The following is a 72089-nucleotide window of genomic DNA, read 5'->3' on the forward strand; positions in this document are numbered from 1 at the left end:
TGAGTATCCTATACTCTAGCAAGACAACTCACTACATTAATAGTTCTTCTAACTTTTCTTAGTGACGAAAAATGATTAAAGATATCTAGTCAAAAGATAAGTCCACTTAATTTCATTCTATTGAAAATAACAGTTGAGGACCCCGGGTGACCCCTGGAACACATCAGAGGCTGGGAAGCAGATTGTTTATGCTTGGTGGGAAAGGCTGAGAGATGAGTCCAGACAGAGGCTCAAAAGCTTTTAGCAACCCAACTCCATGCTCTATCTTGAAGCTACCACAGCCAAGAGGGTTCTGAGCTTTAGTGGGTAAGAGGTTGTTTGCAAGGCTAAGAAGTGAAGGAGGAAACACAGCTTCAGGAGCACATCTCATAAAGGGTCGAGGACTCCTGGAAGCGCTCTGCATGCTTCAGGGCAGGAGAGCTCCAGCATCTGGAATTGAGATACAGAAGGTCAGTGGAACAGATGTGGGGAAAGAAGATTCCTTCAAGCACACAGGACAGAGCACATTTAAGAGCAGCTACTGCGTGAAGCCCTCAGTGGAAGGCACTGGGAAGACAAGGGGGAAGAAAGAAATGACCCACGAGTAATAACAACAATTATAATTCCTTTCTTTAAATATTTTGCAGTCCCATGAAATATAGTCAACAAGTAAATATGCATGTGCATTAGAAGCATGTGACAACGGGAAGAGGCCTGAACTTGTTTGAGGCTCATCTATGATTTCTTTTCCTGAGGATTGTGAGCGGACGTTCCTGAAAAGAGCCCTACCTACTGTGAGCTTGTTGACTGAAACTTTCAAGGTGGGGAGAGGTTGTGTGAGTCCAGAGCCAGTAATTAACAGGCCTCCTTACCCCTCTTCTTAATGGCTGTCTGTCACCCTCTGTGTGCAAACTAACACATTTGTGACGGTAGTGTAATTCCTCTGGAGTGCTCAGATCCCTAACATCCACCAACCACAAAGTTAAGACGGCACCTGATGCCTATAGAGCCCCCCTACATTTTGTATTAACCCAGTGTTTCCTCCTATGTAGGACTTTGATTTATACCTTCCTTTGTTCTGTTACTAGCAGAACCTCATCGAATTTCTTCCATGTTGGAACTTGATTCTTGGGGTAACCTGAATCTGCCTTCCCTGGCTGTGGCCACTCATCTTTAGCTCCAGAATAAACTTTTTATTGGGGGGCGTGGTGAGTGCTGCTTTCACACAGTCTGTACACTATTGCCGGGAACCATGACAATGTGAAGGGCTTCAGAGGACAGCAATGACAAATTACATGAGCTTGGCTTTCAAAGATGACCCTAGCTGTACATGACAGACCCAAAGTCTGAGTTGTGTGTTAGGATGAAGCCAAAGTTTAGAGGCACTGATGAACGCTTGGTCAGCTGCTCACAGCTAACAATCCAAACAGCAACAGTAGCCCTGTCCTGCACACCACGGAGCTTTAGAACCACCAGCCAGCTCTAGGCTGTGGCTGGGGTGGAAGTGTGTGGCAGAATGCTCAGCTATGATGGGCAAAGCCCAGGGTCCTTCCCAACACTGCATAATGACTTCTGCCAGGAACCTCAGTACTCTGGGAATAGAAAAGGGGAAGATCTTAGCTACAAGGTCATTCTTAGCTACACGGTGAGTTACTTCAAGGCAAGCCCAAGATTTAGGGACTCGTCTGAGAAAGTGAAGAAAAGGGAGGAGAACAAAAGGGAATGGTTAGTTCCCAGGTTTACACGGAGGTTACTGGAAAAGAAGCCCCAGATCTGAGTTCTAATGGGACCTCCTGAAGTTACAACTGTCAGGCAGAGTGGGGGATGCTGGTCCGTTGGTTCTAGTGACAGAAGAGACAGGAGGTTTCAGAGAGACGGGCTTTGAAAAAGCAGATGAGGGGATCAATAAAGAATGGTGGCTACATTTTGATAAATCTATATTGCAGAGTCTCGTGGAACTCTTAAGAATTAGATAATGCACACAACCCAACAGGCCTGCCTGATGTACTATTCAATACAAAGGCAAAATGCTGAGTACACATTAGAAACAAGCAGACAGCTATGTATGTGGGTGCATATTTGGATGTCTACATGGAAGCAGAAAGAGCTATAGGACACTGTGTGCCAAAAATGTAAACACTAGTCCCCTAGCATACCGAGCAGAGGTGGTGGGGAGCAATTTACTTACATTTTAATACATACATCCTTTTTACTAATGTACTCAAATAATCTTTCTTTTCTAAACAAACACTATTTCCACTTAGCACTGAAGTAGTATTTTCAAGAGCACAAGCATATAAAAGTGTCCTTTGCTCACTGCTAGGCAACCAGGTGGCACTGTGACCCGAGACTCTGCTCTGGAGCACTGGGCAGCGGGATCTTCGAGAGACTCCGATGCCCCTCCCTTAAGCCGTCCCATTATCACCTTTTGGTTGGCATGAGCAAACTGAGTGTGTTAAACCAGTTGGGAGTGAAAGGCAATGTGGACGGGGTTAAAGAAAGGGTAGGTGGAGCTAGAGGAACAAAAGGGAAGGGAGAAAGTGATGTCATTTTATTTCAATTAGACATGCCTTTGTTGTTTAAAAAGGCAAGAAGAATTGGTGTGAGAACTAGAATCAGAAAAGGGTTCCTTCTGGGAAGGAATGGACTTCGTGAACACATAATTGGCTGAGCTGGGAAGAGCTGGGATCTTGACTTTACACAAAGCTCAATTCTCTATTTCAAAAATGGGAAATATTTAAGATCCCCTTTTCCTTGACCAGATCTGAATAGAACACTACATTCCCGAAACAGCACAAAGACAGTGATGGAAACCTGGGACTGACATCACTTCCCACTGGCCCAGTTTGACTGGTTTACCATTGACAGCTGCCCTACGTGACTTTAGATTTGGGCTTTAGAATAAGAAACCCCAAGATGACTGTGGATACCTCTTGAAGAAACCTAGACTCCCTTACCCCCTCCTTTAGGTAAATAACTAAATAACTTCACTTCCTGTTGCCAGTCTCTGCTTCCTGGTTGTGTGGGATACAGAGAAGTTGAGGCAGAAAGTGCTCAAAGAATGAAGAAGAAACCACAGCACCAGACCTCACTGGCCTGGCCAAAGGGCTCACCAAGGCTGAGCCCCACCTTTTGTATTGGAGAACCACCGTGCCAGGCAGAAGTTTACACCCCAGCTTTGACCCTGTTCTGATTCCTGCTTGATTCAATGTCCTAGGATACTGAGGAAGACAGCTGCACCTCCCAACTGCTTCATGTCACTTTCTGTATCACTTCTGTCCTATGGTCCCTAGTTTGGAGAGACGAGGACAGAACACAGCTCACACTGTGGCTCAGGCTCTGCCCACGTCATTCAGCAAAAAGCCTTCCAAACAAACTGCATTCACTCAAGACCTGATGGGGGGGCACTCAACAAGAGACTCTCTAGGGTCCTTTTCTGTCCCTCACATGTCCACTGTGGGTACAGTGATTTTTCTCAGGATTCCTCACCCTCCTCAAGGGAGAAACCACTGGCCCTGGGGGATGAAGGCCATCACCAGAATCAAGACCTGTGCTCAGGAAACCATGAACCTACAGAGGGGACCCTCATTGGTCCCCCAAAGCATCAGTTCCGGGCCCTGTGATGGGGGAGGAGAGAAGGGAGCCTTGGGTGGAAACAACCTTCTATGCTCAAAAGAGCCAACTGTGCTGATTCAAAAAAAAAAAAAAATTTTTTTTTTCAAAAGCGCCTGTGGGTAAATTTGAGCTGCCCACAGCTCCCCAGGGGCATCTCGAACTTGCTGCCGAGCCATTTCTGTGGATTTCAGTCAAATCCTAATTTTAGTGTTCATTAAACATGGGTAATTCCCCAGCCTGTCCCTGCCTCACCTCATACACAGGGAACATCAGCAATATAGGTCACAGAGGCTCCAAAAACACTCCACATCAAAGGGAAACCTTTTCATTATAAGTATTAACTTTATAAATAATGATGAACTTTAAAAAGTTTTCCAAAGCTGTGGGGCCCATGTAAGGAGAGTGAGCACTCTCCTAGTCTCCGTGAATATTTTCAAGAGCTTGGTTCCTTGGGGAAGGGACAGCACCAAGTCTGTGTTCCAAGAAAATAGCATGATGCCACCCTGTCTGCAGCCACCCTCCCACCTGGGTTTTTTTTTTCAGACTGATACAGAAAATCATAGCTGAAGTGTGTGATGCTGGAAGAAAGAAGCACACCAAACTCAAGTGCACGGACACACACACACACACACACACACACACACACACACAGTACATCTATCAGAGGTATGCATGTGTAATGACAACAAATTACTTAAACAGCGTTTGAGCCCACACTGTGAAGGAACAAGAGGAGACGTGGATACTAAGGTTATTTCCCACTTCACTGAACGTCTAAAGGGCATGGATTATAAGCCTCATAACTTCATGAGCACAAGGTGGCTGCAGAAGCGCCAAACATCCACTTTTTCCATCGAAACACCTACTTGATTTGACAGTCCTTAATCTTTCCATGACTCAAGTGTCACACTGAACAATACTCAACAAGCTTTTCCCCCATGTCCCTGTCTTTGTGTAGTCTGTTCTCAATGTTCTTGTCTTCCCTCCCATATTCTGCACTAACAAACCCTTTGCACCTCTTACTACGCTGGTACCAGCTGCCAGAAATCCCCTCTGATGACTCTATCTCCCCCACCCCAATCAATAAACCAACCCTGCCCCTCAAGGAAAGAGTTGGTATGGCCTAGGCTGGCCTCAGACTCATTATGTAGTTGAGGATGGCTGAACTTCTGCCTCTGCTGTCTCTACTCCAAAGCACCAGGGTCAGAGCAGTATGCCTCCATGGCCTGTTTATACAGTGCTGGGAACCACAACCAGGGGTCCATACAGTCTACCCACTCACCTTCCCACTCTACTTACTACCATAAACGTAGTTCTAGATCATTCCGGGAACTTCTCCGTTATCTGCACTCCACCCCCAGGACACAGGGAGGTGGGTAAGCAGAGACTTGGTCTGTTGTGTCTAGAATCCCTGTGCTTTGGACAGGCCTGGGTCATCTGTGGCATCATCACTGAATAAACAAGGAGGAGGAGAATGGCCCAGGTGCTATCCTAACCCTGACAACTAGCTCTCTGTGTGGGACACAGACTCTGAAAGAAGATCTACCATTATCAGGGCACACTCAGATTTTCCAGATTGTTCTCGGGGCCTCGTAGCTAAAGGCCCATGACTCCCCACAAAGCCCCAGGGGACTCATACATTCCTAGAAGCCCCAGAGGTTAGGGCAAGCCTTCAACGGGCCTGATTTTAAACCAGACATCCTCTTATAATCCTAGAACTGCAGATGCAGACTTATCCCAAGTTCAGGGACAGCCTGAGCCATATAAAGAGTCCCAGATCAGCCTCAACAACAGAAAGAGACCTTGACTCAGAACAACAGCAAACCAATTATCTTGGCTCAGGCTGTTAAACCAGGTACCTGGGAGGTGGGGAATAGGAAGATGAGATTTTAATCTTATCCTTGGCTACATAGCAAGTTTTAGGCCAACCTGGACTCCCTGAGAACCTGTCTCAAAATATCAAATGCCAGAGGCTGAGAAGTGGACCCAGCAAACAAGAGGACCTGAATTCAGACCTCTGGCATTCATATAGAAAGAAGCCAGGTATAGCACTGGTCTCAGCATCTGGGAACCAACCAGGGAGAGCCCTGGAGCTCACTAGTCTCTCAGTGGAGCCAGTGGAGCCAGGTTCAGTGAGAAATCCTGTCTCAGAAAATAAGGTGAAGAGAGCTCAAAAGAGACCAAAAAAAAAAAAAAAAGAAGAAGAAGAAGAAAATAAAAAAAATCTATCTCTGACCTCCAAATGTGTGTACACACATACAGGTGCATTCATACAATCTGTACACACACACACACACACACACACACACACACACCACAGAGAGAGAGGGGAAGGGAGGGAGGAATACAGGGAGGAAGAGGAAAACATCTGTTTGGAGCTGAAATGTATCTTAGCCATAAACTCCAGGATGGAGTGGATTAAGGACACACAACTGGGTGCAACAAGAGATTTGATCTTTCTTTGCCACCTCCCACTTTTCAACTTCCAAGAAAGGATCTGGCTTTGCCACTGGGACTGGGCATATCTGTGAGTGGCATCAAGCCCAGGCCATTGGAGCTTTCTCTACCTTGGAGCTGGCATTGGCGTAGTGGCTCTCAGCAAGTAAAGAGAAGCAAGGGTCCCCTGTGTCCTCCTCATTCTCATCCCTACAAGGTTGTAAAAGCCAAGGCTCAGGGAACAGATACAAATCAGCCCCAGTGGAACAAAGAACCAGGCTGTTCTGGGTCTATGAGAAGCTTCAGCACAGGCACTAGATTTGAATAAGAGGGTGTTCTGCAGAAAGACCAGAGCTGCCCTCTGCCAGGAAGACAGTTTTGGGACCGAGATGTGCATTTGAATCCCAGCTCTGTAGTTTCCTGGCTCAGACATCACGGGGGAGCTGATGAATCTTTGAACCTTGGTGTCCCATCACCGTGCCTGGTGCTTTGGTTTGTTGAGAAGATTAAATTGGCTAATATCCTTAAGTGCTTGAAAGAACGCCTGGAACCCAGGATGTGGTACAGAAACACAATGTAAATAATGCAAAGAACTATTTTGCCACTGCCAGGGAAGAGAACAGCACTTCCTGCCTGCGGATAGTAGACTTTGCCTGAACAATCCAGAAGCTGCTAGTAGTTGGGCTGAATAAATCAGGCACAGAGCACAGAGATAGGGAAGCATGGAAGCCTGAATCTGAATCTTTGCTGACTTGTTGCAGTTGGATCTCAGGTGAGCTTGTCTTCTGGGTGACTCTGGATCCTGTCAAGCTGACAGTTAAAATTAAGCACTATGAGTGTATGGTGCTGATGAGCCAATTGTCTTCCTAGTTGATCTGAGTGTTTGCCTTATTGTCAGGGGCAGCCTGGAATACATTTGGATTCCCTTGTCAGTGAGTCAATTAAGTCAATGCATAGATATTATGTGCACCCCAGATCCAAGGCAGTTGGCCTCTACAGCTTGCCTGGAAAATCCCCCAAATTTCTGTGCAATGCACCAATGAGGAAAGAACAGGACCTTCCCTCAGAATAAAAGACGAAACACTATCTCTGTCTTTGAATATCAGTCACCAGCCCAGTGTCATTTCTTCCCCTGTCATAAAACACCCTGAGAAAAATCAACTTAGGGAAGAGTGGGTTTGTTAAGTTTGCAACTCCAGGTTCCAGTCCATGATTATGGAGATGTGAAGCAGGAAGTTGAAGCAGCTAGTTACATTTATAGTCAAGAGCAGAAAGAGTACAAATGCAGACTCAGTACTCACCTGTATATCTATACTCTTATTCAGCCCATGACCCCAGACTAGGGAATGGTGCTGCCCACTGTGGGCTGCATCATCCCACACCAGTTAACATAATTAAGACCATCCACTCAGAGATGGGTCCATAGGTCAACCTTAGATAGACAATTGCTCCTTTAAGACTTTCTTCCCAGATAATTCTAGATTATGTCAAAATGAACATTAAAACTAACTGTCATAGTTATCAATCCAGGGAAAGAGTACTTTTTATTTCATGATATCAAGTATTCAAATATGCATCCTTCCAGGTCCTCCAAGGCAATATCCTCCCACTCAAGTGTTATGGTTCAGTGGATAAAGACCCTTGTTGTCAAGTCCCAAGTGATTCCCTGGTACTCACATCATAGCAGGACAGAACTAATGCTCCCAAAGTTTTCCCCTGACCTCCACATACATATTATGTGCCCCTACTACACATAAAGGTATGTGTGCATGCACATGTACAACAAACAAAATAGTTGTGAAGCTTCTGCAATGAAGCTGAATAATTGAGAAGATGAGCAAATTAACACATAAGAAGCAACCCCTAGACATGAGAGACTTTACTGTTCTTGTTCATTGCTTTTTAGTAATGGGTTGAACAATGGAGGTCAAGTAAGTATATTCAGGCAGAAAATTATATCTATGTTGGAAGGAAAAACAATGATGGTGGTTTCACCTGAATGATATGCTATAAAAACCTAAAGCATGTCCATGTGAATAATGCTTTGAAGGAAAAAAAGAGTAAACAGAAAATATTATACCCAGCTAAATAGTCAAGAACATGAAAAAGTGATCAAATTATAGATGAATGCCAACATATGATTTAAAATTTGTATATGATTTTGGGGGAAGAAGAACTAATTTTGTGGTTAAACATACAACTATAAAGCCAATATTTTCAATGATTGCAATCATTTAAAACCATTTTGCAGAGAACCTCAAGAAACCATAAAGCTTTTGTTTCTGATGCAAAGCTGTGAGCATCCAATGCGTGAGAGAACACTATCTCCTACAACATAAACAATAGTGAGGACTGGAGATTAATCATATTCCTTAGCAGTAAGAAGAGAAATAATAGACAGTATGGAATGCAGCTGGGTCTCAGTGGGTAGAGACACTGCCTAACATGGACAAGTCCCGGGTGTCATCCCTGCAGCATCATAAAACAGGTATGATGGTATATGTGCATAATTGCGTCACTCAGGAAGCAAAGGCTGGAGGACCAGGAGCTCAAGGTAATCATCCTCTATTATATAGCAAGTTCAAGGCCAACCTAGAATACATAAAACCCTATCTCAAAAAAAAAAATTGAACAAAAATAAAAGAAACTCAATGTGGAATAAAACCTTGATTGCTGGAAATACATTTGTTAGAAAAAGGCAGACTGTTGGCTACTTTTTTTCTTGAGGCTCTGGTGTGAAATTCTGCCTTAACCTTAGTTGTTCAAACAGACTGAAATGTTAGGTGATTATGACATGTTTATAATGGGGAATATTTATTTACCCATCATGGTTTTTGTTCTAGGAAACTGAAATTTATTTATCACATAACTACCATGAATGTACTGAAGTTAGTATAATTACCTCCAAGATGAAACAGCCGGCATTCTCGTGGGAGTTATGAAACAAATGCAAAGAACCAACAGAAAACATTTCTCTTTCACCTCGTACAAATTACAGTGCAAGTAAAAATAAATGGCAGCTCGAAAACAAACACTTGAGCAATAGCATTGCCTCATGGCTTCTGCTCATTCATGCACAGCAAGAAATGGATTAAAGACAAACTCAGACATTGTGCCTTTTACACAGTGAGAGCTTGTGAATGTGGAAACCTCCCATGTGGCTCTACAACAAAAATACACAGGCTGAAGATGTAGCTTAGTGAATAGAGTGCTTGTCTAGTGTGCAGGAAACCTGGGTTTTCATACCTACTACCTCACAAAGGGCATAGTGGTGTATTCCTGTAATGCCAATACTTGGGAAACACAGGCAGGAGAATCAGACGTTCAAGGTCAAACCTAGAAAGTTTGAGGCTAGCCTGTAATACCTGAAACCCCATCTCAAAAAAACAAAAAAAAAAAAACAAAAAAAAAAAAATAGGTTATGGTTTGAATATGCTTTGACCCAGGGAGTGTCACTATTTGGAGGTGTGGCTTTGTTGGAGGTATGTCAGTGTGGGTGTGGGCTTTAGGACCTTCATCCTAGCTGCCTGGAAGTCAGTCTCCTAATAGCAGCCTTCAGATGAAGACATAGAACTCTCAGCTCCACCTTCACTATGCCTGCCTGGATGATGTCATGTTCCCACCTTGATACTGGATTAAATCTCCGAACCTTTAAGCCAACCCCAACTAAATGTTGTTTTTATAAGAGTTGCCTTGGTCATGGTGTCTGTTCACAGCAATAAAACCCTAACTAAAACAAAGTATAAATACGTTAAAAGTGATTGCTGAAAGATATACAGAAAATCACAAGTTGCTACGGAGCAAAAGTTGGCAATTTGCATTAGTTCACTTCCATAGGTACAAGAAGGTCCCTGCTTTGACATGCTAAATCACCTCAAATTTAGTGGTTCAAAGCTATTGGCTGCCAATGCTGACAACTTTATTTAGTGCATAAATGATGCCAATCTGAGCAGAGCTTCATGACATGATGACTTGACAGGTCACCTGAGCTTGTTTTTCAGGGGCACGCTTGCCCAGTTTTCTAACTGGCTTGTCAGCTGTGACCTCATCTAGGTGGTAAGACCACATGTTTCCATCATGCAACAGACAAGACAAAGTATGGTCACACAATGGTAAATTTCCTTCCAAGACAGAGATGAATTCATTAGAACTTCACATGGCACATCATACCTCCACCCAATCCTCTTGGCAAAATCAACTCTAGGGGCGAGAAGCTCTAGAACTCTGTCCCTTAAGGGGGAGGCTCCAGAGCCACATTGCAAAGAGTACAGGCTGGAGAGAAAGTTCAGATCTGGGTGCTACTCAATCACAGTTAAGGAAAGGACAATGACATGGAACAGAGTAGAACCATCTTCTTGCTATGAATAGAAAACTCTTTATGGGCATGGAGTTTTATTAACCACATATCTCAGTGGAGAAAGGCATAATAATAAACAACATTGTCTTACATGGGCAAAATAAAGAAGTAATGGGAAAATTATCAGTAATCTAAAGTTGGACAAGAGGTTTGATGATATAATTCATAACAGGGAAGAGGTAACTGCCAGACCTAAAAAGTACCCAACCCAATTAATGATCAAACTAATACTTAATACTTACTACTTAATACACACTACTTAATATGTATATGTGTACATACATATAAATATATGATAAGTACAGACATCCATATAGAATATGTATTCCTAAATTCTATTGAAATATATAAATTCATGAAATATATTCCAAGCAATTGAAAAGATATAGTTTTGCCTCCAAAATGTGAACATATTCTCTTAAAATAATAATTTCCTCTACTCTAGGAGAAAGTTTCTCTTTCATGCTACCTGTGAGGATGAAAAACATAAGAAGTGCCCTACAGGTCAAATCATCTACCTCTATCAAAAGCATCAAGTGAGTCTGGTCCCTGGCAAAGAACCCAGGGAAAAATAAGATGCCTGTAATAATCTAACTACAGGTTTACTCTTTCACCTGTTATACCCCATCATTACTACTGACGATAGTAGAGACATCATCATTATCATGACCACCATCTTCATGACCACCACCATCATCATCACCATGACTACCACCACCACCACAGCCATCACCATCTTCATCATCATTACCACAATCGTCACCCAGTCTCTGCTCCTCTGGCAGCCAGGTTGACAGACATTCTGCCCATAGTGGATAGGTTTAAAGACTTGAAGCTTCTCCTCTACAGTAAAAGGGGGAAAAATCAATCTCACTGGCATTACCACTGAAAATGGCAGCCTTGGAAGTAGATAAGGCAGATATTTCTGCTTATCTGAGGTTATGCCTTCCTTAGGAAAAGTACACTCTTAGGACCAAGTTTGCACGTATTCAGGATGGGACCAGGAGAGACTACAGATGTGTTATAGCCATAAGGTGAAATACTCTTTAGCAGAAAAAGAGCAGCAAAATGCTGGTATATGTTACAATAGCACAGGCAAATGTAAGAAGAAAGCCACAGCTGAAGCTAGGATGCTCCCATTTGATAAGAAACTGTCAGGAAGCAAAAATAAGTTGAGACAGAAAGCAGATCAGTGGTGGCCTATAGCTTGGGGTGGGCACTGGACAAAAGCACAGACAGGCAACAGGAGCTTTTTGAATGGGTAGAGATTCTAAAACTGGCTGATGGTGCTATCCAGTAGCGCCACTTTATAAAATCACCCTAAATCACCGCATATTTACAAGAATTGGACTTCATGATACGTGAATAATGCTTTAATATAACTATTTGCAAAAAAAAAAATCAAGATATAGTATCTGGCCATGTATCTGCCTAACAGATAAATTTATAGATACATGAGTTATTGGCTTAAAAGAAGACAAACAGATGGACAGCCAGTTCTCAACAGAGGGATTTCAGAAAGCCTTCCTCACAGGCAATGGTCAAAAGGTGCCTTGACAGCCACGTGAAATGCAAGTTATGTTGATGAGACCATATGACCGCTTCTGTTCTCAGCAACCAGAAAAAGAACATGGCTGTTCCCATTTTACTGAGAAGAGACAAAGACCCAGAGGGCATTGGCAACTTGCCCAGGCTAACTCATTCAGTTCCATGATGAAGAAGTGCTTTCTCATGACTTCTTATCATGCCAACGCCTGGATCTTCAATGATTCCAGATTTAATCCCACACCTATGTGTTGAGCAAGAAGCAATTGAGATGTTACAGATTGTGATGGACTGGGCCGACTCACTTACTTCAGTAATGTGCTCTGTGGGACATTTGTATTATTCCCATTAACACCTAATGGCCCATAAGGGCCTGCTATGGATTTTTTGTTTTTCTCTTCATGGGTAGATATTGAGATTTCATTAATGCCAATTTGTCACCAGAACCCTGTCTTGTGAATACAGCCATGGTCACTGTAAAAGCTTAAGTGTGTGAGTCTCTTGTTCAGCACAGTTCTTAGAGATTTGGCTCAACCCCTTTACCTCTGTCTACCCAAGTACCAAGCACCTGGGGATAAGAAGGCCGTAGCTGTTGCTACAGCCATAGGCCTCACACACCTTAAAGCCCAAGCACTCTGTCTCTCTTGTGCTTCAGTTTTCCTCTATAGCATGATACTTTCTAACCTTGCTGAAAGGAAAAAACCAGACATGTTGAGTATAGGTGGATTGGTGGACAAAAGCAAAATGAAGTCACTAGAAGCACTGTCTATCCTAACCTAAACTCCCTAGACTCTGATCTCTCAGCCATAGGCATAGAGATGTTTAATGCTGTGCTTTGACAGTCTACTCCAAACATCAAAAAATACAACCAAGCTTGAATCCATCTGAACAAAAGTACACTGCAACCAGTGTGACTACAGAGAGCCCTGGCCTTGTGAAAACCTCTATAATGAGGCTTCTTTCCCAGGAAGCCTCTGGGTCTTCACACAACCAACTGAAGAGCACAGGAGAGAAAGGAGAGGTGGGTTTGTTCAGGGGAGTGTCCTGTGATTCTGGCCCAGTACGCATTGCAAATGAAGACCATCCTTCATGGCCAATCGGCAGCTTACAACCTCCACAAGGTGGTTTTGGTGTGTTCCCTGAAGTACAAGGACCCTTAGGGCAGAGGGTGGGCAGGGAAGTCTAAAACAAGCAGTGGCCAGGTCACTGCTAAAATCTGAAGGGCCAGGATCCTTGATCTGAGACCCTTGAGAGGCTGAAGGTTTGGCAGCTCAGTTGGTCCATTGCTTTTCTAGCATGCACAAAGTCCTGAGTTCCATCCCCAGTGCTACAAGGGCAGGGACCTCACCTGATTTACTTCACTGGCTAAACAGCACTTCATACAGTGAGATATGAGTTACATAACTCATTAATCAGGTTGCTGAGTGTCATTCAAGGAAGTACTCTAGAAACTTATGTGTTGAAACTTAATCTGCAAACTCCTCTGCTAAGGGTATGTGGAGGCAGGCCCTTTGGGAAATGCTTAGCACCAGACAAGGGTCCTGAGCACTCATAGCTCAGGAGAGGATGAAGAGAGGTCTCCTCCAGCACAGCTGTTTTTTATCTCCTCTTCCATGCTGAGATGCAGCAAAGCTGTGACAATAGATATGACACTACATTCCTGGGCTTTTCAGTTTCTAGAAACAGGAGCCAAGAATGATTTGATTTCTTAATCAGTTATTTAGTCTCAGGGATTTCATAATCACAACAGAAAATTGACAAAGACACTGCGCATAGCTGGGTCTGGGCAATTCAGATAGAGTCCAGTGTGTTTCATAAAATCATAGCTTTCTGCCTCTGAGTAATACATAAATCTAGGTTGGCCTCAGGTTGTTTGTCTCCTTTTCCACATTTACTTCTGTTCTTGTAGCAACTGCCATAACAAAGATCAACTAAACGGGGGAAAGGTTTATTTGATATACACTTTACACTCCATCACTGAGGAAAGTCAAACAGGAACTCAAGCCAGAACATGAAACAGAAATCACAGATGAATGTTGCTTGTTGACTCTCTCAAAGATCCATGCTTATATAGCTTTATTATGTAACTCAGGACTACTTGCCCAGGGAATGGTGCCACCCACAGTGGGCTGTGTCATCCTACATTGAGTCCCAATTAAGACATTCCTCTGTAGACATGTCCACTGAACAATCTGATCCAGTCAATCCCTCAGTTTGAGACTCCTTTCCCAGATGAATCTAGGCTGTGTCAACTTGATAATTAAAAACTAACTAGAACACATCCTTAAATATTTTTTTTACATTCCTCATTCTCCTGATTCTAGTCTTTCTTCAACAAAAACATTCACTATGTGTCTGCACATGGCCCACCAAAGACAAGATCACCGTCGAGCAATTTCTAAGATGGTGCATGACATAGAGTTCAAATCTAAAATTGATCAGTGGCCTTAACAAATGCATTTGAGACAATCCAGAGAGGGAGGGCTGTGTGCAGCACCCTTGTCAACAGTTATATTTTCATATCATTAAAAGTATGAACTACACATAAAGAAGAATAAGGATAAACACATGTCTTGATAAAGGACCTGTGAATTTGACATCCTTCAAAACCCTATGCAGTCAGTATTTCATAGAGGCAATACACAATCTCCCAGGAGTGTGTTAAATAATGCCATGAACAGCCTTGGAAGACACTTGGGATGTGGGAATAGGGGTTTTCAAAGGAACTTCACTCTGGGGACTGAGAGCCAACCTTTAGTGTGGCTTGTCTGAGACAGAAGGTGGTAGTGAAATGATAAGAAACCAAGTGGTTAAATCATGGCCATCAGCTTCTCCCCTGACTCCCTCTCTCTCACTGAGCAGCCCAAAAAAAAAAAAAAAAATCAAAGTCTGGGAATACTTCAGGGAGCCAAAATCTCAGACAAAGTCCTACATCTAAGAAGCTTAGGCTCTCACGGGAGAGACAGATAATAATCAAGCAAATGTTCTGGGTTCTGGAAAGTAGTATGAAAATTAAATACAGCAGAGCTAGAATTGAGACAGTGCCGGAGATGGGATTTCAACTGAAATACAGGAGACAGGAAAGGCAGAGGTGATTACAGACCAGAAAGGGAGGATCTCTGGAGCCTTGGAAGCCAAGCGCTCTCTTGGTGAGCACTCTAGAAGCCAGGGCATGAAGCATGGGTTTTTCCGGGTGGAAACATCTTTACCCGTGCTGCTTATAGAGCACAGGGACCCCCTGTATGAAGCAGAGAGAATGGGTGCACAGAGACAAGTAGAGTGTGAGGAATATGGGGAGACAGAGACCAAGGGAGCACTAACAGCATCTGCTGGGTGAACGAGAGAGAAGGGGGCATTAGAGAAAGACATTTGATCAAAGTGTAATGCCCACACTGTACACTCAGAAATGTGGCAGATATGTAATGAGCAAACAAAGCAGCAACTGATACTTTACTGTGCATGCATGTGCACATGAGTGTAGGAGTGGAAGGGTGTGTGTGCGCATGTGCACACGGGTAGTATGTGTTTAAGTCTGTGCATGTATGCATATGTAGGGACATGCCTGGTAAGAATATATCAGAGGGCAACTTTGAGTATCATCCACCTCTCCTTGAAACAGGGTCTTTCACTGGACTGGAACTCACCAAGCAGGCTAGACTGATCATCTCATGAGCCTGAAGAGATCTGCCTATATCTGCCTCCCCAGGGATGGGGCTACTGCACATACTAAGCCTGACTATTTTACTTGGGTTCTGGGGGACCAAACTCAGGTCCTTTCTTTATCACTTTACTGATTGAACCAACTCCCCCAGCCCTCCTGCTACTTACCTGTGTGGGTCTGTGATCATATGTGTACACATAAATAACTTAATATCACTTACAGTAATTGGCATCTCAGCAGGAAGTACCTCACATGCACTTTGGAAATATAGAAAAAATGTGCTTTCTGCTCCCCCACTTTTTTTCTTAACTAGGGATAGAGATGGATTTTCATGAGTGTGCCCACCTCTCACCAGAAATGAGACCTTGCCCTCTCAAGACAGCAAATAGGTACCTTGATATTTTTAGAGCCTCGGCAACTGAACTTACTGAACTCAAAAAGTGTGCTTTTGATCAAAGAGACCAAAAGGGATTCTTCAGCCCAGAGAGCTATGTCTCTAATAGGATTATGCCTGAGCTTTAAAAAAAAAAAAAAATAGAAGCCAGAGATGTTTCTAACTCCAGACATTCTGGGTTTGAAGTTTGCCTCAACGAATGATCTGTTTTTATGTACTCCAAAGCTGGTGTGTGACAAGGAAGTTCCAAGCGTCCCCCAAGAGAGCCTTATGCAAGATGCTTGAGGAGAAGAAAATCATGTGTGTGCATGCATATGCGTGCCTGTATGCGTGTTCGTGCATGTGTGCATACGTTTGCACATACATTTACACTGTCCAATGTATACTTCTATATGTTAGACCGATGTGTATCCAGTATTAGAGCCAGGCAGATACAGATGAATATAACATAGTTTTGCCTTCGGAGAAAACTGAGGGAAGAAGAGAAAGCAGAATGGGGACGAAAGAGGAAAACGGAAGAAGATGAACCACAGGGAGGATGGGAGAAAACAATCATGGGAAGGTCGATAGTGATTGAGTTGCTGGCTAAATGTTTCTGCTCTTCCATTGTTCTCTTCAAGCAATGGCCACTTACCCCTTTACATTCGCTCAACAGCCTCTTCCTCTGGAAAGCCTTTCCTGATCTCCCAGCATGCCCTACCCTAACAAAGCACCGAATTCTTTCTGCACCTCAATGGCCCCCTCTATGGGTCTCCATTAGGAGGTACCAATCGCCACAGCTTTGTTGCTTAATGGGCACCACAAAGGAGTGGTGATATGGATTTCAGATATTTGATCTGAGCCTTAGGTGCAGGGTGCTGCTTGGGCTGATGGCACCTACAAGTTTCCAGTGAGGAATCCTTTCCCTCTGCCTTTTCCAGCTTCCAGGGACCACTGGATTTCCTAGGCTCCTGGGGACATCACTTCCGCCATCATGTCCCATCTTCAGCTGTCTCCTCTCTCTGGAGATACCTGTGACCATTTTCAGTGCCCACCCTCAGATTCCCCCTCATCAAGATTCTTGCTTTCATCACATCGTTAAAGGTCCTCTGCTCCAGAAGGGAGGTTGTAATGTTAACACAGATGTATTTTGGAGTACCATTATATAACTGGTTACATTCATGTTCTGTTTTTTTTGTTTTTTTTTTTTTTTTTTTTTTTTTTTTTTTTTTTTTTTTTGGTTTTGTATTTTTGTTTTGGTTTGGTTTTGGTTTCGGTTAGAAATGTCTTTGCACATATGTGACAAATATCTAGGTAAATTGATTAATTTCTCTAATGTAAAATAAATCTGGAGGTAGGAAACATGTTTGGGAACAAAGTTAACACAAGCAACTCTGGAATTGTCCTGAGCAGCCTCTGAGCACTTTCTTCTGGACACAAGATGGTGTCCATGGCTTCAGACAGCATTGTGGAGAAGCTATCTGTGGTGACATCTCCCTCCCTCCCTCTCTCTCTCTCTCTCTCTCTCTCTCTCTCTCTCTCTCTCTCTCTCTTTCTCTCTCTCTCTCTCTCTCTCTCTCTCTCTCTCTCTTTCACACACACACACACACACACACACACACACACACACACCTTTCTCATATATACTCAGGAAAACAATGTTTCTCAGAAACCCTCCCGGGGGTCTTCCTTCTTGCTGCCTTACACAGGCCCTCAGATTAGATACAAGTTGTACATGATCTCCATTTGTTTTCCTCCTAATGGTTCCAACGGTGAGCCGTTACATTCAATCCTCAATCCAAAGGAAGAAAATTAACCTCTGCCTCTTGAGTGTAAAAGGACCAAAAATCCTATGCCTGCACTTTAAGATGCCACTCTCTGAGATTGTTTTTACACTTTGGTCAGAGCCTCTGCATTGGAAACCATGAATAAGTGTCTTCAATGAGAGTCTATATGGGCCTGGTTAAGGGGGTATTGGGCAAACAGAGCTGACAGCTACATGGTGTGGACCCATAGAAGATGCTTAGACCTGTAAAAATGTTTCACAATCAACAACAATGTGTTATTTCATTCTGTCTTTTCTTGTAAAGACACTTTACATTTTTTTCCCTTACAGCCTTATTAAAAAAAACAGAGATACATGTACAGATTTTTAAAGGCATTTTGGCATAAAACTATATGAATATATTTTTGTCAGCACTTGATTTTTTTTAAAGGTTTGATACTATGCGTTGAAATCTTACTAGTTATAATAAGCATAAAGTACATGCGAAACAAAATGTAACATGTGTACAGATTAAACATAATGATTTTTAAATACCAAAAATTGCTACAAGGCTAACTTCTTGGCTCTTGAGTTATTAATGATTTAAGGTCTAGGTGTACCCTACTCTAAGAGAGTGCTATACACTTACTGTTTTTGTTTTGTTTTTTAAGAAGGGCTGAGGATTCCATGTTTTAGCCTTTCTTTTTTTTCTTTCTTTCTTTCTTTTTTTTTTTTTTTTTTTGAGCTTCATATGGTTTGTGAGCTGTTTCTTGGGTATTCAGATCTTTCTGGGGCTAGTATCCAATTATCAGTGACTGCATATTATGTCTGTTCTTTTGTGACTGGGTTACCTCACTCAGGATATTCTCTAGATACATTCATTTTTCTAGGAATTCCATAAAGTCATTGTTTCTAATAGCTGAGTAGTACTCCATTGTGTAAATACACCACAATTTTTGTTTGTATCCATTCATCTACTAAAGTTCATCTGGGTTCTTTCCAGCTTCTGGCTATAATAAATAAGGCTGCTATGAACATGGTGAAGCATGTGTCCTTATTGTATGTTGGAGCATCTTTGGGGTATATGCCCAGAAGAGGAATTACTGGGTCTTCAGGTAGTACTATGTCTAATTTTCTGTTATGTGTATAGGGAGTTTGTGCACATGGGTGCAAATGGTTGCAGAGACCAGAAGAGGACATTGAACCCCTGGAGCTAGAGCTAGTCATTGAGAGCTGCCTAGTGTCAGTTCTGGGACCCGAACTCAGGTCCTCTGCAAGAGCATTCCTCTGTGTTCTCTCAAGTGGTGAGCCATGCCTCCAGCCTCCATTGCACTGTATCTCAACAACATCTTTGTACCTCAGGCCTTTAGAGAATAACAGTTTGCTACTGGTTATTATTCAGAAATACTCTGCCAGACCACCAGGGGAGATGGTCCTACCAGCCTCACGTGCTGCTGGGTCATGGGAATTGCTTTGCCCCAAGACATGTTAAGAGAAGTGTCCAAAGGCTTAGCTGATAAAGTCTATAGGACTGGACCTGCTCTCGGCTCCTTCTTCCATCACCATGACAGGAGCTTGCATCAGCTAGGCTCCTCCCACAAAGAGGATGAGGAGTGTGTAGAGCTTCTCCAGGTTGACACCCGACCAACTCGCAAGTCATAAGAGTGAGTCCAACCCAGATGAGAAAAGCCAATAAGCACAGAGGACTCTATTCCACATGGGACCCTTAAGGACACAAAGTGATGTTTGTTTCAGTGGGTGCATTTTAGAATGTTTTGGTGTGAGTTTTAATATTTAAATTAACAAGCATCATGCCTACTTTATGGACATGGAAACAGACCCAAAGTCACACAGCTATAAAGCATCAAGACTAGGCAGAACATCCAAACCTCCCTGCGGTTCAAACTTAATTCTCTTAATTATTATGAAAGTCTGTCCATTGTTGAAACTATTGCTAATTGTTAAGTCATCCCCCTGCAGCCTCAGCCTCTCCCTTTATAATGGAAAACAGGGCTTGGGAGTTAGCTCAATCAGGAAAATGCTTCTTGCACAAGCTTGAAGACCAGACTCTGCTCTCAAAACCCAGAGAAAAAGTCAGGTGTGGGCATACATGCCTATAATTCCAGCACTGGGGAAGTGGAGACAGAGGGTCTCCCAAGCTAGATGATTTAATAAGGGATGCCCAGAGAGAAAGAAAAACACAGACACACAGATATACATACATGTGTGTGTCAGCACACACACACACACACACACACACACACACACACACACACTTGTACACTAGCATGCACACAAGAAAAAGAGACAGAAAACAAGAGTGTCCTGGCACCCCAAGTCAAAAACAGTCAGTAAATGTCTTTGTGACAAAAAAATTAAACATAAAAATATAAAGCAGAGTCACTCCTGACAATGCCCCATTTATCGGGGCAGGGCAGAGCAAACACAGAAAGGATTTATATTTTAATTTAACTGTAAGGGTTTCTTTGGCTCAATAACAACTCATTTATTTGCCTTTAATTTATCAGAAGACCTGGTAATAAAATCAGACAAAACACCTTCCAAGGTGTAAAACACATTTACTCTCAGACTGTCTCCAAATTGTCTATTAGTTCATATTGAATTTACTCTCCTGATGAGATTGCCTGCTCTCCAGAGGAGCTCAGGGGTGCCAGGGCATCTGGGCAACTGGAGAGAGAGCCATCTGTGCCAGAGACAAGGCTGCCACACTCCAGGCTGCTCCAGGCTTCTAGAACTCTCTATGAAGAGACACTAGACAGACATAAAACAAGTCCAGCTTGGATATCCTCAGTCGGGTCAGAGAAGCAGGAAACCCGATGTATTGTGGGGGCTGCATGTCCTGAACATCTCCTATGGGTTCCTGTTTTCAGTGTTCAGTGCAAGAATTACCTGAGTCATCCTCACTAGAATTCTATAAGAAACATATGGTCCCAGTTTTATAATTCAAAGGCAAATTTGGGGAAGTTTTAAGAAAAGTTAAGCCAGGCTTAGAAGTACAAGCCTATATCCTCAGGAGATTCACAGGTGCAATGCCTGCTTGGAAAATGTAGTGAAACACTTTCCCAGTAAGTTTCTTTTTTAAGTTTTAAAGTAAAATGGATGGATGGATGGATGGATGAATGAATGAATGAATGAATGAATGAATGAATGAATAAGAGGGTTGGGGATGTGGCTCAAGGGTAGCACATTGCCCCACATGCAGGAGGCCTTGAAGTCACTTCTGTGTATGAAAATAAAAGACAAAAAGAATATTGGGAAATATGCTAAAATATGTTAGGGTCAGGGCAAGTCACTCACCTAGAAAATAGGAGAATGAGGAATGGGAAGATAGCTCCGTGAATAATAATGCTTGCTGTTCTTTCAATTCAGAATCCGAATTCAGTTCCCAGCATCAACATCAGGTGCCTCACAAATACCCCTGACTCTAGCTCCAGAGGTTCCAGAATCTTCCTCCAGCTTCTAGGGCAATAATACACTTGTTCTTTCTCCCTCCCTCTCCTCCCCTCTCCCTCCCTCTCCCCCTCCCCTTCTCCTCCCCCCTGTCCCACTCTGTCTCTGTCTCTCTCTGTTTCTCACACGCCCACATACACACACACAATTTTTCAAAGAAAACTTTAAATAAAAAAGAATATTTAAGAATTTGTGTGCCATATATGGCTCTTACCAAATATATTACTTACACTTGGGCAAAAGTCATGATTTCTAAATCAAAAACTGCTCTTGAAAGTCGGGGAATAAGCAAATAGAAAAAAAATGTTTAGTGATGAAACTTTTAGCTGCATGTTAAGAAACACAGACACACACATACATACACACACATACATACACACACATTGGACTGAACCTAGAGCTCAGTTGATAAAATGATTGCCTACCACACAGGCAACTCTGGGCTGAACCATGGCACAACAGAAAGTGGTCATGGTGGTGTAGACCTGTGAGCTCCTCACTTGGGAAGGAGAGGCAGGAGGAGCAGAAGTTCAGAGGTCATCCTCTGTTGGCTGAAGGCTAGCCTGAGCTACTCAAGATCCTCAAGAAGAAAAGTGAGTTATCTCATTCAAAATATCATTGAATATTATGGGAGCCCCAGGGTCTGGATTATCAGGATCCAAATAGCCCATGGATCCCACAGACCCTTGTACCCTTTTGTGAGATATCCTTACACTGGGCTCAAACTCATTCTGAGTTTCTTTCTTAGCTCAAGATTTTAAGAAGCCCTTGTCATGGAGCCAAGGTAGGAAGGCATATAAAGCTGATGTTTTGTGACTGCCTTTCTTTCTTGCCCAGTGAGCAAAAAACTGTGGGCCATCTTCCATGCCTTGGCTCTCCTGAGCACCAAAGTGAGGGAGAAACCAAGAGAAATGGAGCCTGGCCTTGCTGGAGAGACAATGTAGACACGAGAAACCCAGAGGGCTGCTATTTAAAAACTATCAGGACAGATAATAAAGAGCAGGCTGAGTTGGTTTTGGTTAATTTTGTGTTTGTCTTTTTTTTTTTTAAAGACTGTATGTGATCAGCTAATTTGAAGGATTCCCTGTGTCTGTTTTTTGGAGGGTTTTTGGGGGGGGGCGGTTATGCGTTTTGGTGACTTTAGTCTTGGAAATCTTCCTACTGATTCCCTCCCCTTTCTAATCAGAACACAGCTGACTGCGCCTTTGCTTTGTTTGGGGTTTATAAAATATGTTCTTAAAACTAGAGAACACTGACAAAATACTAGCTTTTAAAATTAGACAAAGAAATGGCTTATAGAATGAATATTTTATTTAGCTGATAATAGACTTAAACTAGTGTGTATTATGTGGTTCCTGGATTGTTTATTTTAGAGATGTCTCCTGGCAATGATAACAAGGATAATTTTAAGTGTCGCGCGTGTGTGTGTGTGTGTGTGTGTGTTCAGTCCCAAAGGTAATTTTCTAAGATTTTTAAGTATGCTTCACTAGCTTTAAAGATGCCCCTGCCTGGACCTTCCATCTCTTTATAAGTTAATAAAGAAAATTTTATACATAATCTTCATTTTTGGTTCCTGGGTTTGTACTTTTTATATCAAATTTCTTTTCAGACATCACTGTTTTTGTTAAAATTTAAAGAAAGAACCAGATGGAATTCTAACTGGACTGTGGGGTTTTCAAATAAGGTTTGTCTGGGATGGCATTTAGCTGGAAAAAGGACCTCATTCCAAAGGACTGGGGGTGCTGGGCACTTGCTTGAGTACCTGTCATGGCCAGTTCTCTGGCAAGGTCCCTGACGTCCAGACTCAGGCCAAAAGGTTATTAGGAGAAGGTGTGACTGAGTCTGGAATGAGGCATGAATTTCAGAAAAATATTAAAATGAAGGAGGAAGTGAAATTTCAGACACGTCCCAAATTCTCAAGCCTGTCTGGCAGAGAGCTGCCCTCAGGCCACAGGGAGCCTTGTACACCACCTGCACATTGTTGGTGCTAACACACTCAGTACCAGCACTTAGCTGCCCTCACCCTGGATGGAGTCCTTCGTACCCCCAGTTTCTTTCTGTGACACTGTCCAATCCACACTCGGCTTTTGATTGCTCCATGATTCTTTAGAGACCCTCATGTTTCCTGTTCCTGACTCCATCTTTAAATTCTTTACCAAGTGGAAAGTTGCATGAACTTGAGCTGTTTGCATTTTCAGTCTTACCTCGGATTTCTTTCTTTTTTTTTTTTTTTTTTTTTTTTTTTTCCAGCAAATAAAGGCAAACACTATCCAGAGCTTTAGGAAATCCTCATAAAATACCATTTTATCACCATCAGTAAACTAGAACAAGTTTTATTTAAACGTTTAAAATAAATACCTAGAAGCCTTTAAAGACACATTCATTGCAATAGAGTCAGACATTTTCTGGACACTAAAGGAAGAAATTTCTTCTTTGTTGTTGTTTTGTTTTATTTTGTCTTGCTTTGCTTTGTTTTGCTCTGCTGTAAGGCAGGGTCTCATGCAATCCAAGCTGTAGCCCAGGCTAGCCTTTGAACACCCATCCTCCTGCCTCCAGCTCTTGAATGTTGGGATCACAAGTGTGTACTAACACAGCAGCTAAGAACAAGAAATGCTGGTTTCTTTGATCTCTCAGAGTGACACTGATGATGAGGGCACATCACTTTATATGTGTGTACCTATGTGGACACAGACACCACAAACCTGACCTTGTGTGTTTTCCCATTCAACAATATATACCGTGCTGTGTCAGTGAGCACAGATAGAAAACAGTTTGGATTCTGCCTTAGTGGTCACAATGCTTTGTTGTTGATAGGGTAAGCAGATCCCATATCCCAGTACTGTAAACCTCTCAGCATGCCTCCCTCCCCCACATTTATCCTGACCTAGCTTGCAGGGGCAAAACAGAATAATGGGCTGGCTGCTTTCTGCTTTACACTCCTTGATGGCCTTTTCTCATTCTGGGTATTTTGAGGCCTGTATAGGCCCAGTGTCCCTGAGACCCTGACCTTTGTGCTCTCGGAACATTCCTTAACACACACCTGGTTGACATGACACCAAGAGAGAAAAGGCAGGGTTGTCTCTGAAGACTCTTCCAAAGGTTTGCACAAACTAAACCTTCCGTAAGGCTCTGGAACTGTAGGAAATTTTCAGTGGGTTAGTGTGGGGAGCTCAGAGAAAGCCAGTTTGCTCCCCTTAATGTAACTGAGTTTAGGTTAGTGGGGGGGGGGATACCCTGAGATAGGTGGAGGGCTCTTCAGAAAGGGGTATCCTGAGCTCCAGGTCAGCCTGGGCTATGCAGCTGGGAAACTCCATCTTGATAAAAAAACAAAAATTAAAAATGTGAGAATTGAGCCATGAGAAATGGAGACCTTTCACGTGCTAACAAAGGGGACTGTTTATTTCCAGCCCCCCCCCCTCCCCGAAACAAAGCAATGGAGACAGCAGCCCCAGAATCACTCAGAGCCAGCCAAGAGGACACCAGAGAACCTTGCTGACCCAGAGAAGTTTGCTCTGCTGTAGCCTGGAAGCAAGAGAACCAGGTACACCTATTGCGTGGCTCTATCCATTAGCCAATGCTGCCTCCTTCAGCTGGAGGCTGGCAGGTGAAATCCTGTTCTTTTCCCCAGGAGCTGAGCTGCTGACTTGGGGTTTGAAGAGAGAGTCCCTGCAGGGGATTAGGGTGCTCTGCTGTCCATGAGTGCTCCCTAGGCACAGGGAAACATTCCAGCCCCATAACTGGCTCTCCCTCTCGTGAGGAATGAACAGATAAACAGGGCAGCATGTTTGTGGGGCCACCGGTATCATAAACGGATCGTAATCACCACGATCTCTCCGAAATCGGTTGCTTCTACAATTAATGGCTGATTTCACAGTGCATTAAGCATCCCTGGAAACAACTCATTAGCTGTCAGCAAGTGGGAATGGGCTGTGGTTCAGAGGTCCGTCTGCTGCCTTCAGGAGACTTCCCTGTGGGAAACAGGAACTTGGGCCCAAGGAAAGTTCCAAGGAACTTGGGTTCCAAGGAATATGGAACATAGCTGTTCAGGGTACCTGGGAATCTCAGCGTAAGCTGACCTCAGAAAGGTACTTGTAGTGTCTTAGCTCTGGCCCAAAGCCACAGAACTGAACCACTCTCTGGTCAGGAATATTCGGGCTCACTCCTGCCAATACAAGAAGACCTGGGTGTCTTTGGGAAAGGTTCTTGTCCTGTGAATTCACAGAATGGAATTTACCGGGAACGATGAGTTTTACAGAGACATTTATTGTTTGTCCATAGGTGGACACTTAAGAGGCAGTACAGAAAAAGCACACAGCTCCATAGACCAGGAAATAGGTGGTCCCAGGAAATAGGGTATCAATAAACTGCTAGCCTGAGGCTTTTCTAATAACTTTGTGGCAGAAACTGGGGGCATTCTCGAAATGGATGCTTTGGGGTCCCTCCCCTGCCTAATCACTTTCTATCCCCAATTCTCATCACTGCTACCCAGTGCAGAACATCTAGAGTCTGTCTGGTCTACCACCAAGCTTCTGTGATTTAAAAAAGGGAGGGGAAGGATGGAGAGATGGCTCAATGGTTAAGAACACTGACTGCACTTCCAGAGGTCCTGAATTTAAGACCCAACAACCACATGATGACTCACAACCATCTGTAATGGGATCCAATGCCCTCTTCTGGTGTCTGAAGAGATCGATGGTGTACTCACATACATTAAATAAATAAATATCTAGAAAAGAGGGGGATGAGGGAAGGAAGGAAGAAGGGGGAAGGAAGGAAAAAAACTCATGGAGGATGACAGGAAGTGATTGGGCACCAGGCAAAAGGGGAGTCTGACTGTGGTATCCAAGCAGTTGCTTCTCCTCACACTGGACTCTAACCTTTACTATACAGCAAGTAGCAATCCTTACCCAAGGTCAGTCCCACGAGCAGTGCTCAAGAAATGTTTGCTGATAGAGGTAGAGTCGGGGCTCAGGACCAGGGTAAGGCGTGCTGGCTCTGAAGAGAGTTCCACTGCAAAGACATGGAGCCAAACCTTATTGTGTAACCTAGACACATGGAGACTTTAGGTAGATGCCCAGTTCCTATCTTTCAGGTTTTCTGTCCTCTTGGCTCACAATGTGCTCAGAGCCCACTCCCTGGGGTCCAGCACATTGCCTGAAATGGGATGGGTTTTCAATGACAACTTTTTAATGATTTTTTTTTTTTAACAAATGAATACAGTTGAATGAGGCCCTTTATTTTGCAGTGGGTGAGCAGGGCCCAAATAAACAAACTGGAGCGATCTGCAGGGTTCTCCAGCTGAGGGCTAGCTAGCTTCATAATGCACACCTTTGGCGATCTCACTGACATGTCTGGGGAGATGGCTCTGTTGGCCAAGCACTTGCTGTGCAAGCATGAGGAACCATTCGATTCTCACCTCATAGAATATGCAAGAATACTGCTCTGTAATCCCGGTTCAAATCGCTTCAGAGACAGGCAGGCCCCTGGAGCTCACTGCCCAGCCAGGCTACCTGAACCCCAGGATAGAGGGCTAGGGGAAATGGCTCAGTAGGTAAAAAGACCTCTGTGCAAGCATGGGACTTGAGTTCTTCATATAAAAGCCAAGCATGGTAGCATATGCCTGAGACCCAATACTGTGTGGGGGAGAGAGACAGGTGGATCCAAGCTCACTGGCCAGCTAGTCTTTTCCTGGTATTTCTGCCAGATTCAATGAGAGATGTGATCCCCTAAAGTTAAAAGGCAAACGGGGGGGGGGGAGCTAGAGTGATGATGACTCAGCACTTTAAAACAGTTACTTAATTGTTGTTCTTACAGAGAACCTGAATTTAGTTCCTAGTACCCACATCAGGCATCTCAGGTAACTCCAGCTCCAGGGAACCCAATGCCCTCTTGTGGCCTCTGAGGATACACTCACATGGCACACATATACATAAATAAATCACACATACACACACACACACACACACACACACACACACACACACACACACACACACATACTTCCTATCTGAGTGCTTTCCTGGACCTGCTGAGGCTGTACCAGCAGCTCTCCCATGAGGCTGGGTTACCTCACAGATGAATTCATCACATTTGGCAAGGGTTAACTTGTTCTCATCTAAGTTAACACCCCGACACTGGGTCTCTGGGCTAAAAGATACTTATCGGAAGCATGTGGCCCTTTCAGTGAAGCCAAGCGAGATTGATCTATTTGCTTTAGGCCTGAGAGGCATCACTATTAGCTACTACTTTGTTGTCTGTAAATCTATCTGTGTACTTACTGTTCATAACTTTTAAAAATAGGAACTAAAGGAAATGTGCCCTAGGGGAGGCTCGGGGACTGCTGGGACCTTTGGAGCTTTGTGTGTGGGGTTCCAGGCAGGGCTGAAGGGGCCAGGTTGAGGGGGCAGCAAATGAGCTCAGAGAGGCAAGAACAAAAGCCCAGAGAGATGACCTCACCCTGTAACAAAGCTGTAGGCTGGCTCTCTCTGAGGCTGCCTCCATTTGGTGCCAGCTTCTGTGGCTACAGCTTAACAGTTTACAGGGGTGCTGTGCGAAAGCACTTTCATGTTCATTCACTCACTGATCCCTAAACTCTGGGCAGCCAGGCAGGGCAGGACTTACTCAATCCCTTCAGCCAGCATAGAAGACAGAGGTCCAGCTTGCAAATCTCAGTGACCCAGGCAGGTCACCCACTCAAGCCCCTGACCATGCTGATATCCTGGGCCCACATTTCCCCGAGCTTCAAAATAAAATGACACTACTTGCTAATAATTACTGAGAACTCATCCAACAGCAGACATTGCAACATGCCATACGCTGATTAACCCTCTTGATAACACCATGACAGCAGCGGGTATTCATTTCCGTAGCTGCGGCAAATTACTGAAAAGAGTGTAGCTTCGAAGAGAATTGCTTGAGATTCCTAGAAGCTGAAAGGTTTATTCTTAGTGATTCTGGGTCTTTCTGGGGGCTCCAGAGAAAACCAGTCCCTTCTCTTTTTGTACTTTTGGTGGCCTCTGGCATGTCTGCCGTGTCCAGCAACATCACCCCAATCTCTGAAGAATGTCTTGCCTATCTTCATACCCCCTTCTCCTCCCTGAGCCTGAGGAATCTCCCTTGCTGATTTCTGTCATAAGGTCTCTTCGAACACCATCAGCCCATCAGTAATCCAAAATAATCAATTACCTTCTATCTTAAAGCCCTTGATCACTCTACAAAGTGATATAGAGGTTGGGGTAAAGGTTTATCCAGAGAGGTCACATTCACCCTATCACAGATAAGTGATATTTTATCCCCCCCCCCTTTTTTTCCCAGAAATAAGACACTGAGGCAAGGAGAGAACAAACAGGTCTGAGGTCAGGACATGCTGCCAGTGACACTAAGTGTCATCAGGATGCTGGTGACACAGTTGATGGTACTGTTCTCCTCACTTTCCAGTGAGAGGGAAAATCTCATCAAAGAAACAAACTAAAAGACAACTCCAAGAGAGCCACACCTCTGCCCGCCCAACCTAAGATTCACAGTGCCTCGTTGTGGGCGGTCAAGGGCATCGGCCTGGGTTCTAGGCTAACCTTCCTCTGGATTAAAGTTAGCCACATCCGATGAGTTCTCTTCCAGATGGTCCTGGGGAGAACCATCTCGAGGTAGATATAGCTGCCCGTCATATTAGCCTATTCCAGTCAGGTGCTTTGCCCAGTCAAACCTCAGAGAACAATCTCCACTCTAGTGGAAATGGCCCGGGAGGGGCTTAAGATTCCAGATCCTCAAAGGAAGATTGGCAATGTCTGAAATCCTATGGCCACCTTAGAGTCAAACAGGTCACAGGCCGAAGCAGATGTTTGCACCCAACTATAAATGGCCTGAGACATGTCAGAGGAGGGAGAGGGGATTGGAGTTTTCTAAAAGGATCAACTGTGCATTTTGAACACGGCCAAGGCAGCACTGGCCGGTGTGTGCCTCATGCTCAGGGTAGGAAAAGTCAGAAAGCAGCAGACACAGGGTAAGAATAAGCGCCTAGGCCACAGGTGAGGAGGACCAGGAACAAGTCAAGGACATGGTGGTTGAGGAGAGAAATAATTACTCCAGAGGGTGCCTCTGTCTCTGGGTGGAGGACTAGGTGTCAAGGCTAAGAACTGATATGCTACAGGACCCTCCCCACAAAACACATTTCTGAACTCTTAAGGAACTTCCTTCATACCTGGACTAAGTAATAGAGGTGACACCAAAGAATAAGACTGATACCCAGAGGTTACTCCTGGGCTCAGCCATTTGCTCCAAGGCCATCGGTCCCTTGGTCCCTTTTCAGAACTGAAGACAACAAAGCCCTTGCTGGCCTCCAGAGTAAGAGGGGGCACTGCTGAGGTAGAAGACTAAGTCCACAAGCCACACATTTGTGTGTGGTTGGTTCTTACGGCAGAAGATGAGGACAAATCATGAACTCTGGTTTCTCATAGACTGAGTCTCACAGCAGGATGCAAATGTACCTTCCCCCAAAGCCACAGTATCTAGGCAATAAAATGGAGTTGTTTTAGCCCAAGAGCCTAAGCAGGCCTCCAGGGAAGGTTTCTGTATGGGTGAGTAGGTTCAGGAGTGTGTTTGTGTGTGTGTGTGTGTGTGTGTGTGTGTGTATGTGTGTGTGTCCCAGAGCACAACTTCTGATGTCACTCCCCAGGAGCCATCTACTTTGTCATTTGAGACACATTTCCTCACTGGCCAGGATTTAGCTAGGTAGCCTAGGCTAGCTTACTCCCAAGTCCCAGGGATCTGCCTCTCTTGCATCTTTCCAGAGCTCAGATTGTAGCCTACAGGAGACCAAGCATGGTTTCTCAAATTGTATGGCAAACACCACCAACTAAGCCTTCTCTGAGGCTCCCCAGAGTGGTTTTGAGATAGGGTTTCCAATGAGGGTTGACATCCTCAGGGCCCCTACTATAGACTCTAGAAAGTCAGCTCATACTTCCTTAAAGCCAGGTGCCAAGGCAGAGCAGGACCCCCTGGGGGATTGCTTTACAGTATCTCCCTAACCTGAGGACTGGAGAACATCTGACCTTGATTTTTAAGATGTTTGCTTTTCAAAGAATATACGTGCATGAGAATACTTTATAAACTGTAAGATGTTCAGATTTTTTTTCCCTATCAAGAGAAGAGCAAGGAGCACCAGGAAGCAGGTTCTTTTCAAAGCCGACTTTGTTCTTCACGAGGACATTTCTGTTATTGAAGCCTATTGCCACTGGAGTTGAATAAAGGCCTTTTCAAGTCAAAGCTTGGGAGTCCTATACTCAGAGGAAGGCATTCCTACAGAGTGATAGGGGAGTCGTGCATGCAGACCAGGAGCCAACCTTCTGAGTCATGGCTTATGCCCTACTCCACAATCCTCCCTCACCCATTTTGCCCCCCAGGCAAGTGTCTGCAACTTGGGAACACTTAACATCTATTTTTGTTACCTTATGGCAGGACCTGCATAGTTTTAACTCCCAGGCCTAGGCCTTTTTAGGAGGTAGGTGCATCTATTCTGTTGGAGGACCCAGGCCTGGCTGGATTTACATGGGACCCTCTTTCCAAAAACCCCAAAAAGACCCAACAGTGTTAGGTCTGTGGTTGTTTTCTCCCTAAAAATGGCCACCCCATCGCAAAGCTGTATGACAGCAGAAACCTCCCTCTTTCCTCCCTTTGCTTCCCAGGGGCTTGTCTGACAACACATAGTAGGTATTTTATTGGTTGCACTGATGAGACCTCTGTCTATCTTTGATGCCCACAGCACCTCACATCACTTCCAGTTAGACTCCAGTGCACTGTGCTGGAGACCGTACCAACTTGTCCCGTAGGATACAAGGGGAGGAGAGGAAGGTCAGTGTAGACCACACTCCATAATCTCCAGAATCTAACCTAGAGCCCAGAACATGCTTGCTGACCTCAGCCCCCCCCCCCAGCCCATCCTAACTGCACTTCCAATTTTATTTTCCCATCATGCCAAGCTCTCCCACAGACATCAAGACCAGAAGAGTGATCGTTGTTGTCTCTCACTGGGCTGGTGGCTTTCCTCTGTGGAACGGTCCCTGCCTTGTCTTCTAACCTTACCCTGAAGGGTAGACTAGGCAGACCCTGGGGCACAGAAGCCATGGCAGTCAGGGTTAGGTTTTCTACTTCTTCATCTGGAAAGTTCACTCACTGTGGCTTTAACTATGTGTGACCCGGTGCAGGAAGTTCAGCTGGAACTGAGCAGGGTGGTGGGGGAGGGTCTGCTTCCTCTAACTGGGGGTACCAGCAGAGCCAGAATATCCAAATGTCACCTCATCTGTGGGGGTGAGATGGCTGTGCGGATTTTTAAATGATGGTTTTGTTCTCTTCCCTAAGCTAAAGCTATTCTTTTTATTCCAGGGGATGGACTGTTGACCCAATCACAGAACACGAGCACAATGCAGAAAATTGTCTCTCCACTCATTCCTCCTCAGAGGGGCCCAGCCATTATGTAAAGAGGCACAAAAGGTTTAATTGGGGCCTAAAATGCCAGGGCAAGGCCGAGTAGGCTGGGAAGTTAAAAAGTGGGATGGCAGGGAAATGTGCTAGGACGTTTCTGTCCTCTTCTCTTAGTACTTTTTTTTTTCTAGGAGAGAAAAGAAATCTTCCAGATACGGCCTGCTGGACGGTTCCCAGAAGCGGTAACTACAAGAAAGCTGTTTTGACTACCCTGTGGCTCCCACAGAACCTCTGGCAGAGGGGGAGTTTTCAAGCCTGCATCAACCCCTGCAAAATACTGTTTACCTGTTCCCCACCTCCACCCACCCCACCACCCCTGCCCCACGGGATCCTGATCACCTCCCAACAGCGGATGCATTGAGGTTCCGTGATGTCAGGGCCAGATCCAAAGAAAAACCACAACAGAGTTCAATCCAGAGAGCCTGCGGTGCCAAGCAGATGTGCGGCAGTAAAAACTAATGGAAACACAAACCAGGAAAGGGCACGATGTAGACTTCATCAGCGGAAGGCCATCGTATTGATGGCACTGAGTGGAAGGTCCTGGTAGTTGAGAGCCAGTGCTGGCCCACGGGACTGACCAGTGAGTGCTTCAAACACTAGTGGTAGGGGTGGGGGGGCGCCTCCGAACCTCAGGATGATAGAAGCCTGAGGAAGAGAGTGGAGCCATGAAAGCATCTTGTGTAGTGAGTTATTTCTCACTACTCAGTTCCTGTGTTTCAGACAGTTTTGTAGGAGGAAAAAGAAGACACGCCGATAAAAAAAAAAAAAAAAGATGCAAGAGAGTACAGCCATACCCTAGATATTTGGTACACACACACACACACACACACACACACACACACGCACACACCAGACATCTGGCATTGCTGCCTCTGGTTTGAGGGACCCTGGAAGTGAGGTTCTGATTCAGAACCTAAGCTCGTGCACGCTCTGAGATCCAGAAAGAGCTGGGAGAAACAGGAGCCCTGCTGCCTAGGAGGCCTGTGCCAAGAAGAGAAAGAACAAGCCAAGACAAGCCAGAGCCCATTCTGCTGAATCATGGTAAGCACAAAAGGGAGAATTCTAGATGAAAGTGGAAGCGAGACAACTTGGGAAGAGGAGAGGGACCAGCGGGAGGGGGAGGGGAGACTAACTAGGGAAGGTAAAGGTGGGGGGGATCAAAAGTACATTATATACATGTATCAAAATGTCAAAATAAAACTTGATGATTTTGTAATTCATAAATGATGGTAAGAAAGGGGAATAAAGAAAGACTTAAAATTTGAAAACAGGGTTGGGGAGATGGCTTTATTGTTAAGACTGGTTACTGCGCCCACAGGAGACCTGAGTTCCGTTCCCCACCTACACTGGGTAGCTCACAGGCACCTATAACTGTAGCCCAAGGAAACCAAACGCCCTCTTCTGGCCATCTTGGGCACTATGCTTACACGCATAGTACCAACCCCGCCCCCCTCACAGGGAAATGAATAAAGTGGAATCTTTAAGTCTGAAAACAAAGGGTTGAGGATTTACCTCAGTGGTAGAGCACTTGCCTAGCAAGCACAAGGCCCTGGGTTCAGTCCTCAGCTCCAGGGGGCCAGTGGGATGGGGGGATGGGAGGCCCTGGGTTCAGTCCTCAGCTCCAGGGGGCCAGTGGGATAGGGGGGATGGGAGGCCCTGGGTTCAGTCCTCAGCTCCAGGGGGCCAGTGGGATGGGGGGATGGGAGGCCCTGGGTTCAGTCCTCAGCTCCAGGGGGCCAGTGGGATGGGGGGATGGGAGGCCCTGGGTTCAGTCCTCAGCTCCAGGGGGCGGGTGGGAGACAAAATAAATCTGAAAATGGGCTCCTTGAGATATGCCTGTGACTCGGAGGTTAAAAAAAAAAAAGACTTAGGAAAACCAATCCAGCCTCAGCTATCCCTGGCAAAAAATAGAAATTATCATTACCAAGTTTTCCTTATTTTTCAGTGATCATACTCTCTTTCCATCTGGGGACTAGTTTTTTTTTTTTTTTTTTTTTTTTTTTTTTTTTTTTTTTAAGTGCCACATGCCTGTGAGTCCAGCACTTGAGAGGAAGGATATATATAAAACGGATGCTCCCCCTAATATATAGATGGTGACCATCTGAAACTATCAGGGTTTGTGGGACAAGGGAGCCCCATGTACTGAATTTTCTGCAGGATGCCACTAGTGGTACACAGGTGGGCACAGCAGGCCTGCTGAAGGGGTTGAAATGAGCATCCTTTATCCTGAGATGCTGCCCTGCAGAGAGAGAGAGAGAGAGAGAACTCCGGCCACTGTCCCCCCTTGAGGAGCTGCTGGCTGATTTGTTTCACCGAAGCCCTTTCCATCTCCCCAACCCCACCTCAGCAGCTCCCCTGCAGCATCATAAGGTCTTAGGTGTACCCTCCTCCGTGGATGCTCGGCTGTGTGAGCCTGGATACTTGCTGGCCCTACATGGATAACTCGGAGAGAGGTGGTAACCTTGGATTTCCACCAGTGTGAGCTAGCTGAGGAAACCACATTATGCCCTATCCCTCCATCAAATTTATCCACTGACTCCCAACCCTCCATGATTCGCCTTCTAGAAGTGAGGTCAATTAAAAGAGACCAGGCTTAGATTATCAGTCCTAAGGATAGGAATGGGTCCATGGCAGGAGAGGAGAGCATGCCTGGTCTCTGCACAACCATCAGGAAGGGGTGCAGAAAGGCAACCCTGACCACAATCCTTCTGTGGCATTCTGACCTAGGGCTTCTGGCCTCTCCAACTGTAAGAAATTGGGACCAGTTGTTTACTCAGTCTCTGGCAATTTGTTAGAAGATCCAAGTTATAATGAAAACACCACTCTATATAAAAATTTAGTTAAGAAAAACAAACACAAAAAGGCCCATTTATCCTCTGGGACTATGTGTGAAAGTGGCCAATAGATGCCTGAAAGCAAGCCATGTAAACACACATGCACACACACATACACACACACACACACACACACACACACACACAGAGAGAGAGAGAGAGAGAGAGAGAGAGACTTTCTATGATAAAGTTCCATCTACAAATTAAGCACAGAGATTAGCCACAGTGACTAATCCTAAAATAGTTCATCTCTGTTTCATTTTTAAATTATGTCACCAAAGACTTTCTTCCCTTGTATGTATAAGATCTATATACCATCTATATACCATGGCCGTACCAGACAAAGAACGAATTCAATCCTGAGTGGGATGACGTGGGATGGTGTGAGATTTCATCACGGCACTCAGAACAGCACACAATTTAAAAGTTATGAATTGTTTATTTCTGGAATTTTCCATTTAACATTTCCAGACTGTGGTTGCCCACGGGTAATTGAAGCCACAAAAAGTGAAGCCACAGATAAGGCAGGGGGTGGGGTGGGGTGGAGGGTGACCACTGTGTTCTGCCACAGAGACTGTGTTTCAGGGGGCATAGTAAGAAAGAGCCATCTGACTCAGTCTCAACGGGAGCTTCTCCCTGCTAGTCACCCCAGCAAGTTTCTAAGGTCTTCTTTCTGTCCCCCATCTAGAAAACCCAGGTGACCATCCCAGGGGCATGTAGTCAGAAGCATTGAAAAAACAGGCATGGGCATTTAATCAACCCAGTATGTGAGGGCTGGAATAAATTCTGAGTCAGAAAACTCCAAAGCAAGACCCCATGGTACAGGTCTATTATCCCAGCAACTCAGTAAGCTAAGGCAGGAAAAGTCAACCTGACCACAGAGTGAGTTCAAAACCAGCCTGGACAACTTAAAGAACCTCTACCCCCCAATGAAATGTAGAGAGAGCTAGGCACACTAGCTTAGAGGTAGAGCACTTGCTTAGCAAGAGGACCAGATGAATCAATGAATGAACAAATGACTGATCAAATTCAGCTTCCCACAGAAGATGGAGAAAAGGTCCCCCTGAGAAAGAACCAGGGAGCAACACCTTCAGGTAAAATAGTGTTACTCTCAGGATACCAACCACCTGGGAGCAGTAAGGACAAGGACAAACTGTGGGTTCTGACAGAGTGTAAGATCTGTTCCAACCACACCATCATCTCAGACAAATAGCCACAAGCCAAGCTACCGACAAGGTGGAAGATCTGGCTTTGGGGAGTCCGGTCTTGAGCTCACCTACCTCTTCATCCTGCACCCAAAGCCCGCTGACTCTCCATCAGCCGCCCGTTGTTACTCACCTACCAACATCTGGCATCTGTGATTTTACCAACACCTGAGCATATGGGAAGAACCGTAAGAGCCAGCCGCGTGAAGCGTTGTTTTTAAGAAACAGAACAAGGCCTAAATACCAGCTGATTGCTAAAAGGGCACTTATGAGGTTTATTAAGTATATAGAACATAAATCTGCTTGGCATGTAATTAATTCAAAATTACACGAACAGTAAATGTGTGATTAAATCTATATGGAATGTGGAGGCCCTCACTGGCATTTACCATGGAAGCTACAGGAGGTTTATTGACTGGCAATTTATTGCTCAAAAATGCAGGCAAATCAGGAGTACGTGGGTTGAAGTCTGTCTTGCTGTCAGTTTGTTAGTGTAGGCCAATTAGAGGTCTGTCATCTTCTAAGCCAGAGGGCAGATGAGGTTGTACTACTAAGAACAGAGTTTGTCGGTGATACATACGTTTTCCTTTCTGACTCATTTCAGCAGGTAATTGTGCAAGTGTGCAAGTGTGCTTGTATGTACAGGCCAGAGAACAGACATTCTTCTTCAAGTGCTATCTACCTTAGGTTTTTTTTTTAATGGTAATCTTTATTAATTTTATCAGTGTGTTTGCCTGCATGTATGTATGCACACCATGTTCATGCAGTTCTTGCTAACACCAGAAGATGGCACCAGATTCTCTGGAACTAGAGTTAGAGATGGTTGTGAACTGTCCCATGGGTGCTGAGAACTGAAGCCTGGTCCTCTGCAAGAACAGTCAGTGCTCTTAACCACTGAGCCACCTTCACTGTTGCCCCTAGTTTATTGAGAGACAGTCTCTGATTTGGACTTAGAATACAAGAAAGATTAGATGTTCAATTAATAGCTTCCAGGAAATAGAAGCCGTGGAGATGTCCATCAACAGATGAGAGAATCCAAAAAAAGAAAAAAAAATCGGATACACAAACAAGACACAATGGAGTTATATACAGCCCTGAAGAAAAATGAACTGGTGGCATTCACAAGGACAGGGCTGTACGTGGAGATTGTTATGTTAAGTCAAATGAGGCTGGCTGAGAAAGACGAGAACTGCATGTTTTCTTTTATACAGAGAAATTAAAAGTGTGCATGTGTGCATGCATGTAAGTGTGTGTGTGTGTGTGTGTGTGTGTGTGTGTGTGTGTTCATGAGACTAGAACGTGAATCATAAGGAGAAAAACAAAAGATCTCCAGGAAGGTGGGAAGTGGAGAGGGCAATAGGGAACACATAACTGGAGAGCAGTGGTCAGATTGCCTGGGGAAGGAGACGAGCCAGGAGGACGGGGGAGGGGAGCCATGAGAACACAGTGGGTTGACACGGAAGTACGACAATTCCACAGGGAAACCCAGCATGCCTCACACGTACCCAGAACAATTCAAAGATAGAAAAGAGACAAGCCAAAGGTAAACACACACACACACACACACACACAAGATAAGACTGGCCATTTCTACTGTCCCCGGGGAAGCTCCCAGGGCACTTATAGACCACCTTCATTTCCATATTACCTAGCCCTCCTCTACTCAAGTCTTTGAAAAATACCCACATCCTTCCTCTGATGACCAATTCCAAAACAATCTCCCTGGCTGAGGTTTCAGTGGGTAGAACACCTGCCTAGCAGGCATGAAGGCCTGGGTTCTATCCACAGCAATATATAGATATATAGACATACTGGGTATGGTGGTGCACACCTGTGGTCCCAGCACGTGGGAGGTAGAAACAGGAGAGTCAGAGGTTCAAGGTCATCCTCAAATATATATCAGGTGCAAGGCCAGCCAGGAAGGGGTACATGGCCAGCCCGGGTTACATGAGACACTGCCTCAAAGCATCAAACCTCCCCGACAATCGGAAGTGGGCCTTTGTGACTCTGATCCCTCCACAGTCACCCTTTCTACTCAGTAATGAGGCACCAACAACTTTAAGAGAAAAGAATTCACGTTTTTTAACTTGGCATATATCAAACCGAGCAAACGACTTTATGCAAATACAGCAAAAAAAAAAAAAAAAAAAAAAAAAAAAAAAAAAAAAACTCAGAGCCCCCCAAAAGTCATCTTCATTAGGCTCATTTCAACAGATCTAATATTAATTCCCAGGCAACAACAATCTTTGCAATGAAAAGACTTGATTACTCTATAGGGGCTCCAGTGAATGGAGCCTTCGCTCAGCACCTCCACCCCTCCCACAGGGCTGAGAACAGCTCTCTCCCCTTCATCCCTTCCTTCCCTTCCTTAATTCCCTGCTTTCTTCCCTCTCCCCCCTTATTTCCTCTTACCCTCCCTTTCTTATTCCTCTTCCCTTCCTTTCCCCTCCCTCTTCCTCCCTCCCTCCCCGCCTTCCTTCTCTCCTTCCCTGGCTTCCTCTCCTTCTCTCTCTCTCTCTCTCTCTCTCTCTCTCTCTCTCTCTCTCTCTCTCTCTCTCTCTCTCTCTCTTCCTCTCTCTCTCTCTCTCTCTCTCTCTCTCTCTCTCTCTCTCTCTCTCTCTCTCTCCCCCTGCTTTCTAAAAATCGACGTTGTCTTCAGTGTGAGAATACCAGCAATGTATCTTCAGAGAAGCCCCAACCCTGACCTTGGCAACAGGGTCACAGAGCACTGGGGGTTGGGGGAGGGGTGGGCAGAGAGTGGCAGAGAAGAGAAGGTCCACCTTGCTGCAGGTGGTCTGTTACCATATGAATGACTAGATACAGCATTTGTCTTGGCCTGAACTGGAGGATGCAAGAGCAAGGATTTCCACAGCAAACACCAGCATCTGGAAGGGTGAATGCAAACCTGTGGGGGGTGGAGCTACACAATAGCCATTCACACTCTGTAGCCTTGTTGCTGCTGGCCAGAGAGTGACCCAGAGAGACCCACAGGCCAGTCTGCAGTATTTGTCTTAGAAGTGTCTTGGGTCTGTGGACCAACAGGAAGCTCTCCTTTACCCTCATGAGCCTGGCAGAAGAGCCTTCACCCCAATTGGCAGAGAGAAGAGGTCCACTGGATATCTGTTGAAAGGCTTTCCGAAATCTAAGTCATGTATAGGAAGGGCTTCAAGATTTCACCATGATTGTTCTGAGTTTAGCCTCTAAACACCAACAGCAGAAGCAACACTGGGGGCTTTACACTTTGGGCTGTGAACAAAGAGGGTACCTTCAGTTCACATCCTTGTTCTTCAGGTTGACCTTGAAGAAGCAAAGAACAGACCCAGGGGCCAAGGAGATGGCTGAGCAGGCAGGCAAAGGTGTTTGCCATTGGCCTGATGATCTGAGTTTGGCCTCCGGGACCCATGTGTCAGAGAGAACAGACTCATGTGAGTTGTCCTCTGACCTCCACACTCATAACAACAAGCACGGCATCTATCTCCAAACACGTGCACATGCATGTCCAAACGTGTATGTGCATGTGCCCACACATACAGAGCACACATACAATAAATGTAACTTTTTAAAAGCTAAAAAGGAACAGACCTGAATCTGAATCTTGACCAACAACTAACTGCATACGTGTGTACATGTGTGTGCACGTTTTCCTAGCACAGAGCAGGTCACTGAAGACACAACAAAAACAGGGTGCTGATAACCTTCTGAAGAGACCCTGTGATCCTAGCTGAGGCTCTCAGCATCCAGGCTGAGGAATTCTATGAAGGACACAGGGTATCCTGTGTCCAGTATAAGCCCAGTATAAGCCATGACAGCAAGGAGCTCTGACTAGTAAAGGTCTTCCTATCATGAGGGGAGAGTTCACAGGGCTCAAAAAGCACAGCAGAGACAGTCACAGCATGAGCTTTCTGGGTGCCTGAGTTCTGGAGGCTGTCCACCAGGTCAAGTCCCATGGCACAGAACTACCATAGCATCAAATGTAGGAGGTTGGTCTGATGCTGCTTATATTCAAATGCTAAATTCCATCCCCCAAGATCTGATTGCCCCCCAGAGTAGGAGATCCTCATGCACACTAACTGATGCTATGTAATCTTGCTTCCCAAGTTAATTGGTCAATAAAAGGCTAAAACCTGTGATTAGGCAATAGATAGAAATAGTGTTTTCAGTTACCTGGCTGGGAGTCCCAGATAGAGACAAGGGGAGGCAGGGGGAGGGAAAGACACATGGAAGGAAGCAGCCATGAGAGGAGATGGACTATGAGAACATGGCCAGGAGAAACAGCAAGTAACAGGGGACATGTGGCTAGGGTGTAAATTAGAATGGCTTGAAGGTTTTCCCAATCTAGGATTACAGCTCGTAAATAAAGTATCTTGGTTGTGTGTCTCTTATACAGGCTATACTTGCTATACCATTTTATAATCAATGGGCAGGGAAACAGAAGCTGGAGTTTAAAATTCTTTTTTTTTTAATCCAATTGTTTCATGTTCCTTACAGAAAGCCATGGGTTCACTGTAATGTTTTTGCTCAAATACAGCATGTACCTTTGTTCCTTCACTGTGACCCCCTTCCATAATAATTTCCTTCTGATAAAGTATATTTAATCCCTGCAAAAAAATAATTTCCTTCCTGCTTTTATGTCATAGATATATAAAGATATACATTCTGATGGTTAGTATCAATTTGACAGAATCTAGATTCAACTGGGAGATGGACCTTTGACCATGCTTCGGGGTTGGGGGATTGCTTTAAGGGGTGAAGACCCACTTCCACTATGGGCAGCACCATTCCGTAGGCTTTATAAATGGATAAAGAGAGGTGAAGCACTACATTCCATTGTTCTCTGCTTCCAGATTAAGAACGAAATGTGACCAGCTTCTCAGGCACTTGCTCCCTTGATTTCCCTGACATATTTAAGTAGATTTAAACTTGGAGAAAAAAGGAAACTCTTTCCCCTTGGGTTGATATTGTCAGGATATTTTATCACATACAGCAAGAGGAAGCAAGACTCCTACGTGTGCAGAGGCAGGGTCTGTGTACAACCTAGATTCCACATGGGAAGAAATGTGATGTTTGTCTTTCTAAGTCTTGTCAGAATCCACGATTCATTGAAGAATGATACCCAAACTCAAATAGTATGTAAAGGCAAAGAGTGTTTTATTCTGCAGAAGTCCAGCATGCTGGGGTCTTCCATTACTAAGATAGAAAGACACCCAAGTGATCTTGCAGGCCTGATTTAAATTTAAAGCACATTAGGGAATTCCAATGTGGGTGACTTCATTGTTGGGGTCTAATTTCTAGGAACATTCCATCACTGGAGTGTGGTGGCTGGAAACTTGCTGGGGAGGTCTGGAAACTGTTGCTGAGGAGGTCTGGAAACTGCTGCTGACCCATTGTCCTTGCCTCAGGCCAGGTGGTGGGGCTTTCCTGGGATTGCCAGTTCTTAGAAACAGATATTTAGGCCTAGTCTCCTTAACTTCTAATTTGAAGTCTGTCACGGTCTGTCTTATTTTTCTTAACAGGATGCTCTCTGAGGCCATCCATTTTCTCTACCTGCTCACCTGTGGAAAGACATCTAGGCAGCTGCTGTCACTAAGCAACTCGACCTGCCTCACGAGAGCAGTCCTGCTCCACAGTGACTAAAGCAAGGACCACGGGAAAAGCTCAGTGAAGCAGGGATGGGGCTGGCACCTGTGCAGATGGGCCTGCAGCTGAGAAGGGAGAGCAGGAAAGAAGAGCCTTGAGCTGCAAAACCCTCACCCCTGTTAGGAACCATGGTGTCTGGCTACCTCTGGTCTGCCTCCTGATAGTTCAGCAGCCCTTATCAGCCACACACTACAAGGAACACCTGACTCCTGTTCTTGAACTGCTTGCTGACGTATAACCAGCCCAGTGTTGAGGAATATGGTGACACAGGAAGGAGGGGACCTCAAGTACAATAAACTCAGAAATGGAGTAGAGCTGTTACTAACCATCACCCCTACAAGTGCTCACTATGTGATTTTTGTCCTAGGTTTGCCTGCTGACAACCTGCCAAAGTAGCACTGTCCAAAACACAGAGTTTTGGGATGGGTAGAGTCGCACAGCTTATAGGGACAAGGACAGGATTCAAGCAAGGCTCAGCTACCTGTCTATAGAGCAAAGGTTACTAACACACAAAGCATCATCTCATCGAATGAGTGCCCAGCCAAATTTAAACTTCAGATAAATAAGACACTCTCCGTCTTCGTGGGAGAACACCATGTAGTCAGCCTGTGTCTGGACCAAATGCCTTCAGTGTAGATTCCAAATGAAAGAGGCAAGACCAGCCCAGTCCCCAATGTCTCCCACCCTGCCAAGGCTGGGAAACCTGCCTCTTGCACACCCCTCTTCCCTAGACACAACTGCAAAAAATCAAACTCCTCACTCTCACTGTCCCCCCACCCCCAAGGCTCACTCGCAGCCCTAGTAGCTGGTGCTGTTCCAGAGGGAGAGGTCTGTAGTCGCTCCTGCCAAGGCAGAGCTGTTGGTGAGGCAGCCATCACGGCTGGACACACAGCTGTGGCCTTTCTTGCTCTGAGCAGCACGGATACTCGCAGGAGCCAGGGAGTGGATAGAAAGAACTGAAGGAGACTCCTGCTCCCTAAGGAGACCCTGGACACCAACCCTGGTGTTAGTGGAGTGTAAATGTAGAAACAGATGTATCTCCTTGGGGGCGGGGAGGGGGGTAATGGGAAGACCGGATTCAATTGGGAAGTGGGCCTGAAGAGAAGAAGGAGGACCCAAGAATAACTCCACCCCCACCCCACTCCCACTCCAGCGCGCTCCTCAACCCCCAAAGCTCTAAGCCAGAGTTTGTAACCACTAAGCTAGAGCAGCGCAGATATCCTCTTTGTGGCACAGGCTTGGGAGGGATCCAGATGTGGATTTTGAGATTGCCATTTGGGGTGTGTCTTGGGGGCTAAGTGCCATGAAGACACGCGGCACCCCTGCGGTTTTATGACCATGCTTAGCAATGAGTGATAGGTCTGTTCGGTTCTGCAGAAGAGGCCCAGGCTTCCAGGCTTCCAGCCCCCTCCCCCACCCTGGGCCCAGCTGGGCTGAGTAAAAGGACAGACTTCCTCCTGCCCTCCAGAGCCTTCCAAGGAAGGGATTCTCAGACAGCGGCCTCTGTGGCAGGTAACCACGGGACTCTCTCTCTCTTTACGGCGCTTCTTTGCAACCACAAACATGTATGTTTTTGATAAAGCTCCAAAAAATGTACTAGACTCTGGGGGATCCCAGTGGCAAGGTGGGGTGTTGAGAGACTAGACTCAGCTACTCCAGAGGTAGCCTGTGCTGTTTGTAACAATTACAGTAATACACCTGAACCCCCATTGTCGACACGGCCCGCCACTCGGGGGCTCATTAGTATTGTATTAGGGCTGCGTGGGGAAACAGATAATGGCCCATAATGAAAAATGCCAAATTTTCTATATAATAAAAATGAACTTGATTAATGGAAATCACTTTCGGGGAAAGAGTTACAGCGTGGTTAGAAATAAAAAATGATGTATTAATCCGACATTCTTACAGATGGTCCCAACCTCCTGACAACTGCTATTCATTTGAGATGCCATTAGCATGCATAATTATGCTAATTAAGTTGTAATTAAGCACCAATTCTTCCGAGGGCTTTTTTTGTCTATCATTCCCTACAACTCTATTGCTTAGAGTGCTTAAAGGCTTTGTGCTGGGTTCCATTCAAATGGGGGCTCCCAAATTTCTTAGGCAAGATTGAGCAGCTGAGGCAGGAATGGAAGCGAAGATCGTTGTTTTGGTTAAAGAAAAGTCAGTAAATACCAGCGGGGTCTGCCAGTTGTTGATAAAATAATGAACGCTTTCTGCTAAAATAAGCGTAGTTCAACCCGGGGCAATTACAATGAGAACAGAATGGATCGTTATGGGTCGCCATAAAGCCATTGTCAAAAATACAGTGGTAGGTTTTAGTCCTTTCATTTAAAGGGGGACTTAAGGAGTGCATTCAATAAGAAATAATTCTGGAAAAAGTGTCTTTCGATATTTTACTTAAAGGAACATAAATCGGAAGTTAAAGATATCTCCCGGGGAAGGGGGCGGGGCTTGGGGAGGCTGAGACCAACTCTGGTTCCAAGTGCTGTAGGAAGGAGCCATGTAAGTACATCGTAAATGACAGCACTCAAGCAAGCTGGGATCTTTGTTTCAAAAACCTATGGAGGGAAAGGTAGACTTTTCCCGAAGGATGCTGTAAAAACCAGCCATTTGACAATTTAACAATCAACGTCTGTCTGCCGACTTGACCGATTTCTACTTCTGTTCCCCAAGCATTTGTGTTGTGTATTAAGACACAGGCTAGAGTTTCTCTGTGTGTTGCGGGTTTTCTGCACCTTTCATCGGCAAGGGAGGTGGTAAGAGTCCTGGAGCTTAGAACAAAGGAGGCAAATTGACCTCAGGACCTGGGTGTATCCACCTGAAGACAAAAGACTTTGCCCTGGGTGCTAAACTGCTCACCTTCTGTCTCTCAATGTATTCGGCTCCCATGGGCCAAAGAGCCTTAGTTCAGAGATGCTAGCTAACTTAGAGATGCTCTTACTCTGTTTACTCTGCCTAATCTTGACTTTAACTGGCTTTAAAAACAAAGAGCCTGGGTGGTTGCTCTTGGAGTGTGGCTGTGGATGGGATGTGAATAGAGAAACTGCTTGTGATAGAGCTTTCATCGGCGGCATGGTGTCTGTCGGAGGCCAATCTGCGCTCTCTAATGATGATGTCTTTTTTTTTCTTTTCTAGTTTTATTTATTTTGTACTGTGATTCCATCTTACTTTTTTATTCATTTATTTTATAAAATATTATTACAGCTCACAAAATTCGTTACATAATAATATATGATGATACACATTTTTTAAAAAAAATAATGATGTCTTATTTTTTTAAAAAAAAATCCATAAGGGGTCTGGGAGATATCTCGGGTGGTAAAGTGGTTCTTGTGTGAGCCTGGGGTCCTGAGTTCAATCTACAGCAGTGGAGTAAAGAGACAGCTATACTGATACACACTTGGAACCCCAGCCCAGACGGAAGGCAAGGGGATCAGTGGGACTGATGAGAGACCCTGCCTCATAAAACAAAGTGGGTGGCATCTAAGGAAAGATATCTGAGGTTGACCTCTGGCCTCTACACACATGTGCACACACATGCATGCACATTTACACACCACACACAGAGAGACACGCAGATGCCCCTAAATTCCTTGAGATGAGAGTTTTGTTTTTCTTTCTCTTCCAACCCGTGCTTGAATCTGGTTCTTTGCATTTGAATTAAAGTTAAGTCTCTGGAAAACTTAGTCCACCATGGGATGGATGCTCTGAGGCAACTGTTCCTTCTGTTTAATCCTCCTTTCTCTGCCTACTGTGTAGCGTGGAGAGAAGCGGCTCTAGGCAAACTGTCCTGGAAGTCCACAACAGCCAGCCTGAAGCTGCCTCCCGTGAGTGTAGAAGAGCATTCAGTTGCTTGGGCGAAGCATCCTCATCTGTGCAAAGGACACATGCTTAGTGCTCTAGACCAGACGGCTCATGTGTGGAGGATAAGACCATGCAAGAAAAGGAGAGATGAGGAATGGACTGACCACTGTGCACAACTGTGATGCTTCTGCTCAATGGGGATAGCTGGAGCTACAGGGTTTCCTCGGTGCCTAGTGTTCATGTTCAGCATTCTGTGGATGCAAGCACCCTTCAAGTTCCCTCCCAGTCATCAACATCCGCTCTACACTTACTCCCACCCCACAGAGTTCTAGCAGTCAGGGCTTGACCACAAACAAGAAGTTACATTTATAAAATACAGTGTTACATTTATACGATATAAATGTAAGTGCTGTTGAGATGAGGAGGAGGGGGAGAGGAAGAGGAGAAGGGGAAGGAAGAGAAAGAGGGGGAAGGAGGGGGTAGGGGGAAGGGGAAGAAAAGAAGGAGGAAGAAGATAACTACAGTAGAGACAGAGGACAGCTGGATTCCAGTGTCGCTAAATGGAAGAGGTGAGAAGCCTTCCCTGAAATGGTACCATATGAGCAAACCGGAGAAAGTATGTAGTTTCTTTGCAGACATAGTGAACTGCTTGTGTCTAGACCCTGAAGCAGGAACACGATCAGGCTTGTTGTAAAGAACCAGGTCGTGTCAGGGGTGTGGAAGTCTGTGCTCTAAGGGAACCTGGAATATTAACCAGACAGGGCTATACCTTCAAGACCAGAAATTCAAACCCTGTTTTCCATCTATAAGGCTAGAGCAGACATGCTTTCTAGCCTGGTGACCTTTGCACAATTAGTGTGGCCAGAGACTCCCCAGCACCGGACCCTCCACCAGACCCTTATAAACTTGGTTTTCTCAGCCAATCTGTAGAAGCTATGTCTATCTCTGTGGAAGAGGTCACATGCACTTTACAAGAAGTTTCAATGTATTCCTGTCTGTATTTAGATTACTTTGGTCCTCAAAAATACATTGGGAAGCTTGTGAATGTGGGATGAAGTTAATTTCACACGAATAATTTTCACTAGTTTGCACTGTGCTTAAATATGTATAACGTGACACCTGGGGTCAGACTCCCAAAGTTTGAACCAACACTGGCTACTGAGTCATGTTCCACTGAACTATCTTCTCAGTTGTTACCGCTCCTTCTCCTGCTGCCTTTGAAGGTAGCAGGGGACCCTGCAGATCCTCTGTTAGGAGCCTGGTGGAGGATATGCGTTGCTGGGAGTGTTCCTCTCAACTAACTATACATTACCAATTCCAGCATGGCCTCGGTGGGGATGGAATGACATGGCTCCTGCCCCCTCACCTTTACCCCCTAAAAATATATTTGACAGAAGCTGTTCACCAAATGCAGGCACAAAATGACGACCCAATAGAAGAAACTCCCCCCAGTGACCAGACTCTGGTTTCTGACACCTCTCTTTGAAAAAGTCCTTGGGCACTTTAGAAAGGTCCCCTTCAGATCAGGAAATGCAACCTGTGACTTTCAGACAGGCGGGAAGATGAGCATCACCAATGTTCCTAAAGCCACAGAAAGACCCAGCAACCCACCCGAAGGAGCTGCTGTTGGCCAATGAAGGGGCAACTGAACTCTTGGCCCTTGGCTGAAACACGTAAGTCACATATTTATGGATTACAGTAACTTAAAATATTGGCCATATATGATGGGTGCTGAAAAATAACTCACAATTTTAAAAATGAGAAAATAAAGAGGAAATAAAAATTATTATTTGGCCCCCTTTAATAATGAAGTCTTGTTTGTAGGAAATTTAAATTAGTAAGAAGGGGAAAGGAAGAGGTAGCAATAAAAATTCGTTTTGTAAGAACTCCAAATACATATTTAAAGATTTTATTCTTATATGTGTCCTTCTGTGTGTTTGTGTGTATATATGCACCTTTGTGGAGGTACCTGTGTGAGCATCAGGTCTCCTGTAGCTGGAGTAGTTGTTAAAGACAGTTACAGGTAACTACTGCCTGACATGGGCACTAGAAACAGAACATTGGTCCAACAGCTCTTAACCAATAAACCATCTCCTAGCTGGCGAGATATTTTTAAATAAACAAATTAATAAGTAACAGACATAGAGGATCCCTACTTTGAACCCTTTGGCAAAATGATGGATTGCTGCAAAGATTATTGATAGCCAATTAAGCAATTGTACTGGCTGGTTATATATTAACTTGTCATCAGAGCAGGGAGCCTCAATTGAGAAAAAGCCTCTATAAGATCAGGCTGTACACAAGCCTATAGGATATTTTCTTAACTGGTGATTGTTGGGGGAAGGCTCAACCCAATATGGGTGGTTCCATACATGGGCTGGTGATCCTGAGTTCTATAAGAAAGCAGGCTGAGCAAACCATGAGGAACAAGTCAGTAAGAGCACCCTTCATGGCCTCTGCTTACCTCCAGGTCTTCACCATGCTTGAGTTCCTGTCCTGACATTTTGATGATGAACCACGATGTGGATATATAACTTGAATAAATTCTGTTCTCCCCAAATTTCTTTGGTCATGGTTTTCCATCATAGCAATACTAACCATAAATAAGACAGTCATTATGTGAAAATCTGGTGGGGGGACTTTATAAAAAGGGAGATCAGACAACCCTATGTCATATCCTGCTTGGTTTTAACCTCATAAAAATAGAGGTGCAGAGGCCCTACAAACCTCCTATTAGAAAGTCTTAGCATTCCCCATGAGGTTCAGAATTAAAAGGAGAATTAAGGACTGCCATTAGATCAATCTTCAAAACTCAAATAGTGGAAGGCAAGAACTGACTCCTGCAAGTTTTTCTCTGACCTCAACATATATAGTACAGCACCTCACTGGTCATCATCATCATCATCACCACCATCATATATATATCCTGGCTGCAATTTTTCCCTTCTATCCTCCAAGTCTCTTCACAAACCTCCTATCTCCAACATATCTACTCCTACTCAGTTTCCTTTCATAAGAGAGCAGGTATCCCAGGGATATCAACCAAACACACCACAACAAGTTACAGTAAGACTAGACACATAGGCACATACCCTCATAACAAGGCTGGACAAGGTAACCCAGAAGGAGAAAAGGAGTCTCAAAATTAGGCAAAAGAGTCATAGATAGCTCCTGTTGTTAATAATCCCATGGGGACACCAAGCTACACAATCATAACAAATATACAGAAGACCTAGGTCCGACCCATGAAAGCTCCGTGTCAGTTCAGTAAACATGAGCCCCAATGAGCCCTGGTGAGTTGATTCTGTGGGCCATTTTCTTGTGGTCTCCTTGAGCTCTCTGGTTCCTACCATCCTTTCTCCCTCTTTCTCGGGATTCCCTGAGTTCTGCTTAATGTTTGGCTGTGGGTCTCTGCATCTGTTTCCATCAGTGGCTAGATTAAACCTCTTTGATAGTGATTATGCTAGTTTCCTGTCTACTAAGATTGCAGTATATCCCCAAGAAGCATTTCATTGATATGATGGCACTCTTGATTGGGCAAATGCCAAGATGTCTAGTCTTTCATGTTTTCATAGATGCATGGAGCAGCACAAAGGGGCTGACCAGCAGTTTTTTTTCCCCTATAAATACAAGAATGCTTAAATAGCAGAAATCAATTATCTCAGATGATACAGATGAAACATCTTACAAAAATCACTATCAATTTATACCAGAGTTGTAGGAACTTAAAAAGGTAAAGATTTGCTTGAGAAGAGGGTGCTGAGGATTGAACTCAGGGTCTTGTTTAAAATAGGAAAACTCTACCACTTGAGCTGCACCCCAGCCCAAGGAAAAAAATATTTCACTTGATACAAAGTGATTTCTAAAGTCTTGTTGTAAAATTCAAAATGAGATCAGGAATATTGGAAGTACTGATTTTAAAGTCAGGAGAAAGAGATTGCAGATAATAGCTTGGTAGTAGAGCATATGCCTAACATACAGAAAGCTCTGGTTCAACCCCTGATACTGCAAAATAACAACAGGTAGAATGAAGAGGGAGAAGAGGAAGATAAGGAAGAGGAGACAAAGTTGAAGATAAAAAGAAGACTGTGAAGTCAGAAGAAGTTAGGAAAAAAAACAAGCCTGTCTTCTGTAACACACTATTGTTTCTCCTAGAGGTCTGAGTTTATACAACAGGGTAAGAAGGAGAAATCAAAGTTAGACATTAGAAATGAATTTTCTTCTATATATTATAGAAATTACAAAATTAATAAAAAATAAAAATAGCTGTGATTTAAAAGGTTAGCTTGCCATGGTGTCTGAATATGGCTTCAAAATAAAAATAATTCTACAAACCAGTGTTGTCCAAGTGGCATAAGAAGGGGTCACAGCATCTTGTCACTAGGAAGGAAAGAACTATTTAAATTTTAAGGCTGTGGGGGAAGGGGGTCTAATAAGAATCATCAAAGGATCTAAACATTTATAAATGGAAAAATAGCCTACACTTGTAAACAGCTAAATTAATATCATTAACAATTCAAGACCTGAGAAATTCTTTGATAACTTCAATAAATCCCAACAGGTTCCTGTTATCACCTCTCCCTTCCTCCCAATACACCTAAGACTCCAGGTGCTGGTATTGATGTATCTGTCTTTTGTCTGGTTCTGGGGATCCAAATTCAGATCGTCAGGCTTGACAAGGCAAAGCCAAGCTTTCCACATCAGCCTCTCTAGTTCCCCAAGTATGCACTATAGTAAAACATAAAGCACTCATTCCAGAAGAGATTAAGAAACATGGTAATCATTTGTAAGTACAAAATAAATATAAACAAGAACAGATAAAAGCATGAACTGAAATACTCATTCGAAGAAAAAAATCCTGTCATCTTTCTATGTTGAAAACTATGGCATGTATAATAAAACAACTGAGTCTATGCATGTGTTGGTTTTTAAAACAGACTGTGTTGGGATAACGATAATTTGTCAACAGTGCATTTCAACTCCCCTTCAGCTATTGGTGCTTGCTTATGTAGTAATACAGAATTGTGAGAGTGAAGGACACATCCATCCATCCCAGTTTTGTCTGGGGAAGAAACAGTTCTGATCAGTTTGACAAGTCTCCCAAGATGCCACTGCAATTTATGTAATAACAATTGTTAAAATTTTAAATCTAAGGCAAAAATGCCAGCATGCAAAACTTCATTACAGCTAATGGGAAGCTTGCATTATATTGCTTTTATGATTGACAGGCTTGTGCTAAATGTGCTAAGTGCTCCATAAATACAGTTATTAGATTCTTGATGTTGAGTTTAAAGTCTGGCTCAAACATATCAGTTAAAAGAGAGTTTACGGCTGCACAGACTTCAATAAAGGGTAGAAACAGCTCTGGCAAGAACAGAACTGCAGCAGATCATAGCAGTTTGCTTGAACTACTGAACTGACACTATCAGATTTTCTCACTGGCAGGTGCCTGACATTCCACATAAAATAATATTGCCACAATTCTACAGTGTTCACTTGCCACTGCAGTTGACAGCAATAAACAGTTACATAGTGCCAACTGTGTACACACCGCTGGCCTATGCACTTTATATTCATTAAAGGAAAGAATCTTTGAACAAGAACATTCAGTGAAAGAAGAAAACAGGCAGAGTCACAATGGTGGTGAAAAGAAAAGCTGGGGATTGAATGCAGACTCTCAAGCTGTCTCCCCAGCTCTGGAAAATGCTTTTTACCATTTCATGAACAGTGGAGTCATTGGGTGCTTTTGTTTTTGTTTTGGTGATACATAGGGATTGAAGTCATGGATTCGTACATTCTAGAGAAGCCTCTACCACTGAGCTACATACTCAGCACTCCTCTCTGAAGGGCAAGCTTCTGGATATGCCAGGTGATGCAGACTCAGATGATGTTTTGCTAAGGAAAGACATGAGGAAAGACGCATGATATTTAGAGAGAGTATAAATAGGACTCAACAGATGGTGATGGCCTGCTTGCATAGCTAGCCTTGCAATGTTTAGTTGGTCTCCAGTCTTCATTTTTGCTAATCTTCATTTAGTTGAGAAAGGTACAGTAGAGAACTTCTCTTGACCTCCCAACTGGTCCTGGTAGCTCTGGCTGACTAATGCTGATTTGGAGGATGCCTGGTGGTTTCTGTTGGATTGTTTCACTGCTGATAATTCCTGTTTGGCATCCTGACACTACTGAACTGGACTGGTGGTATCCTGACAGAGACTGGAATCACCCCCAAGGAACTACTTCTAAACAGGTCCACTTTCTCCTTGTCCTATTTATGATCTTCTCTCCCCTATCTTTGGATAGTGGACTAGAAGGGAGGGGAGGGGTCAGGGCATTTGAGAACCCTTATTAAAAAGAATAGGCTTTTTAAATTTTCAGCCTATACCTCTCACTTTTCATTTCTACACAGAATGACACGAAGTTACTCAAGCTAGTCTTGAACGCACTCTGTAGCTTCAACAGGCCTTAAATTTGTCATCTTCTTGTCTCTGCTTTCCAAGAAATTGTGCTTGAAGGTCTATATTATCACACCTGAATTTTGTGTGTCTTTTAGATTATTTTTCATGTCAATCTTTTTTTTTTTTGGAGAAGACATATCCTCTTTCTGACTTAAAACTTGAAAACACAATGAATGGTCAAGAACAGTGTATCCAGCCATCATCTGCAGTCAGAGACGAGGGAAGGACAAAAGTCATGAAAAAATTAAAGTTTCTATGTAAACTATAAATTTAGAACAAACCAAGAAATTATCAGAGAAAATAATGATTCAATTACCCAAAGAGTAGGATATTTGGATAATAGATGTTAGGTGCAATTTTACCATTGTAAAAGCAGCTTTTATTTGCCAGGTATAATTGTCATCTCAGAGGCTTACTGCTGAATATATTCCCTCTTCTACCTCTTTCTGAACTCTGGATGGCTGGTTCAATTCAGCCTTTCTGGCTCAAACTCCCTTCCAAGCTGACTGATTCAATCTGGTTTCTCTTGGCTTCTCACTGAATCACTCTGCTTGTTCTCAAACTAACTCTGGACATTTGTTCTCATCTTCTGACTCCTTCTTATTCTCTGGCTTCAGCTGCTTCTGCTGACATGTACTGAACTCATGGACTCATGAACAAATTAAACTCCACTGCACTGTACTGTACTCACTGCACCAACTCCAAACTGACTGAACTCTCCAGCACTGAATATTTGGACTGAACTCAATGAACACATAAACCCAGAACTCACAGTCCTCAAATTCATCCTGAAGTGCTGCAAATGTTTTTTGAAGATGGTCCACTTTAAGTAAAATAAGAAATCCACCAAAAGCTGAAACCTGTATGATATCTTAAGTGACTAATTAAATGCTTGCATTTCCTACTTTTGGAGTTTACATCAGGGAACAGAAATAAATGATGGATTAGAATGATTGACTCCTGTGACCTGGGGTTAATCTTGGCTTTGATTCTGATGAAAATAGTTTAAAATATGTTCTTCTTTAAACTTCCATACCTAAAAGTCATTTTAAATTTTATTTTGAATTTTTTTGTGTATGAATGTTTAATTATATGTATGTATTGTACCACATGCATGTATAGTACCCACAGAAGCCAGAAAATGGTATCAGCTCTCCATAAAACTGAAGTTATACACAGTTATAAGTACAGTGTAGATGCTAGGAGCTGAACTGGGGTCCTGTGAAAAAGCAGCAGTGGTCCTATCCACTAAGCCATCTTTCCTGTTCCCCTAAAAGACATTTTAAATGAGATAAAAGTAGTGTGGCAAAGTCCATTCTCTGTGCAGGAAGCTTTTGGTCAGCTGTTCAGAAAACCATGGATGGTCTTCCAGAAAAGTGCTGTACAGGTTCTTAGGTATACATCTGTGGTGGTATCAATCAGAATGGTCCCCATAGGCTCATATATTTGAATACTTAGTCAACAAAAAGTGATACTCTTTGAGAAGGATTAGAAGGTGTGGCCTTGTTGGAATAGGCATGGCCTTGTTGGAACAAGTGTGTCACTGGGGGGGGGGCATGCTTTGGGGTTTCAGAAATCTCACACCAGCCTCAGCATGACTTTCTGCCTCTGCCTGGGGATCAGGATGTAGGTCTCAGCTACTTTTCCAGCACCATGCCTGCTGCTACACTCCTTATCATGATAATCTAATAAGTCTATAACCAAGCCCCACTTAAATGTTTTCCTTTCTAAAAGTTGCTGTGGCCGTGGGTGTATTTTCACGGCAATAGAACACTAAGACAGCATCAACTTCTAAGCTGAGTTGTTCTCTTTATTCAAGGTGTATGAATTACCCATCTTCTTGTTCTGACCAAACACCCAACAAGAAACAACGTATGGAAGAAAAAAGTTTCTTTTTGTTCATAGTTTGATCCATGGTTAGCCAGGCACGGAGGTGATGCAGCTTGAAGCTTTAATAGCAAGAAGGTATGGCAGCATATTCCTAGCTCTACAGACTAGAAAGTTAAGAGAGAAAAAGCCATCAGCAAGGCTAGGCTCTGACACTCAAAGCCCATCTCCAGTGACCCATTTCCTCTGGGTAGGTACATTTTCTAAAAGTTCCACAATCTCCCAGCACAGAATCACCAACTGAGGACCAAGCATCTGAACACATGAGACTGTGGGGAGAGGGTGGAGTGGGCATTTCATATTAAAGCTACAATGGAAGGGGAAGCTTAACACCCTATCTAGGCCTACCATATGTTTGAGCATCTCTGCAATGACAGTCATCACCCTTGTAGAAAGACGTTTCCTATAGTACACAAACCACGTTTCTGCTCAAGATGTTATCTGGCTCCTCCGGATTTGAACCCACTTCTGTCTTTCTCACTGAGATTCATTCCAAAGAACATATATGATCAGCTTCCCTGGGCTTAGTAAGTTCTTTCTACCTCAATGGAAGGATAGATAGACACTCTCTAGGATTGTGTTCAGAAAGGTGTGCGAGATGTAGCAATCCTGTATAAATTCTTCATGTGTGTCGAGATGGAGGAGGAGACAGAGAAGAACATTTGTTATAAAAATGTCTGAACAAAGCTTTTAGACACAATTTTCTACAAAGTTCCAGAAAGTAAACTGAGCCAGAAATGACTCTGAATATCTATTCTAGAAAAAGTATTTTTGCTTCTCAAACTCTTAATTTTCTCAAAAGCAGTGAATCACCAAGAGCATCTGGGTATATTAGTTCCCGTCAGCAGGATAATTTCTTGTGCATTTTGATCAAGATGAGGAAGTTACACAAACTCTAAACATATTTATAGAATTAAGGCCAGGAACCTCTGAATCGTTAGAGTACAGTCCATGGACTCCCACTGCTCCAGACTTGGCAAAGCTGCCTGCATACCTCCCTCTCTATTTACTTTCGGGTGAGGAGCTAGGAGCTTAAACCCCACAAACCACTTGACAGGTGAAAACAAGATGAAAAAAAAATCCCAAAGGGCCAGGCAATCTGCACTGAGGAGGTGAGGGAAAAGCTCCCTGTGCCTTCAAAAGCCAGATCTGGTGTCTACTAAATTTCAAAAGAACATAGTTGAAAAGTTTTAAATTTAAAAAAAAAAATGAGACTACCAGGGTCAACAAGAGGGCTTGTTGGTAAAGGTTTTTGCTGTCAAGTCTGGCAACCTGAATACCAGCCCTAGAATCCACATGGTGAAAAGATAAAACTAATTCTCCTGAGAGCTGTCCTCTGGTCTCCACATGTACACTGTGACATGCACACACACACACACACACACACACACACACACACAGAGAGAGAGAGAGAGAGAGAGAGAGAGAGAGAGAGAGAGAGAGAGAGAGGTTAAATGTTTTTAAAAAACACATTTTAATGAGAACATGTAAATGCATGGTGAGGTATACTATAGTCATTTAATAAGTGCATCTCTGGGCTTGAATCATAGAATGGGGTCCTCTCAGTCCAAAGGGTTAATGCTTCTCCTTAACCTTCATTCACACCTGAACTTCCCTAGGAGAGTGTTCCCAGTACATTATCACGAGATGAATAAGGGAATTCATATGTAACCCTCTTTAAAAAATACAGGCCAGCAGCTAGAGTGGTGATTCCAGTTAAGCATGCTTACATACTCTTGCAGAGAACTTGTATTCAGTTCCCAACACTCACATCAGATGCCTCTCAACTGTTTGTAACTCCAACTCCAGGAGATCCAAGCCCCCTTTTGGCATCTGGGCACTGCATGTATACACACAGAATCAGATACACACATACATTTAAGTAAATCATAAAATAAGGATTTTTTAAAAGAAAAATAGTGACAGCTAAGACTTGCTAAAAACTTACCTTGTAGCTGCCATGACTCTCACCTGTCATTTTCCTCTTTTAAGAAGAGATTGTTTTGTTTTTAATTACATGTATAAGTATGTACCTTGGGGGGGGGGTTACATGTGTGTACACACATCTGTGAAGTCCAGAAGATCAAGTTAGATCTCCTGGAGTTAGGGCTTAAGTCACTGGTGGTTGTGAGCCACTCCTCAGGCATGGATTCTGTTCTTCTGGAAGAGCAGTGTTCTCTTAACCATCCAGCCATCTCCCAGCCCAGTCATTTTCCTTGTTTCTTTGTGAGTGGTTTTCATATGAATCAAAGATGAAGCCAGGACACAGACCCATTGCAGCAGATGCTCTCATCTCCCAGTTGTTGCGACATCATCTTCATCCCAAATATTCTCTGAGCAATTTGACATCAGTCCCACTGCTGATGTGTGGCAGGAGCTGGAACAGTGGAACTGGCAAAGTGACTCTGTGGGTGGAGGCCCTTCCACCAAACCTGACAGTATGAATTCTTCCTGGGGCCCAATCTGTGGAAGAAAAGGACCCACACATGTGCACCCATAACCCCCCTCTCTCTCATGCACACATACACAATAAATAAATACTAATTTTTTAAAAGAGTAAAACACTAGTGGATGATTTGTGGATGAGCAGGGAGTGAGAAATCTCCAGATCGGTGAGTCAAGATAAACATCTCTAAAGAGGAACCACTGAAGCCAAGACCTAAAGAAAGAAGGTTGGCGTGAAAACCACCAGGAAGAAAATGCTTTTTCCCCCTATTTATAGGAAGAGCAATAAAATGATAAATATTTCCATGGAAACTTTTAATGTCACAAGCGTTTCTGCATTCATTGTTCCACATCACCCTACACTGGCCAAGTCTTAGAAGCAGCCCCCACTTGAGGTCCTCTACAGACTGTGTTCAGTCATTTGTTTTCATGGCACTCCCCTATTCTGTGAGTAGGTTATTTAATCCTGGTTAATCATTGCAGGGCATCAGTAAGTGCTGGCATAAAGGTCAGCAAACTTGGAGAGAAAGAGAATTCTTCAATTAGTTAAAAATTAGTAGACAGTGATGCCTATGGCCAGGGCAAAAAGTACCAAGGTTCCTCAGCCATCATTTACAAAGCAACTGTGTGCTCCTTGGAGAAGGCCACATCTGGCCTTGTCTAATGAACCTTGAAACCTTGAGCAAATACATTCTGACTCTACTGTAGAGGTAAGCAGAGGGCAACAAAGATCATTAAATACTCTGATTGGATACAAGTCTTTCTCTGTGGCGGAGTAGCCCCATGTGCTGGATAGTTATATCTACCCAACATAGCCTAGAAATCACTTGAGGAATCTCTGTGAGGGTCTCCTTCTTCATGTTATTTTACATGGAAGGACCTATTCGCTGTCCACTGTGAGTGGCACCATCCTGTTGGTTTGTGCTTTTATACTGAGTAAGAGTAGAGAAAGTTATGTGAGCATGGGTATGCATACCTTAATTCATTGCTTTCTGATTTTTGAATCTGGGTATAAATGTGACTGACTTCTTTAAGTTCTTACCTCCTTAATGTTCCTACAAGAATGGCCTGTACTTGGAATTATGAGCTGAATAAACCCTTTCTCTGTAAATTGCCTTGATACAGGAGTATGGGGGAAGTGAGTGAGGATAATCCACTAAAACATACTTTGTTTGAAAATGCCACAGTGAGACCTAATACTTTGGATATTATCTTTTTTTAATATACCTTTTAAAATTGCTTTGTCAAGCTATTTTATCATAGCTCTAAGAAAGAAAACTAAGGCAGCCCATGACCCTAGCAAGTCATCAGGGAGAGGTATAGGTAGGATGAACCTCCCTTCCCATTCTTTCTCCATGTCTTTCCCAGCTTCCTCATCTTCCCTCCATATTGAACATGGAGGGCATTTTCCCAGAGTCGGAGCTGTCAGTGTGAATGCAGACATGTCATTACACACAGAGCAGTAATTGCTGACCTGTCATGTCAACCACTGAATCCTGCTCAACACAAATCTGGAGCCATAAAACCAAATAAACTTTCTTCCATAAATTGTTCTTGGTCATATTTTTTTATCACAGCAACAGGAAAGAACCTTCTCGCTCTGTATATCTTTCCCTGAGTCACATCCTTAGCTTTGTCTCTTTCTGCCATGAAGCCCTCTAATGGCCCAACACCTTACCTCTCTGTTAACAGCTTAGTTGACTATCAAATGGACCTCAGAGCTCAAGAATCTAAGAACCAAAATAAGACCTTTCTGACCCTCAAAATCACACACACGCGCGCGCACACACACACACACACACACACACACTGAATTGTACACTCTACTGAGATTTCTTTCCTCTCTAGTAAGTTTTCTCAATTGTAGGAGAAATCAAACTCAGTTCACATTAACAACCAATGCCCTACCAATGCCTTCTGGGCAGCTAATTCTTCTTATCATTTCATTTGGGTTTTAACTCCACCTGTTGCTGTATTATACACTCTTTGGGGGGCAGGGGAGACCATACCTTTGAAATATGAGATTTCAAAAGAGGTGTCCACACCAAGATTGAACAGTGTGTTCATTCGACTGTGTGGTTCTGTTTATGGAAGCATGCATAAAATGTAAGTTATGTTCTGATTGACTTTTCTCTCTTGGCTTTATATTTTGAGAGCATACTAATATTCTCACAGACTTTCAAAGCATTATATTCAGGTTGATCCCCTCATACTTAAATTAGGAACACCTACACACACACACACACACACACACACACACACACACACACACACCAATTCAGGTTGATCCTCTCATATTTAAATTAGGAATACCCACACACAGACACAGACACAAACACACACATACACACACACACACACACACACACCAATTCAGGTTGATCCTCTAATATTTAAATTAGGAATACCCACACACAGACACAAACACACACACACACACACACACACACACACACACACACCCCAATTTTCCAAGCCCTAGAATAAGCATCCAGGGCATCAGAGACAGGGATGGGGGAACACTTTACGTTAAAGATAGTCTAATGTGAGCTTGTATAAAGAAGCACTCAAGGTTTCTGGAGACACAGGTATCATTTAGGTCCTGGCTCCAGCGAACTAGAATTAGTCCCAAGAAGGTCTCAGGCTTCTTGGTCCAAGGACCACTGTCTGAGGACTAATGCCCAATGCCTTTGAGAGTTTCTGTGACACATGGGTCTATATTCTAATAATGTCAGAATTGGGATTTCTGGTGCTCAAGTCTTCAATACAGCTCTTAATCCTGAATCAATCAGCTTCAAATTTATGTTTTTATTAAATGAGTACCGTGAGCAGGAACGCCAGAGGATGCTTCCACACACCTCTCCATCACTCTACCACATCCAGAATACATACCCAACTTTAGCCTCAGTCCACAAGTAGGAACAAGAAAGGATGGAGATGAATTGTTCTGATTTACAAAATGATGACTCAATCACAGCCTTTGAGATAGCTCAGAGGGGGAAAGTACCAATGACTGAAGTTAGGTGTGTGTGTGTGTGTGTGTGTGTGTGTGTGTGTGTGTGTGTGTGTGTGTGAATACAATAAATATGTATTGATATATGTTGGTATATATGTATGTATCACAACTGTTCAGAGTGCAGAAAGCTCCTGATCATGGGGATGTCAATACATCTATAACAAAATCTTATACCCAAGGTTCAGGGACCATATCTGAAGAGGATATGTATGGAAAAACAATATGAACCAGAGGACCAGGATGTGTGTTCTTCAAAACAGTGTCTTCTATAAATGATATGGAAGCTGCACTCATGAACTCTCAACTATATAACCTGAACAGTGACACCACCAATTGGTAGGACAACAGGAATTGGGGAAATCCCACAAGCACCTACCTCTAGAAAAACTACAAGCAGTTAATGATTACTGAGAGGCAGAGTATCAACGTTGCCCATGGTTAAGCCCCTAACTGGTTATCCAAAGCCAAAGTGGTCAGTCCTAAAAACATGTACTACAAGGAACACTCAATGGGGTTAACAAGCTGCATGTGTATGTGCATTATTTTTATAAACATATAAAAATAATTTAATAAAAGGAAGCCATAAATTTGAGAGGGCACAGGGGGTTTAGATTAATGAAAAGGGTTGGAGGTGGAAAATTATGTAACTACAGTGCACACGTATGAAGAGTTCAAGTTACAGCACAGCCACTATAAAAAATTACTACATTGCTCATAAGTTAAGACATTTTATTATTAAAAAATCACATACCTCACCACTTTAACGGGTATTTCTACTTCCTACTCTCCAGTCCCTTTACTAATACTGAACAATTAATCTAGGTCCATATATTGTTTCCTCAGACTACAAATAGGCTTCATACCGTGAGATATGATGCCCACTCCTTCCAGATTGTGTGGGACTGTGCAGAGCTCATGTTTCAAGGAGAAAATTCTGCTGTGGGTAATACAAAAGCTATGCACAAAACAGGACTCCAAATTGTAATCAGCAAATATTTTTAAAAGCTTGTATTTGTGTATTTGATGTGCACCCTCATTAGACCAGAGCATATTTAATTAAGTGTGTCAGCCCCAGTGGAAACCACAGAGTTCAATGCCAATAAAGCTGATACAGGTATCTGGTTCTCCAACTCCTTTTGTTTAATGCCTCAACCATGTTAAGTCAATCTGTAACATATGGGCAGTTCTCCCACTACGGATTTATCATTCGGGTGTTGCTCTCGGTGAATTAATGCAATCAAACTCCTGCCAGTGTTAATTATTTTTCTCTGAGAAGCAAATCCCAGAATCTAGCGATAACCAGCTGTGATTTACTGCTGGCAGGGCAGCAGTATAGCAGACTTAACGCTGTCTGCCACAGCCCGGGGCGGATGGGGAGAGCCTGTGGTGCTCTGGGGCTGACCTAAGCTTTTCCTGAATCTAGACACGGGTGATGTTCTTGGCACTTACCACTCCCTCACCAACACACGGGCACACACACGCTTTAGGAGAAACACATACCTAGTAGTTTACAGTAAGGGTCACTTCTAGAAGCCTTGCTTGCTGCAAGTCAATTGAATGCCCAGGAGGTTGTGCTAAGTGGTAGATACTCTACTCACATGCGCATGCGTGGTATATACGACACTCACATGCGCATGCGTGGTATATACCACACTCACATGGGTATGCCCGTGTACGTGAAGCACATTGTCAGGTCCTGCTTTTAGAACACACTTCCTAGAGATGGCGTCTTCACCTCTATGCCTCTGCAATGCTCTTTCCAACGGCTGGAGTGCTTTTCCTCACTGTAGCTTACAATAATCAATCACTCCTCCCATGATGTAGGTAGGCTTCAGTGTCACGCCACTTTGACCGACCCTCTGAATACAGGTCTCATCACATTGAATTGTTTTGCAATACTCTGTTTTACACAACGTTCTTGATCACAGTTGCCAAGTTTGCAGACTCACCTATATATTTGGTTGTCCCCCCCACCCTGAGAACACCCCCATCCTCTTAAAGAAAGCTCCCTGGGATGACATAGCCTTACCTAGTTCAGCACCCTCAACTTTTCCCAGTCCTTTTTGGGAAAGAAAATACAAGCTAAGTCAACAGTCACATCCTGGAGTAGATAATGAAAATGCAGAGAGATGACCTCATTTTTTTTTTTTTTTTTTTTTTTTTTTTTTGAGTCTTTGCTGCTTCTAAGATAGAGCAGCATTGGTGGTTTAAATGAGATATGCACCCCAACACCCCCCCAACCTCCCTTCTGCTCATGTCTTTGCACACTTGGTCTCCAGCTGGTGGTGCTATTTAGGGAGGTCATGGAACCTTTCTGGGATGGAGCTGTGAATACAAGTCCAAGGATCTAGCAGTTGCTTAGTACCCATAAGGCAAGCAGGCTTCCATCTTCCAATGTCCTTATGTAGGTCTCCAGCAGAAGGTGTGGCTCAGATTAAAGGTGTGTACCACCACGCCTGGATCTGGGACTTGCTTTGTCCAGATGTCCTTGAACTCAGTGGGACATACTATACTGGGGCTATGTCTCACTACTAGAAAATGTAGAACCTGAGGGCGAGGTTTGCCTAAGCTACACATCTGGTCGGAGGACACGCTTAGAGAAGGGGTGAATAAGAAGAGCTAATAGTGGACACATGGGATTGTCTGGGGACCAGTTCAGAATCCTGGGACAGTGAGAGGGGCAGAAACTGTACCTCAAACATCCCGGATTGGCAAAAGAAGTAAGGCTGTTAAAGAACAGAGAAAATGCTGGAAGATGAGTCAGAAAGGCTGACCTTCCTTGGGGCTGCAGGGAAACCTCTCAGAAATGCTGCCCCCTAGAAAAGAACAGTTTGGGGCTGGCTGGCTTTCTGGGGAGACTGATTCAGAAACTCATCCTTTATCTATCTACTCCCTCTGTGGTCAGAAAAAGAGAATTAACAACTATGAGATGTTTCTTAACCCTCTCGATGACCAGGGTTTCACATTAAAGCAACAGCAAGAGCACACATCCCATTTTGACATTGGGCTTGTCTTCACAGATGAACAAAACCTACTCATGCCTGGGGTCGAAGGACATGGGGAAGCTCGGGAATGCCGGTGCACTCCTCGGTAGCACATCTCTTCCAAGAGACAGTTTTCTTCCTCTAAAAATCTTCGGTGTTCATTTTGTGTGTTTGTTTGTTTGTTTGTTTGTTTGTTTTAGAAATAGAGTCTCACTATGTACCCCTTGGTGGCCTGGCACTTGCTATGTAGACTAGACTGGCCTTGAATTTACAGAGATTCTCTTGCCTCTGCCTACTGAGTGTTAGGGTTAAAGGCATGGACCACCACATTCAGCCTATATCTTTGTTTTTGGTTCACTAAAAAAAAATGTGAGCTAGACTCAGCGGTTTTCAATCTGTGGGTTACATATCTGCATATCGAGTGTTTACATTACAATTCATAACAGTAGCCAGATTACACTTATGAAGTAGCAACAAAATAATCTCATGGTTGCTGGGTTACCAGTACTTGATAAACTGTATTTGGGGACTGCAGCATTAGGAAGGCTGAGTAGCACTAGAATCTACAGAAACATTCACACATGGATCCAGGGATGTTCCCCCTTCAACTTTGTTGGTAATTCCTCATTTTAAATTTTCAAAAAATAGGTTGTTTCCAATGTAGACAAACCCACGTGGCCTTTAAAAGTGAGATCACGTCGAAATTCTGACATACAGAGGTGTTTTTGTATATTGTTGAAAGAAAGAAGTAGTTTGCAAAATAGTGTCTAATGTTATGAGACAACTTGGTAGAAGTTAAAATTGAAGCATACATATTTTCATACATACACATGCTTGGTTAAAATATATAATTCAAAACATTCTTAGGCATTGGGCTACGGAGAAAGTTTATTGTTTTTTTTTTAATTATTTGTCCCTCCTTTTAACAAGAAGATGAGTGATATTTGTGATCAGAAATTAAGATGCTAAAACTACAAACAAATACTTTTGAGGAATCCAGACATCCAAACACCATTGCCTCAGCCTTGAGGCAGGAAAGGGTTGGCGGCTGTCGGCCATCAGTTATGAGATAAACATGCTCTGCAGCTGACATAAGTCCTACAGATTTGCATTTCCTTCAGGTCTGCTCTCCAGCAGGGAGTAAGTGGCATGCCTAGGCTTCCAGTGAGTTCTTCAGATGTGCATGGTTCTCTGGAATTCACCACTGGTGGGAAATTTCCTTAGAAATACCACACAGCAGCAAAAATGACATACCTGTCTAGCCACCTCAGAACAATGTGGCCATTCCCTCTGTCTCTCATGATATTGGTGATGTGTGGACCCGTGTGACAGAGAGTGGTCCAAAACTTACCACTGAGCCTTTACCTACTCATCCACTAAGAGAGAAGGTTGGTGATGATCAACAGTTTGACTATAAGCTAAGCCCTTGACAAGGAGATGGGAATGCGCTCACACACACACTTCCATACCCACACACACACACATATAAACATGTACACATCATACAGATCAATAATTCCATGTTACCTGTGTTTGACATACGCTTTAAGTCACAAACTCACATGTGACATATGTGGGGTGAGAATCAAAGAAGGGCATCCGAGCCATGTTCTTGACCTTGCAAATTATACAAGATCATCACAAGATCCAAGAATGAAGGGTCCCCACAGATAAAACCCTGACATGCTCTTCAGAGTTTGGAATATCATTACATTTCTTTAAAAATAATGAAGCCATAAACAGGGCTTATCCCGTTGCAATTTCTGATCATATGCACTGTAGAGCCTCTTCCTTCTAACACTTTCAGCTATGCATTCTGGCAATATACATTTCACATTCATAGTTAAGACAAAAAGATCCTTCCCCTTCTCAGATGCCCTTGTGTTTCTATCATCTGTACACTGTTCTCCTGTGAAGCTGGCGGCCATGCATCTTTTCTTGGCACCTTTCTCCTAGTTTATCTTCTCCACACACCCCGTCTGTTCTGAGCCTTATAATGAAACCAAAGGTTACATGTTTGAAGACTCAACATCCACAACATTAAAACAATTGGATGGGAAATAATCTCATCACAGCATGCTGGGGGAGATTGCTGCATGCCCATTAGAGTTAATGGGAGTTCCAGCCAAATCGAGGTACAGCCTCTGTTCCCAAGGGCAACAAGGATGAAGAGAAGTGCAGAAGTTTAAATGGGAAAAACTTCACAGAAAGCAGCAGGAAGGAGTCTTGAAGTCTAAGCATTAGACTTTGTGAAAATCACGAACCTTTGAAAGCTAGTCTTTAGGCCTGGACTCAGAGGAAAGGAAGACAGTCTCTCTCATTCTGCTCATAACCTCGAGAACATAAGTCATTAGTACATCAGACCTCAGTTTATTCATCTGAGGAAAGGACAAAATGGTAGCATATAATGACCAAATGAGGCTAAGCCCTACTGGGATGCTAAGTGGTATAATGCACGGCACCTTGCAAAGAGTCCTGTCATCTCTACAAACTAGCTAGAGCTGGGTGGGGATTCTGATCCAACTGGCACAGTAGGAGTCCTGCTAAAAATGGGGCAATGTAGAAACTGACCCTGAAGCTCAAAGGTTAGAGTAGCTGAAACTTTTAGGAGAACATGACTAGAGATAGATCATTGAGCGAATGTCCATCAACACTCCTACGCCCTCTGCAGATATCCGGGACACCCGGGAGAAATGATGTGCAAGGAAGGCTAGTCACAAAGCGCTGGGGAAACGCCAAGAAAAGCCTGATAAGCCATAAGCAATCAGTGTAATAGCCAAAGAAATGGCAGGTGTTGTGTGCCCTGGAGGCTCTGTGCGTGGAGCTTCTCTGTTGTCACCTCTCTTCCCCACTGCCGTTATTCAGGGCAAGGCTGGGGAAGTCTTTAGTCTGCTCTGTCACTTAGAACATCCCACACGAGTTGGATTTAAGGAAGAAATCTCTGTTATACAGTCCTTCTAAAATTGAGATACGTCATCTATGGGTCCAGGAGCATTTTCATGCCAAGTCATCTTGAGTCCCAGGCAAGAGCTGTTCACCTACCCTTCGGGACCACACCAGGGCAAACGCTCTCCTCTGTGCCCTGATAAAGAACCAGAAGCAGAAGCAGTTGCTGCAAACTGCCCGGATGATACTGTCAGAGCAGAATCAGGGGCAAGTAACCATCCCCCAGGCCCTAAACCTTATTGCTGTGTTCTCCATCTTTTCCCACTGAGATCTGTCCTGGCCCCATGTTAGACAAGCCCTCCTTTTCTAATGTGTCAGAATCACTTGTGGGCTTCACACTGCTTCATCTAAAAGATTCTTTCTCCCCTGCTTCCATCCCTAAAACACTCGACCAGAAGAAGTGGGTCTGCCTTTGCATTCTCTGGAGGAAGGAAAAAAATGTTTTCCTGCTCTTTTATTAGTTTTCGAAATAAGAGCGGGGATGGGCACAGCCTGGAATCTGAGCAGCTCATGTCACTGGTGTGTCCCGCTCCTTCTATATACCTTAATTTGACCAGGAAAGAAACAGATATCTGATTTGACAGGTGTATGCTTGTGGGTTGTTTTGTTTTTGTTTTCCTGGAGATCCGACTGTTCTTTTATTTTTTTTTTTTTCCCTCCCTTTGGATGGGCCAGAGTGTCTTTCAAAAGTTTCAACCCTGGCTTTTTGAGAAACTTATCCGTGTGGCATGTCTGTCACTTTTCACAATCCTCAAATGAGTCTTGGCAATTTTCACGTAATGGCATTTGTTGACAGGTTGTTAGGGCTGACAGTGAATATGTTTGAAAAACCGTCAGGCTGGTGGGGGAAAAAAATCAAAGAGAGAAGAAGCTCCTTACAGTTCGAGGCAGCATGTTAAACTGCCAGTACACTCTCAAAAGCTGGGTCTTTGCTCCCAGCCAGATACATGCTCACAGCGACAGCCGAGAAGGTGGGATTCCTGAAAATTAAAGTGATCTTGTCACTTAGAAGGTCCGACGGCACATTACCACTAAACTCTTATTTATCTGCATAAAATTGAGTTGCCTTTGATGCTCAATAACAGGTGTTGGGAGAAGGAAGAGGGAAAGGACAGGTGTTTAATTGGGCAAGCAGAACAGCCCAAAGAACTGGCAAGGGAGCCCCAGCGTAGTACTGCAAGGTCCTTCCCTGGGACCACTGAGATGGATGGTCATTACTCAGTGGGTCTCCAGGACATGTATGAACTGACGAGCAGGGATGAAAGCCACGGGTGGACAGAGTGGCACTGTCAATTATCCATCAGTTGAGAAAAAGACAAAACAAACGAACAAAAAAACCCTGTCCTTCCATGTCTCAAAGGCTTCCGCTGATGGGCATCTCAGGGTTCACGGAGATGACCTCGGTGCAAGTGCATGACACTTGTCTGTGATCACTGAACTGTGGTAATGGCTGCATCTGACAGTCGAGCGTAAACCATGGGCCACTCCAGGAAACACACAGCCCATCTAAGAAGCCAGGACAGGCCCCTAAACTATGAACTCACAATACAACTGACACACTTGGACAGAGGAAATCTCAACTGAAGAACCACCTCTGTTAAACTGGTGTGTGTGTGTGTGTGTGTGTGTGTGTGTGTGTGTGTGCTTGCCTTCTTGACTGCTAATTGATGTGGGAGGTCACAGCCCACTGCAGGCGGTGCCATTCCTAGGCAGGTGGGCCTGGGCTGTATAAGAAAGTTCTTTGCTTTGGGCCTGGAAGTAAGCCAATAAGCAGTAGCCTTCCAGGATCTCATTTTCTGCCCCCAGGCTCCTGCCTCCACCCCCCCAACCCCCCAGTTTAGATTGTAACCTGTAAACCAAACAGGCTTTCCTTCCCAGATTGATTTTGGTCACGGCGACAGGAAAGACAGAATATGATAGCTTTAAATTGGTACATCTGAAACTCTGCTGTCCTGGGTTAACCCAATAGTTACAAGTCCTTGAACAACAGGTTAACACCCTAAGGCTCATCAGTTTCTTCTTCCAGAAGAAGGAATGATATAGTATCCTTATCACTAAATTAGCCAGAGGCTGGGACATGGGATGATACATGTACAAGACTTATGTCAACTACATCCTAGCATGTAAAGTACATACTAGGTGCTCAAATTCTAAAAAGCCCAGAAGAACAAGGTTATAGATGTTTCCCCAACTTTGTTTAATGTTCCCAACTCTTCCCTTTAAAGTGAGCCAAATTCCATTAGAGCAAGGTCTCTCTAGCTATTGATGTGCCTTCTTCCAGCATCTCTGCATAAACTTGTCTGCGGTTTTTAAACCTCTCAACTATTTGGTTCAGAATGTGAGCATTTCCACTGGGTTTCCCTCCAGCCACCGAGATCTACCCGTCACCCGGGACTTTGCAAGGTCCGCAAGATGTAGCCTTTAATCAACCAAGGGCTTGGAGGCCCCGTGCATCCTGCCTGAGGGCCAAGCCTACAAGCTCTGGGTAGAATTGTTGAAGGGAAGAGTCACGTCAGATTTTATAGTCCTGTCTCTGAGATCACCCAGCGGGTGGACAGAAAGCTGACAAAGGAGGATTTTTTTCAGAGTGGTGGGCGTGGCCTTTGCAGAAGGAGGCTCCTGCCGGACGGGGCTTACAAAGGCAAGGCACTCAGCGTGAAACCCTCTGAGACAGCTCAGAAAAGCGGAGAACAGCCACCTCTGTTCTATCATCAACAGTTTTGATGAAAGCCCAGCAAATACACAGAGCCACGCAAGAGCCATCAACCCGTCTTAAGTAATGTTTGCAGATGGTCTACAGTCTTCTGACCAGATTCAGGAGGATCAACAATCTATTCCTAGCCCTCTGGTGTCCCCTTCTATCACTTACCCCTAGCTATCATTTTCCTCCTTCCTCATGAAGGGCAATCGTTCCTCTGACTGCTTTTAACATGCTTAGTTGTTTACTTAGTTGTGTATGTGATGCGTGTGCACACGTGCACACAGAGAGAAGCCAGCGGAGGACGCCACGCACCCAGTTGCTGCTTCACCTGATTCCTCAGAGACAGAGCCTCTCATGGAGTATAGAGCTAGTGCCCACCAAACCCCAAGCACTCTCCCTCCTCCCCTGTAAGTTCCCCAGTGCTGCTGTTACAGCTACACAGGTAAGCCCTGGCTCCTTATGTCGGTCCTAGATTTGAACTCAGATCTTTGTGCAGGTGCTCTTACCCTGCGACCTTCCTCTGCAGCCCCCGAGCTCTCTTCCCTCTCCTAACCCCTAACAGACACATTCACTGCACTTTTCTTGAAACTTTATGTGGACACACACTCTGCTGTGTGTCTTACATGTCCGTTTTGAGGTCCTCCCAGTGATTCCCGCTCAGCAGTCAGTATTCTTCATCCTTACTGTACAAAATCCCATTGGGACGTAGGGGCGTGCCCATCGAACAGCTGCAGCAGAAAGTCCTGGGCACCTCTTATCCTCTGTCACTCGGCATCAGCAGACAGACACTGGTCTGAGTTCACACCAAAGTTAAGTCTTACGGGGGTGTTTGACCTGGAGTACGTGCCGTGTTCAGCACCTGACATGCCTTCATCTGCTGCAGCCTTTCCAAAGCAATAGCCTTATTTTTCCAAGTAACAATGATTAACGAAAAGGGAGGCTATGATAAAAAAAAAAAGGAGGGGTACATGGGGAGGCTTTGAGCAAGAAAAAGAAGGGGGAAATGTTGTAATTATGCTATCCTATTACAAAATAAAGCAAAAATACAAAATAAAAAGAGAAAAGGCCTGAAATTGATAGTATTAGTTTGTATATTTTTGTAATGTATAATAAAGCACATCCTGTGTCAGACCTGGGGTTCTATCAGAATCTGTGCTATCCTCATGGTTGCTATACTATTCTCAATTACAAATCATTTTAAAGCCCCTCCCCCTCCCCCCTAAAAGCATCTCAATGATTTCGGCCATAACTATGTCACCCAGGTGTGAAAGTCTCAGTGGGGCACCCGAACAAGACAGGCTTCCTCAGAGCCTGTTACACTACCTGGCCCCGCACTTCAGATGAGTCTTTCTCTGCAAAGAGGAGCAGAAGCCACAAAGCAGAGCCAAGACATGGAGCAGGAGACACCCAGGTTTGCAAGCTGTGTGCAGGTAATCTGACAGCCTTCACTGTTATAGCCCAAAGAACCAGAGCCCCGGGCTTTTTCACTGGCAAGTAGGAAATTAACAGTACGTGGTTTTAAGGGTTGGGTGTAGAACGCACATAAGGCCTTACACACTGCTAACACAAAGAATGCAGGTAATAAACCTTGGTTCCTCTGTCTTCTCTAGTGTGCAGATATGAACTATATTTCCTATATAGGAAAAATGATTGTGAGCGTCATTGCAGAAAAGGAAGACACTCTAATCCTTCTATTTTAATAATCTGCATCAATAAATAATATACAAATGCAACATACACCAAAGGGCTATAGAGATGGCTCAGTTAACAAAGTGCTTGAATGCTACATGAGGGTCCCAGTTCAGATCTTCAGAGCATGAAATGACAGACACCACAGCATAAGCCTATGGCACTAGTTCTGGGCAGGTAAGACAGGAGGATCCCTGCGGTTCGATGGGAGGCCAGACTAGCTGAATTGGGGAGTTCCGGGTTTAGTAAGATATCCCGTCTCGAAAACCAAGGTGTAAAACTATTGAACAAGGGCTGGAGAGATGGCTCGGTGGTTAAGAGCGCTGACCGCTCTTCTAGAGGTCCAGAGTTCAAGTCCCAGCAACCACTTGGTGGCTCACAACCATCTGTAATGGGATCTGATGCCTTCTTCTGGTGTGTCTGAAGACAGCTACAGGGTACTCATATATAATAAATACATCTTTAAAAAAAAGAAGATACTCAACTGGTGTTTGCAGCTTCTGCCGCACCACTTAGCTCCAAGCTGAAGGAAAAGTGGGGTAAGTAAGGAGGCACCCACACCATGGCTCATACAAAGCCTTCTGCCCACAAATTCACCGGTAGTAAAGCACCCAGGAAACAACTAGCTACAAAGGCCACTCGCTAGAGTGCGCCCTCTACTGGAGGGTTGAAGAACCCTCATCATTACAGGCCTGGCACTGTGGCACTCTGGGAAATCAGACTATCGCAAGTCCACTGAACTTCCGGTTCACAAGCTCCCCTTTCAGTGTCTGGTGCAGGAAATTGCTCAGGATTTCAAAACAGACCTGTGCTTCCAGAGCGCAGCTATTGGTGCTTTGCAGGAGGCAAGTGAGGCCTGTCTGGTTGGCCTTTTTGAAGATACCAGCCTGTGTGCTATCCATGCCAAACGTGTAACATATGCCAAAAGATACCCAGCTAGCACGCCACCTACCTGGAGAATGTGCTTAACAGTCCACTGTGAGAGGAAACGATTCATTCTTAAAAAAAAAAAAAAAAAAAAAAAAAAAAAAGTTTTCTTCTTCCTGTTATCAGTAGTTCTGACTGCTAGGTATTTTCCCATGGGGTCAAAGGTACCTAAGTATATGATTGCGAGTGGAAACATAGGGGATAGAATCAGGTATTGGCAGTTTCTCCACGTTCATTTGTGTGTGAATTTTTAATATAAATGCAAGATGTAAAGCATTCATGCAAGCAAAATGTTTCAGTGAACACATTTCAACAGTTCAACTTTATAACGATTACAAATAAACCTGTTAAAATTTTCTGGACAATGCCAGCATTTGGATATTTTTTTAAAATAAGTAACTTTCTTATTAACGGCAACTAAATGGTGTTTGTGGCGATTTTATCATCCGGTAGATCCCGTCCACTCACTCGACTTTTCTAACTGAGTCGTTCTACGTGCAAGTGCATGTTTTAATGTTGTCTGTCTTCTGTGCTGTTCCTATAAGCTTGCTATTAAAATACATTAAACTAGGAGAAAAAAAAGTGATACTCAACCATGACCTCTGTCTTCCGCACATATGCATGTGCACCTGCACATACGTGAACACATACTAACATACACATACATACTCTCAAACATACACACATACACATATTTGCCCACACAGATAGATACACATATATTCATATATGCACACACACATACATACACACATACACACACCAGCACACACACACAAACACACACACAAACACACACACACACACACACACCTAGAATTCTAGCATTTGTCCCTCAGGGACAGAGAAAGGAGAGGCATCTAGAGCAATGAGCTGTGCACTTTCTTCCACGTGGCTCCTGATGCCCCACAAAGTATCTTACAAAACCAGCCTTCCCCAAACTGTGCCCGGATCACTCGCACCCCTCACGTGTGAAGCAGAAGGGGATAATCATGGAGGGACGTTCCCGAGATTTGCTCATAAAAATGCATCTTTTCATCATTTGTTGCCATTAAGTAACTCGTGACTAATAAATGTCACTATTCATTTTCTTTAATTGAAATAATAAATAGTACGCAGTCACAGAGATTGGCATTTATACCTCCATTCTGAGATATGGAATTTACAACAGAGTCCTTTTTTTTTTTTTTTTTTTTTTTTTTTTTTGAGGGACTCCACAAATAAAGGTGATTAAGATTTAAGCTGCCAGGAGAGGAGCCCAAGAGTTCAGGTTAATGAAGCCGGAAGATGAGGGGTGAGAGGGATGAGACCCTCAGGAAGGAGAGGGAGCCCTCAGTCATAGGCTTCATTCTCAGATATGGTTCACCTCTGAAGACAGGCAGCACATACTCAGAGAGGACACCAATGCTAGCCATGTTGCTTTAGGGTAGGCAGGTCTGTGACCTCTTTGTGTCCTTGGGAATCATTGATGGCCACTCTGTGGCCCATGCAAAGTGTGTAGGGGTCGTAGCTCAAGTGAGCTTATCCTAGATGCCTAGAAGCCAGTAATCTGCTAGCAGCCTTTGGAACAACTCTCTGCTCCTATACCATGCCTGCCATGCTCCTACCTTGATAATAATGGACTGAACCCCTGAACCTGGTTAACTAGGGCCAGACTGAATTAAATGTCATCCTTCTAAGAGTTGCCTTGGTCATGGTGTCTGCTCACAATGGTAAAACTCAAACTAAGACACCTACCTTAGCCAAGAGCCTGGCAATTTGGCTCAATGCTCTGGCCTCTCTTTGCCAGGCATCATGACCCAGAGCTCTGGGGTCCCTGCTCACGGCTCTCTAGAGTCACTGGACCATGAGAAATTGCACCTCTATGCCTGAGCTTTA

This window comes from Micromys minutus (assembly GCF_963924665.1).
Source record: "Micromys minutus genome assembly, chromosome: 24".
Lineage (NCBI taxonomy): Eukaryota > Metazoa > Chordata > Mammalia > Rodentia > Muridae > Micromys > Micromys minutus.